The 72089-nt window shown below is 39.7% G+C and overlaps 1 protein-coding gene and 1 pseudogene across 1 annotated transcript; both read right to left on the reverse strand.

The window, feature by feature from the left end:
* Window positions 1-11148: 11148 nt before the first annotated feature.
* STMN2 (stathmin 2) lies at window positions 11149-58426 on the reverse strand. The gene is made up of 5 exons (XM_040487536.1): window positions 58201-58426; window positions 31559-31654; window positions 29241-29413; window positions 18921-19112; window positions 11149-12527 (listed from the first exon to the last, which is right to left on the reverse strand). The coding sequence occupies exons 1-5, from the start codon at window positions 58217-58219 to the stop codon at window positions 12468-12470; spliced, it is 540 nt and encodes a 179-aa protein (XP_040343470.1). The 5' UTR covers window positions 58220-58426; the 3' UTR covers window positions 11149-12467.
* Window positions 58427-68419: 9993 nt separating this feature from the next.
* The window catches only part of LOC121038013 (6-phosphogluconate dehydrogenase, decarboxylating-like), a 13847-nt pseudogene continuing 10177 nt past the window's right edge, over window positions 68420-72089 (reverse strand).

Raw genomic sequence — 72089 nt, forward strand, 5'->3', positions numbered from 1 at the left:
TGTCGGAAGGCGCCATGGCTGAGACTCTCCAGTGGGTGACCGGCAGCCGCGACAAGAACACGAGATAGCTACATTTGTCTCTTATGCAGACCACCATAAGGCTGGCCTCTGAGCCGAGGATCAGATTCTCTTCCATGCTGGGCCTGGTGTGCAAGAAGCACTCCATAAAAGTCAAATGCAAACATGAATCAGTAAGAACAGAAGTGAAATGAGAGCAGTCATGAGGGTGGTTGGAGCAAGTGGAAGATAAGTGAAAAGAATGGCCGTATGTCTGTGTGTGGAAGAGAGCAAAGAACCGAGAAAGAAGGTGACAGTTTTGCTCAGATTGCGTGAACTGCATGGTAGATTCCCAGTGACTCTTTGCTGAATGAATCAATGAACCTTAGGACTAGTCACCAGAGAAAAAAGTGAGCTGGAGTTGTTGCAGTGAAATCCTACAGATCCTGACATCTCTTCAGTGTTCCTTCGTTGCATTAATCAAGTCCTATTTTTGTTCTGTCTGGTGTTGCACTGCTCACCCTGTAGTGTCTTGATTGTGGGCGCCATGCAAAGACCTACACCACTGATATACTTGGATTTGACCTACATTTCATAAGGTTTCATCTGTAAAATGATTGTGGGCCAAAAAAAAAAACCAAAAAAACAAAAAAAAACCCCTGATCTCTGAGTATCACTCCTAAAATTTGATTCCTACTTCAAAGTGCGTAAACTTTGTTCCTGATGTGCTGCTGTGAAAATTATCTTCCTGCTTATCATACAGTAGGAATTTAGCCTAAATTGATAAATATGGCAAAATCCATTTTGCAGTAATTTTCCTCACACGTTTTTCTCTTTGCAGAGACCAATTGAGATTCCTGGGTCTCTTAACCAATATATTACTCAAAGTAAAACTCAAAGTGAGTTTCACTGCATGGCAAAAACTTTCTAGAATTTACTGCAGTTTCTGGAGGACATGAATTTAAGAATCTAGCACCACACTTTGTAAGTATTCTAGATTTTGTAAAATTTTAAGAAACAATCTATTTTTTTTACTAAGGCTTCCTGTATTCTTAAATTTACTAAATTCTTAAGTGATGAGACTGCATGGGAGGAGCCTGATAAGAGGTTTGAAAAGAAACTTAATTTGAACTTGAAATCCAGACAGTTTATGAATAATACTTTTTGGACAACATTTTTTAAAAAGTTCCTAATTATTATTACTTTATTATTTATTTACTTACTTCCTAATTGTTATTACTTTCAAAACGGGCCATTATTGGTCAAAATTCAGTCGGAAACCACTCTAGTTATGTCAAATGGAAAGAGATGTAAGGCAATTCGGTGTCTACCAGAACTTTGCAAGTCCTGCAAGAATGAAAGTCGGAAGGCCTTTAGCTTTGTTTTCCAGAAAATCACAAACTGGTTGTTGCCACCCAGGAGCCAGGAGATGGCAGGAAAGGTCAATGTCCATGGTCACAGTTGTGTTGAAGTGAGGCACTGTCCCGGGTATGTGACTGCTACAAAAGATCATGTTTACAGAAGCTCACACATTCACTGTTACTTCCAGAGGGGAACAAATTCCTTGTCCTCCTCTTCCACCTTCCAAATCTGATGTAAGCACATATCAGGATCTATAGAGTATCAAGAACACTGCTGGCAAAGAAAATGTCTCTAGTCTCCGGGACTAGTTTCTAGTCTCTGGGAATAGTACGGAGGGAACAAGAATGATGCTGAATGACATTTGATGATATTTAGTATATTCTTTGACAATAATTAGAATATTTATAATTTTTTTTCATTTTTAAATGTTTTATTTATTTTTTAAAGAGAGAGAGAGAGAGAGAGAGATGGAGTATAAGGCAGCGGGGCAAGGGATGGGCAGAGAAAGAAGGAGACACAGAATCCGAAGCAGGCTCCAGGCTCTGAGCTGTCAACACAGAGCCCAACACTGGCTTTGAACAAACTGTGAGATCATGACCTGAGCTGAAGTCAGATGTTTAACCAACTGAGCCTCCCAGGTGCCCCAGAATATCCATAAATCTTACTGGCTTCTTATATCAACAGAGTATATCCTTGAGTAATTTTTTTCAGAAATGAACAAAGATTCTTATGGGTTTTTATATGTCCGAAAATATCTTTACTTTGCCTTCACATTTGATTGATTACTTGATGAATATAGAATCCTATATTATTTCCTCAAGACTTTAAAAATATCATTCCATTAGCTTTTGGCATTCAGAGTTGCCAACAGGAGGTCAGAGGCAATTTGATTTTTATTCCTTTGTAGGTACATTGTTTTTACCTCCCTTGATAATATAAATGATAGGATGTTTCAAAATTTCAGCATTTGTATGGGTATAGTCTTTTGTCATTCACTCTGCTTAGCACTTAGTCGGTTCTGACAAGAATAGTGTAGGTACAGTAGGATGAGGTAAAGCCTTTTTGGAGAGGGATCATGAGAGAAGAAAGGGAGACAAATGATAGTGAGGGGAATTTTGCTGCAAAATGAAGCAGAGAAATATGTTAGTAGCTGTTGGAATTTTTTTTTAATGTTTATTTATTTTTGAGAGAGAGCACATGTGTGAGTGGACAGCAGGGCAGAGAGAGGGAGACAGAGAGAGTCCTAAGCAGGATCCGCACTGTCGTCACAGAGCCTGACATGGGGCTTGAGCCCACAAACTGTGAGATCATGACCCGAGCTGAACTGAACAGTTGGATGCTTAACCAACTGAGCCACCCAGGTGTCCCAGAATAGAAAAAATTTTAAGATGTTTTTTAAGATATTAGCATGTTTGTATGCTGACATTGTAGGAAAAAAATGATGAAATAAGAGGGAGAGGAGAAACTTCCTGAAACAATATATCTGAGCTGGTTAGAGGAGATGTGCTCTAGTGCACAAATGGAAGGCCTGGCTTTGGACAGCTCATCTGTGGTAATGGTCAGGAAAGCAGAACATAAGTGTGGTAGGCAGATAAATGTGTTGTTGGGAGTGGATGGATATTATATTGTGATTACTTCATTTGCTCAGTGAAGAAGGCAGGAGAATCATCAGCTAAGTGTGAACAGAGGGGAAGCCATGTTGGAAGTTTGAGGAGGTTTGAGAGAACATAAAGATAAAACCAGAGAAATAAAGTATGATTGCTAGGGAAAATTAAGGGCCCAACTGAAGTTCATGTTCATGAATTTAAAGAAGACAAGTCAGAATAGTTGTGTGGTTTCTGCAGCTCTGTTCATCTGGATGGGTACAAGCATGGACCATAGGAGGGTTAATTTACCTGGGGTTATGGGTTTGGCCAACTAAGCACAACACATCAAAGGAGGGGGTTGTAGGGATATATAAGAGAGAGGTGGCAATGATTGCCCTTGGAAAATAGGCTGATAAGGAGGAAGTGATGACTGAGGAGGGAAAGGCATGTGAAAAGTTATGATCAAGGGACTGGAGTCCCGATGTGGTTGAGGAGAGGAGTCAAGGTATTAAAGAGCTTCAACTGGAAAGATGGGAGGTGGTGGTCAAAGAGGGAGATGCAAGGAGTAGAGATAATGGAGGGATTGGGATTATTGATAATGATAAGGCCTAGGGAATAACCATGAGGCTGAGTGACTCAGGAAAAGTGGAGGAGCATGATCACTCAAGAAGGGGAGGCCAAGCAACCCAAAGCAGACCGTGGAAGCTTCAACTGTGTGAATATTAAAATTGCCAATCATTGGGACAGAAGTAGAGTTGAAGAGAGTTACAGTGATCCAGGAACTAAAAATCATAGAGAAATGAGGGAGTGTGACCTGGAGGTTGGCAGTGAATGCCAACAATGAAGAGAAGAGGTTGAACAGTAGGGTGACATGAACTTCAAGACTGGGTGTTTTAGAGAGGAAGTAGAATGATCTAGAAGTGGCAAACAAGAGCAAGGTAGATACTTACCACGTTTCCTTGAGACACCTGCAGAGAAGAAGTGTACTCAGGGGAGAGCGGTCTCTATTGGGAAAGACGTTCACAGAGGGAATTTGTGGTTTGAAGGAGACAAAGCACATCCGGTGTTCAGGACATAAATGTGAGGGATTTATTTTTTGCCAAACCCTAAGAACTATGCTGATGCTATACCTTCCCATTTCTGAAGAGAGTTTAGATCAGCTAGACTCCCTTTCCTCAGGAACAAATGGGAGCTTCTGGCTTCAGGGACCTGTACTAGGAGCTGCCTGAAATGGCATAACTTGTGAGCAGAATCAGCAGCCCCGGTGGTGTGGTCTGTTGGGACCAGCGTTGGTTTGATGGTGTGTGGCTGAAAGTTTTGGTGTTAAAGTTATGGTCAAAGGGTTGCCCCCAAGTGATTTTTTTTTTCTGATTTTCCTTGTGGTTAGATGTAAAGAAGTTTTTCCATTCATCACAGAAGTTTGTTTTTCTGATCATCTAAAATGGTCCTTTGTATGATATAAAGCTTAATTTCAAGCTCAAATAAAAACCAAGCAGACGCTATCAGACTATAATAGGAGGAAAGATGTGGGAACTAATATTTATTAAAATGTCTCTATACACCAGGCACTGCGTAAATATTTTTGTCACTTGGATTCATAAATTCATTTTGTTCACTGACTTACTAACTCACCAGAAATGTGTGTGTGTGTGTGTGTGTGTGTGTGTGTGTGTGTGTAACACTTGCTAAATACTAGGGATTCAACAATAAATTAGAAACTCCGTCTTAGAGGAGCTTATGGTTAAAGGAGCTAAGCAAACAAATTATAATGCAGTGTGATATAGGTTACTAATGACTAATTATTTAATATTTACTATGTACTATGTGCTGTGTGGATATCTTTTATATTAGCTCACTTACTCTTCTCAGCAATGTTCTCAGACATTGTATTAATCATCTCATAATAATGTGTTATAAGCCATTTCAAACCTCAGTGGCTCATGACAACAAATACTTACTTCTCTTGTATATATATATATGTGTGTGTGTGTGTGTATTTTAGGCTGTCAGTCAGCTGGCCATGACTCCTTGATTGGACTTAGGTCTGCTCATGTGTCTCCACTGTTGTTATAGCAGTTCCTCTGTGACATGTTTTCATGACAGATTAATAGGAATGTAAGGTAGCAAGCCTCTGCACATTTAGAGAATTTACTCACGTCAAATTTATTATTATTCCATTGGCCAAAGTATGACACATAGTCAAACCAAACATCAGTGGGGTGGGAAAATATACTCTGCCTCCTCTAGTTGGAGGTCCTGCAAGTCACATGGCAAATGTCCTGCAAGGACACATGGAGAGAGTGACAAATTGAGAACAGTGATTCAATCAGCCATAGGCATTTAGTATTATACTATCCCCAACTTACATGTAAGGAAATTTAAAGGAGATAAGCAACTTGCCCAGGATCAGATGGCTAGGAACCTTAAACCCCAGAGACTATACCCTTGACCACCACAATATTTTTGCACTGGTGCTTTGGGAACACATAAGAGGTGTCTTGTCAGCCTAGTGGGGTGTGAAGGGTATAAGGAAAGCTCGTAGGGAAGGTAAGATGTGGGGCTGACCCTAGCAGTATTTGGCCAGACTAAGAGTATCTATTTGGTTTAGCACCAAAGAGACCATAGATAGAGTAGTAGAGTGTAGTTTTCCTGGACAGGTGAGAACAGAAGGCAGATGGTGGTAGGCTAAAGGGTGCATGGGAAGTGAAGGAAGAGAAACGGCTTCTGGAAGCTTGACTGAGATGGATAAGAAAAACTATGACACTAGGATTGGAAAAGGGTAAAAGATAGCATTTTTTTTTTCTTCAAAGACCTGAGTGCTTAATGCTAGCCTGAAAGTTAGAGAGGCCCTGTTGGATTTGGATTTGGCCTCTAAAATATCCACCACATCCTTGCCCTTTGGTACAAGATGGATTATTAGGGGGTAAGGAAGAAAGAAGAGTTGGATTTGACTCAAAAACGAGAGAGAGGGGATCATATTCATGATTGTGTACGTCACTGTGTACTAACATGTGGTCTAGCTTAGTATCTGTCGTATAGCTTACAGAACTGAACTGACACATTTATCTAACTGGTATTCAGGGTATGAGGTAACATATTTATTACAAGGAGAAAGGACTTTCCCAAAGTACCCACGGATTTACGTGAAATGTTAATACACCTTGCGTCTCCCTTTAATACACAAAAGGCTCTACTGAACCTCAGTCACGGGAATTGGTGTGTTAGGAAATGATAACGTTTAGAGGTAGTTGACAGAAGTACACATGTGAACATTTTGTATGCTTGAGTTTTCTTTTGTTACTTCTTTGCTCTTTTACCCTTTAAAGCGATGTGGGTGACAATAGTTGCCATTATAACAAACAAATGAAAAAAATTAATTTGCCTTTTAGTATCTGAGATAAAGAGTTCATGTGTTTAGATCAGGCCTCCCTCCCAATATCCTGGCTTTAACTGGATTCCTTGGCACTTAGCATTTAGATGAATTGAAGATATGGAAGCCACTCAGAAGCTGTTGGAACATTCAATTTTGGACTGAGGATGATAAGAGACCTGTGTGATGGTGAAGAGTTTCAATCCATGAATACTTATTGATGAATGACAAACAACTCCAAAATTCAGAGGCTTAAAACGAAAAGGGTTGATCTTAGGGTTCAACGAAAAGGGTTGAACCTCATGCTTTGTGTCTCTAACAGATGGGAACTGTGCTCTACTTCATCTTTATTCCAGGTCACAGAGGTGGAGGGAAAACAGGAAGGTGAATCATGAATGTGCTCTTAAAGCTTCCACTCTTAGGGACACGCATTACTTGTGCTCACATCTCACTGACCAAAGTAAGTCACAAAACCTTACCTGATTCCAGGTGTGAGGAGAGAGCTATCTTGAAAGGAAAGACGCAGAAATATTTAGTGAACAGTGCTAATGACAAATAAGTGACAAGGCACCATAACTGTCATTAGTGCTGTTCACTAAACCAGTCTGTGGCCTGTACTGCAGGTGGCCACATTCTCTGTTTGCCCCTCCAGGGTCTCTCTCTACCTTTCCTCTTCTTGCTTAGCCCCAGAGGCTGACTTCTATGCAGGCATCACCTGGGCTCCTTTGCCCTCTGGTTTATGGTTCGATTTGGCCAATGAGGGGTCTTGGCTAGAGATTGAAAGGTGAGAGTGGAGACAGTTACTGTTGAGACACTTATTCCCCAATCCCTCCTTGCCAGATTGCATTTGTTAGAGGCTGAATTCATCTCCAGAAGGTCATAGCCCCCAGATTAGGCAGCCTTCTTCTACAGGTACAGCTGTCTCCTGGGTCTTCACGTCATAGGAGGAAATTATTTCTCTCTGTTGGTACACCTTCAGTGCTTTACCATCTTTTTAAAAATTTTTTAAGTGTTTATTTATTTTTGAGAGAGTGAGAGACAGAGTGTGAATGGGGGAGGGGCAGAGAGAGGGGGAGACATAGAATCGGAAGCAGGCTCCAGGCTCTGAGCTGTCAGCACCAGAGCCCGACGCGGGGCTTGAACCCATGAACCGTGAGATCATGACCTAAGCAGAGGTCGGACACTTAACCGACTGAGCCACCCAGGCGCCCCAAGTGCTTTACCATCTTTAGCTGGTTTCTTTTAATCTGTCCATACCATTCTATTCTGTCTGATAGAATCTTCATTCATTTCTCTTCATCTACCCATTTATAATAATGTATCATCCATTTCTTGCCAAGATATGGACCAATTTTAGATCAGTAAAGACTTAGCATCTCTTGGAACCACATGATGGGCAGCAAGTTAGCCGAGAGAGTTCCTCGGATTCCAAGGAAGGCATATTCTCTATACCCTGTAAGATGTGGCCAAGGAGAATGAAGGAACAGGCACATCTCCTTAGAAGACAGAGCCTAGAGCCACAGATGGGAGAATTCCTCTCTGGCAATCAGAATAGAGACAGAAGCAAGAAATGTTTCATCATTGTGTATTGATTATGTTGGGGAAAGTAACTTGTCATCTTCATTAACTTGTCTCTGGTCAAGAGGACTCATGTCCACATCTGTCAGAGAGAGTACTGTGCATTACCCAGAGACCCTGGATGTTGAGCTTGCTGCTGTGATCAAATGGACCTGGAGATTTTACCTTAGGGACAGTGTGAGCGTACTTTACATGTGGGAAGGAGGGCGACTGAATGTTTTGTGACCAGTAGGGTGGCAGTCACTGGTGCTGTTCATTAAATATTTATGGCTTTCCTCCTTTAGAGCTTATGTTGAGATTGTATTTTCCTGCCCATTTGGAGTTAAATGTGGTCATATCACTTGCTTTGTCCAAAGAAATGTGATGTCTGCTGCTTCTGGGCCAGTGCACAATTGGCCGGCTTCCCACTTTCCCTTTTCCATAGGGGCCAGCAGTATCTCAGATAAAGGCAGCTACTTGGCCTTTAGTGCAGAGTGAGGCATGACAGAGTCCACAGTGACCCATGCTGGACATGTATCAGGAGCAGAAAATAAGCCTCTGTGATTTACTAGCCCCACTTTGATTTTGTAGGTTTTATCACAGTCTGGTCTAGCATCTCCTAACTAATTTGTAGTGACCATAATTCTAAACAGAGAGTACAGCATGTGCATAGAGACCAGAAGGTTCTTGTTAAAGTGAATAGTTTGGTGCCCAAGGGGAGTAATGTTCTTGAGAAAGGAGGGGGCTAGTGAGGCACTTTACCGCCATGCAGAGGAGTGTAGATTTTAGTCTGCTGCTAAGGGGGACGAGGTGGTAGAGGACTGGAGAGATGTGGTCAGAGTGGAGAGGGGCCTGCAGATTAGAGTGAAGGAGATACGTTGGTTGCTGTAAGAGTCTAATAAAACCCAAAGTAGGGGAGTGATTATGGAAATAGAAAAGAAGCAAGAAATGAGGGACAATTTGGGGGTCAAACTGATGATACTTGATGATTAACTGGAAGTGGGTGGTGGGGGCAGTGAAGGATCCAAGATGACTTTATGGTAATTTGGGGGAAGAGTTTGGGAATCTCAGTTTTGTTTGGGGCTGTGTGTTTGCCTTAGGAATTTTCAGCAAATGGCCTGATTAGAAGTCAAGGCTAATTGTCTCATTCAGGGCTGAGAACGCAAAATGATCGATTATTTGGTTGCTAAAATCACGGGTGCCATATCTCCTCCTTCTTCTCTCCCTCAGTGGGATGGGGGTGGATGTGGCAGAGTATGACTGTCACTACACTCTTACATATGTTATCTCCTGAGAAATGTTATAAAGGCTGGTGCTTGCCTCCAGAGAAAACAGAATTTATCACCGTCAGTTGTTCCATATATTTTGGGTATGGAAGAAATAGGAGAGGAGGGTAAATCTGTAAACCGATGAGCTTCTGTGAATTTTCTTCAGAGTGCATTTTAAAGTCATATATTCAATTTAAACATAGTCCCAAGGATACCGGGCTCTCTGTAAAAAAAATTATAAGTGGAACAAGACTACCAAACTGTGGATAACTTGCAAAATGACATCATCTCTGCAAAGATCTCTTAGTTCAACTCTTAAAGGGTCAGGAGCATCTGAGGCGTTTTAAGCCTTACTGAAATAAGATGTTGTGAGAGAGACAACGCTTTTGGTTCCTTGACCTCATCTGTCTCTTAGACGCTTTCTTTCTATTCTTTTATGAACTTGCAAGGTCTAGTTCATTTTTTTCTTCTTCTTGGATTCCTTTGGGTTCCACTTTTTTGAATAATATTGAATGAATGAGTTTCTTTTCACGCCCCACTCCCATGGAATATGCCCTGAATGAAACAATACCACCACTGTGGCCATCACCAAGAATCCACACATCTGTATCGATTACATTTTGCAGCGGGGCCTCTCAAGTGAGGTTGCAGGCAAGCAATGCCAGTGCCACTTGAGAACATGATGGAAATGCACATTCTCAGGCTTCCACAGACCTCAGAAATTAGAAATTCTGGGGTTGCAGCTCAGCAATCTGTTTTTAGCACGTCCTCCAAATGACTATGAAGCATGCCAATATTGCAAAACATTAGTCTAGGGGAACTTTATAGACATAACACATCCTTGCTGGTGTGGTAAGATTTGAGGATGGTCTGCTGATGAGCTACCAATAAGGAGAGAAATCACGCTAAGTGGGAATTGTGACCTGGAGCAAAGTCACTTATATTCTGTCTCTCTGGGCCTTAGTTTCTCCACCTTTGAGATTTTCAGTTGGATTGGTCAACAGTTCCAATGTAGGGACCCACAAAGTAGTGTGAGATGTTTGTCAACTATTTCTAGTTATTTCAGAAAGCTTCATAGAAATTTTATGCTTCCCCTCAGTATGCTGCAGGGACACATCAAAATATCCCCATTGGCTCACAAGTAGATTGTGAGCTTCTTGTGGTCATTCATTTTCGTGTTTCCGGGGCTCAGTCACAGGGTCTGGTCCCATGGAAGCCCTTCAAATAATGTTTTACGAAAACATTACAAACTAAGTTGTATAGAAATCAGTACGAAAATGAAGATTGGTTTCTGCTAATCAGAAGCTCCAACTGACTTCCCAAAGGAAGATCGTGGCGTTCAGCCTTGCAAACATGTGTATTGATCGTTGCAGTGTTAGATTCCCACAAAGAGAGGGACCAGGTGGCCTCATCCTCAAACCTGGCTCACTAGTGCTCCTATGGACTATAGCCCAGTTTACTTATTCATAAATCTGTGTGGTTTCAATTATTTATGATTTTCTGCTAAAGCTGGATGGGGTTCCTTTGGTCCTGTAAGATCCATCTGGGTCATCGACAGGACCCTGCTGTGTCCATGTGTGCAGTATGCTTACTGGTGGTGCAAAATTCAGCACTATGGCAGGGAAATCTCATTTTAACAGGCCGGTGAAGGTGTTCTGTGGCCACATGGGAGAGCACGAGGTGGTGCCAGGAACCTTCCAAGTGCTTTGAAAGGGGGTCTCGTTCTCAGAATCGTCAGTCTGAACCTGTGGTATCTCCTGCAGTCCTGAATGTTTTCAAGGGAAACAGATTGAAGACCTCGCCTGCTGTGTTGGCCTGTCAGAAGCAGAGAGAAAAGAGATGCTGCCTGCTGCCCCAGAAGGGAAGTGAATCAGCAGGGCACTGGTTTCCTTCAAACTCTAATCATTGTCTCTTTGCTTATGAGATTGTCTAATCCATTGGCCACCCTTTTAAAATCTGAACTCCAGGTCAGATACATGAAGGGGCAAGAGAACAGACTGAACCTTTATTAGTTCACAGAACTCCAATTCTTTATTAATCACAGCTTGCTCACAATGACATACAGGGAAATAGCACTAATGAAGAGTAAATATGCAGGCAGCAACCTTCAGGAGTTGGGATTTGGGGGAGAAACGACTTCAAAACTGCGATAGGTACTTATGGTGGGTGTCTGGTGATTCTTAGTTGGCACAAATGCCCTGCCTAGCCCCCTTAGCTGTATCAGCCCTCACAGATGGAGTAATTTTTTTTTTTTTAATAGGCAGGATTGCCTCACACTGGGGAAGAAAGACCAGCTTGAGTGAAAGTCCGCAGTGTTTTTGATCTCGTTTGTATGTGTGTTTCAATGCAACAACCAGCTCACAGTTTCCAAGTGGAAAAATATTCAGTAGCATCATGTACTTGTACTATAGGTAAGAGCTTAAAATGAACATCATCAATCATGGCATCCACAAATAAGCCACCTGACACATTAATTAATTCATTCCATCAAAAGAACTTAAACTAGAGAATTAAGCCCACTTCATGAAGAGCGATTTCATGGCTGCTTGAACCATTTGGATTCGAATCTGTGTTCAGCGCTTTTAAAGGGTTTAACTTTCTGCTTCTACCCAGGTTGATCTCAGCTCTGTCTTCTCATCCATCCCTTTCTAAAGCCAAAGCACATTTGTAGCACATAATCCAGGAGAAGCAGAAGTAAATGCTATGATTGGTGTTTTGTTTTTTTTTTTTTTTTCTTAGCCTGGTTTTGTAGTTTCTAGGCAGTTAGTAGATTATGAGTGAACAAATGTGGAGGTTCGTGTGGAGTCATAAAACCTGTAACCTAGGTGTGGTCTTAGTCAAGTTCAGAGATTACAAAGCCATCTAGGTCATTAGGCAATGGTGGGTTTCTAGCACCATAGACTGTCTACTGACCTCATTTTTCTGTTGGAATGAAAAGGGCAGGGAATGGAGTTCGACATGAGGGCTTCAAAAAGAACAGACCTAGCAAATTCATTTGAGTGGAAAGACACAACATCAAAAGCCTGTTACAGGACATGTAAGATTATGAAATAACTTGCATAATGCAATACTTGTATTTTTTAACAAAAATGTAAGTATTTACAAAATAAGATCCAAGGTATTTTTTAAACATCAAGCAAAACATTCTGCAAAGAGACCGCATTGATTTTTTTTTTTTAATTTTTGATTCTGTTTTTTTGTTTTTGTTTTTTATAATGAGTTCTTTTTAAACCATGTCATACATTTCCCATACTGATATCGCATGATCCATTATAATATAGGCAGGGGGATTTACTAATGGTGGGGCGTGCCATACCCTCCATCGTTTCAGCCAGACAGTTCAACCTGGAGTTCCTTGTTCCTGCGCACCTCCGCGGCATGCCTCTCCTGGAAGACACCAAAGGGAGAAGTAATGTCACAGAGCCTGGGTGTCTGCTCCACAGAGAACCGGAAAGGCTTGCCTACTTCTTTACACAATACATGCCTCGTTGGAAGTCACCCAGTTGTTTGATGTCTATCATTAGGAATTCTCTTCACTTCACGAGAAAGGACAAGGGACCCAGTAAGTATAACATAACAGAAGATCTTATAAGACTTACAGCGCCTAAAAAAACCCTTAATACTGTATTTGAGTAAAACTATTAAAAAGGTCATATGATCAAGAGAATCCAGAATATTATGATCGCTATATAAATCCAGAAAATGGCAATAGAACATCCTACTGTTGTTTACCCTATTTTAATGGTTTTTCCTCTTCCTGAATATTTTAAGGGCTTTACAATTATCAGTGGACACTTTGAGAGGATTAGACGCAGGAAGAAGACTTTTTTATATGCTTCTTAAATGCTTAACCTATTAGTCAGAGCCTTTCAAAACTTGAGTCCCAGTGACCTTTCCAGTCTTACCTTCCTTCCTCCCATCAATATAAGGGAAGTGTAATAGATCATATTTTAGCATTGTATGTAACTACTCCCTTGGTATGCAAAAATGTATGAAAGATGGCTTTAGGAAACATTCCGTTTCCCTAAGAAGATGTGATTAGAGAGATTTCTGTACTGGAAGCCAAGAAATATGAGGTCTTTCTTTTTCTTCTTTCCTTTTTTTTTTTTTTTAATTTAATTATATGTATACTTTTTACCTTTTAAGGTCTCCTTTGCCTCACTAGTTAGCAAATACAAACAAGGGATCTGAACTAGATGACCTAGAGTATCAGCTCCATCTGTGAAATTCTGTTGCATGAGTCGATTTAAATGCAAGATGAGGATTGCGGTCAGAATCATCAGAAATTCTTTTTATAAATGGCTACGCACTTGCAATACAAAAGAGGGGTCAGGAGTGAGCTGTGAGTGCCAGGAAAGAACGTTTTCATATATCGAGATGATTGTGGTCATTGGAGCATAAACTTCCAATGGTACTGCTAAGCCTGCTTACTGTGTGGTGTTTGATGATCGTCAACGAATTGCAGCTTCAGCTTAGTATAAAGGTTAGTATAAAGGGTGGAATGAAAAAGACAGGGGTTCAGAGCTAAACTCTGTCGTCTATTTAGCTTTGTGATCTTGACTAAATCTCTCTAAGGACAAATTCCTTAGATATGAAATGGAGACAATAACAGTATCTCCTTTCAGGGTTGTTGTTTGGATTAAATGCAGTAGTACATGCAAAATGGCTGGCCTACAGCCAGCAATCAAGAACAGCTAGTTTTACGTCCCCTTTTCCTTTCATTATTCATTCCTCAGGCAGGTTCAATAGTAAATAGTTACATAAATTGCATTCGTGAACAAGAATGACCCCTCCCCCCAAACAAAAGTCAGAGAAGAAAACTTTATGACAGATGAAAATTAATAATGGTTGAAATCTGTATCTAAGGAGTTATATAACATCAAAATCACCTTTTCAGAAAAGAACCACAGAATCTTATTCCCTCAAAATATTTTTATTGTTTTAAGCTGTATCATCTTATGGGATGCTATTGTCACTGAAATAATGACTACAATGTTTTTGCACCAACTTTTCTATATTGTTAGAGGTGAGATGATCAATATACTAAAACAACATCTCTTACTGACTAAGTACTGTCCTTCGTGGTTGGCTAGGTAAAGTAGCTGTCAAGGTTGTCTGTGTTTTTTTGCTTCTCTTACTCCTGAACACCATGGGAAGCTCCTTTGGTATTTGTGACAATATTATGATCTGGGCGGTCTTGGCCTTGGCTAGTGAATCGTGGGGTAGAGCTATAAAGGCAAGAAGATGTGACACAATTTGAATTAAGTGGAGAATTCAACAAGGTTCACTAGAAGTCCTCTTGACTGATCTGGTAGGTTAACCAACACTCTCCATTCCCGCCATCATCCTGGTATCACCTAAATGTTGCGTTGCTTATGAGGCTAGTAGGCTCTTCCCTATTATTTCCACACACTTTTCCTCTCACTGGCTGAATTACATGCTTACTTGTAGCCAATGATATTTCCACCCTGTTCGGCTAGCTAGTTGCGAATTTAATTACATAATTTAATTAAAGATACAGTAATAGAAGCTAGTGTGGGTGGAGGAAAAGCTTTGGAAATACCTGAGAAGGGGCAGTATGATCAGATATTGGATCAAGTATAAAAGCTAGGGGAAATTTGTGAAAAAGAAAAGTTGTTAAGGTCCTATATTCATGTTATTTTGCAGATATCTTTAGCCCTTACCCAATTTTACAGAAATTGAAACTGTAAATCATAGCTAATATGATATAGGTGGATAATGGGGAAAAGGGGGACATGGTACCCCAATTAACTGATCCATCTCTCAAAATGGTCTTGGCCTACGTGAAAAGATTGGTAATTGGCTGTACCTTTAAATGCTTGATGTTAAAGTTAGACGTATTATGAATGTATGCAATATTGTGAAAATGATTATACCTGCTTTAACTGGCTTTTAAAAAATACCCACTACAGATCCTGGTTGGGTCTGATGACAGAGCTGCTGTTACTCAGGGTTCCCGATGGGCCAGGCAGTGAATTTTCTGCTAGATACTGTTGAATGCGTTAGGGGAGAAAGGACATGTTGGGGGAAGAAGAAAGTGTCTCTTTAATCCTTTCGCATGGCAGGAAAAGGTGTTTTTCTATCTCTGTCTCTGTCTCTCTTTCTGTCTCTGTCTCCATCTCAGTCTCTGTCTCAGTGTGTCTCTTTCTATTATATTATTCCATGAACAAGAACATTTTAAACTTCACCAGAGTGTCAATCATTGTCCACAGACTATACTTTTGAGTCCTGGGTATGACTATTTATGTCACTCAATTTGAAGACTGTTGGGTAGTTGTAATTTCGATGTGAGTGACATAAACAGATCAGCCTAGGGTAACTCTCGGTGGCAGATGCACTCCTTCTTTCACACCTTTCTCCACATTTGATTCTTTCCTTTATAATAAGCTGGGGTGTTGAGACGAGGTGCTATGGAAACAGACATTGAAAGAAAAAAGCGTAACATTCTTTTCTGAAGGAAAAAAGAACACTTCTATGGAACGAAGATAAAAATACTTAAATATAATTTATGACAATATAACAAAGCATATTTAAGAAGTCTTTAGCTCAGTGGTTCTCAACTCCTGCTATTAGCATCTACTGCTAAACTTTAGAAGTAATACTGATCTCTGGGTGCCACCCCAGACAATTAAATCAAAATCTCCTGGTTTAAAGAGCACTTCAGTGGATTCTAAAGTGCAACTGAGATTGTTTTTGCTTTAGGCTTTCAGTTTTAGCTAAAGACTTTGAGCTAACATGGCTGGATCTCCAAGAAGTTTGTGGGAATTTGTCAGTGAATGACACTGAGGAAACCGCGGACACCATGGCTCTGTATCACGTCGTCTGGCTAATTGACAGGCTCAGTGAAGTGAGGCCTGTCACAGTGGTGAGAATTTAGTGTGCTAGCCTTGACATGGATTTAATTTTTACTAACATTTTTCAGTGCTTTTGTATTAACTATCTATATTGGTCCATATTATGTGTTGTCTTATTCTCTAATTTTTGGTGCTATGCTATTCGTTGCTGGTTTTATATTATCTGCATAGGGAAAGAGACGGTTGGTAAATGCTCTTTGATATTATTCCAGGTGTCTAAGCACATAGTAGGTACTCCACGAATACGCACTGAATGATTAACTGATTAATCGGTGTCATTTTCAGTAGTAATCATCTTTTGATGCATCAGATTCCAGAACAGCTTATATATGTTAGCAGTTTCATGCATTCTCAGCATTAGTATTATTATTGATTCTCTTTTTAATTTAATCTTACTGCAGTAATTTCATTCAAACAAAAGGCGAGATATTGGTCATGATAAAAACCTTACTCTGTCTTATTTAGGAAAAAGAAAACATATTTAAAATACATCAAAAGGAAGTAAATTTGGTACTCCCCAAGGAGTACCTCCACTTTATGGAGATGATAATGAATCTTGGAGGACACCGGCCAAAGGTCCCATTAGATTTGAAAAGCATCTCTGTGGCTATGAAATTCCAAGGGGAATGTGGTCCTAAAAATGATCTGGGCTGCATTATCCAGCGTGGGATAGAATACTGTCAGTTCGGATTTAAATCAGAATAGGCTATAAACCCCTAGTTCTCAAACCTGGCCAAATATTGGAATCATCTGGAGGGTTTTAAAAAATATAGACGCCTGCGTCTCACTGGGAGATTTTGCAGCTTGGTGTCAGGATGTTAACCCGTCCACAGGCTGATTATTTCTAGGACAAATTGCATGTCTGTATGCAAGTGTGTCTGAAAGGAGGTGGAGACTAAATCTGGGTGAGAATGGGAAAGAGTGCTAAAAGGTGCTGGGCTGGGGAGTGGGTGAAGAGAAATACACAGAGAAAAAGAAATTACCTATTAAAATCCAACACTTCTGGAAATACTAGTTAAAACATGCAAATTTTATGTACCACTTTATAGTTGAAATCAAGAGGGATATGCTATATATTTGCATATGTGTAATTTCAAAAACAATAATGCTCCTGGTTGTCAGTGATATAAATCTTGCACTAGATATTACGGTCTAATTGAAAAGCCTGGAATATGATCAGCATGCCCCATTTCTAGCAACTTATTTATTTTTTTTTTTTTTAGGGCCTAGGATATGAGATGCTGGAGTCATAATTATCCCAAACAGAACACACAGTGGTCTTCTGCTATCCGTGGTATGAGCACCAGTCAGCAGGAATCTCCTTGGTTGTACAGAAACGTGTGAACTGAGGGCAAATGGAGGAAGACTGAATGGTTCAAGGTGAGGCACATAAATTTTGCCCAATGGAACTTTGCTCTCCTGCATCTCAGCAAAGCACTTGCTATGGTACCACCATGTGTAACATCCAGAGAGCTGAACTGCCTCCTTCAAATCCTGACCTGATGCAGTTGGGTGAAACACAATGACATTGGTCTGAGAGTATGGAAGCACCAGCTTATATGCATAAATTAAATTTTAACTTTAAGGTTCTGACCAAGGCATTCAGTGGTTCTCTGCTCCTGACCAGGTCATCTAGTAGTTTCTCCACATACCTCTGAGAGCCTCAGTGTCCTACTGCTGTGTCAGAGCCCATAGGCCCTTCCCTAGGCAATGCTTTAAAAAATCCCTCAAAAGCACAGATGCCCATGAAAATCTCCATGAAATTATATATATATATATATATATATATATATATATATTTATGTTTTGTGCCTGATTTCCTTTGGTTTTGGATTGATATTTGTCATCAGAGAATGCGAGTAAAAACAGAGTCATCAGAACTTCAGAACAGAGTTGCCTGATCCCTGGGTCTTCCTAAGAAATACTCAGAAAACAGGAGGCTGATCTTGTCTAAACTCTTAGTGCTCTGATGACAGGGACAGTCCTACTTCTGTCTGTATCTCCAGTGCCAACATGTAATAGTACTCAGTATTGGTGCAGAGGGCTCAGAAAAGGACTGAGGCATTGTTTCTCAAAAATCATATTTCTCAATGCTTAATCCAATTTCTGGAGATGGAAAAAGCTACACTATTCATATCTACACTACACATTTTCAAAGGAAACTTTTCTGGGTGGTGGTGGCGGTGATGGATAGATAGCATAGCGTCAACAACAGGGAAAGAGAAAATACTTTTCAGAGGATCTCCTGTACTGCTCATCCTGATTGATGGGAATGGGTATATTTCAGGGTTGGTGAGGAGAAAGACACCAGGATATCAGAACGTGAGGAAATAAACATCCCTTACTAGCTTCCCTTCCCTTTGGTTCCATGCAATGTTACTATACCCTGGTTTCCTATGTAGATTCTCCTACATGGACAGAATGGGCTTTCCATTTTTCCTAGGTAGTCTGTCATTCCTTGAATATATTTTTCCAAGTTATTATTTATATATTCAATATTACACTCAATGAAATAGTAAAGTAAATATTGAATGTATTATTTTGTTATATATTATTGTTACTGATTAATATGATATTTTTATGGCATGTTTCATATTTCCAATTTCATATTTTTCGAATGGATTGGTTCTTAAAGTTTGTGCAAGTCTTTTATATATTTGAAAAACATGAATCAGCTTCCCTGAATCCATTCACTACTAAAACATTTCACCAAATTCTAGCTTTACCGTTGGATTCCCATTCCTCTCCCATGTGCCCACAGAGTCAGTGCTACAATGGAAGAACCTGTCCAAGGCGTTAGCTGTCTCTGTACTTGAAACAAGTTTTGACTAAGTCCCTGGTGCCCGGGCATTTGGAACTTCACCCAGCTGTGCTGCGTATGAATGCATGCTTATGCAGGGATTACCTTTTCCTGCAGACGTTCAATAATAGCAGCTAGATTAGCCTCACGGTTTTCTTTAATTTGTTCCATTTTCAGGATCAGCTTTTCCTCCGCCATTTTGCTGAAGTTGTTGTTCTCCTCCAAAGCCTTCTGAAGGACTTCTCGCTCATGTTCCCTCTTCTCTGCCAATTGTTTCAGCACCTGGGCCTCCTGAGACTGGGGAAGAAAAACATATCCATTTTATAATCACCCAAAAGCAAACCTGGCAGAATAATGGCCCACCGATTGGAGTGTTCCAATGAACACTTGTTCTAGCCTTAAGCACTATTGTCAATTCAATACTCATCTACATGGCTTTGAGTTTTCTACTGAATGTGGCTAGCTGAATTTTCAGCTGGGGATTTTTTGGACACACCGTCTTGGAAGAAGCATTTAACCCTCATTGAGGAGTTTTTGTTTTGTTTTGTTTTTTAGAATAAGTTGATGCTAAGCATTTGTGCAACCAGGAATGCTATAATTAACCATTGGATAGCAGCATCCATCGAACCTAAGGAAAATATGGGAGGATTGGGGCAAGTTCACCTCTTTCCCCTGCCCCGTTTTTCACCAGCTGTAGGCTAAGTCCTGAGCTTTTCAACTTTAGCCAATCAAATCTCCAAATGTCCTTTCTCGTTTTATTCCACACGCACCTCTCCTCACTTGCCTGTTTTACTTTCATTATCCAAATTTTCTTTGGAGATGTGTGAATGGTGTAAAGGTAATGTCCACTTGGCCACAGAAAACAGAAAGTCCTTGTTCTGGCCCCCTCTTGAACATGCCAAGGTCACCTGGGTAATCTTTGAAACCCTGTGGTTACTTAGTGATTAGAGTAGAAACGCCAGAGGCAGTTGCACCCCACCTAGCATGCTCCCACATTTTGTGCGCTGCAGTTTCCCTGCAGCATCAGGAGGCTGTATGACTCTGTACAGTGTATATTAACAATCACTGAAGTGCTTGATAAAAATGCAGAGGCCTGGTATCCGCTCCCCAAAGTTCTGATTCTGTGGTTCTTTGGTTAAGACCCAGGTTAAGACCCATAGGTAATATATGTATGTATGTAATATATAAAGTTTATTTATTTATTTTGAGAGAGAGAGAGGATGGGGAGAGAGGCAGAGCGAGAAGAGAATCCCAGGCAGGCTCTGCAGTGTCAGCATAGAGCCCCATGCGGGGCTTGAGCTCATGAACCATGAAATCACGACCTGAGGTGAAATAAAGCGTTGGATGCTTAACTGACTGAGCCACCAGGCACCCCCAGGAATCTATATGTTTGATAAGTATCCCCGGTGATTCTAATGCAGGCTATTCAGGGTACCTTTTGGAAAATGCACTGTCATGGCCTCTGGTGTCAGGCCTGTGTTGGTGACCTGCATGTGCTATTTAACTTCTTCCCACATTCTTTGTTTCTTTCACAGTATGCAGCTAAGAGAAGTCTTACTCAATGCTGAGCTATCCAGGTTGAAGACTAAATTATTACACGGGCATTGTTCCTGGGTAATTCCTTACGACTGGCTGGTGCTCTGAGGTGAGTCTTTGCAGGAGTAACTGTAACTCTGAACACCTAAACAATGGCAGCTTAAAAACGTGTCTCATGGCTTGTCAAATATTGATTAATTAATGTTAATGTTAAAAGCATTAATAGGAAAACATTTAGTTGATAGCCATCATGGGGTCTCACAGGAGAGATCTTGGTATGCATACAGTATGAGGCTTGACGGAGAAGAAACTTCTCTTCAGATAGGAAGGGGAAAGTCAGACAGCCTTGAGACTGTTTGCTGATATGTTTATCCTGAAGTTTATCAGGAATAGGTCTCATGACTCATGGGAGATTAGAAAATTTGGGGAGCTAGCCCCGCATCTTGTTTTAGTCCCCAGATGGTTTCACTGACATCCTTAGGAGACTACATCACTTACTTGCTTTGTTATAGCTTACGGTAGAACCCAATATGAAAAACAACGGGAAATGTTAACACGGAATAAATTCAAAATCAAACGGCACCTTTCTGGAGAAAACCTGAAAAAATATTTTCTAGCTGGTTCATCCTTCTGCCTCTAGGTGGGACTATTGGTAAAGCATCCTACATTGATTTGCTTCTTTACTGCTACTAGGACCACTGACTTCAATGTGAGAGACAGACTGACTAAAGGTGTGTGTGTGTGTGTGTGTGTGTGTGTGTAAAAGCTTCTCTCTGATGGACTTCATGGCAAGGGGCCATATGCCTGCCGTTCTTTACTATATCAGCTCACAGAGAAAGTTACCAAGGATGGTTATCAATGAGCAACTGAGTAATTTTTAATTTTCAGGGGCTCGAATTTACTGAGGCACTTGTAAAATTGTATTTTAACTTACAGTTCACATTTGCATTCTTAATTTTCTTTTGTGAGAGACTTAAAGACAGGAGACAGCAGAGGAAGGGAATCGAGAAGGGAAACCCTGGGGACTAAAAGGGCAATATTGCAGCACATACCTCTTCAAATGTCTTGCCTTGGTGGGGCACATTTGGCTTGCGTGAACAAACACTCCCACCGGCCCCGTTACCAGTAATGGAGAGAGAGGCCTATTGCTTTACTGGGCGCAGCATTTGGCTCTGTTTGAGATGCCTCAATTAATGGCGTTAGTACTTTTGCAGCCATTGGGGCTAAATGAGATTACCCAGCATAGGTGTCAAGTGTATTTCTTTAGCACAATTAATGGGGTGAAACAGAAACAGAAGGCAGTACAGAGCGTTCTCACGTGAGGCTGCTGATAGGTGACGGAGACCCGCCAAACTGGGCCAGCCCACTTCGGGGCTGCTCATTTCTGTGGTGCCTTTTCCTATACTGAGGGAATGTTGCATCCACCGTCCTCTCCACTGATACATTTTTGGGACCTATTGATCATCTATGTTTCGAATATTTAAAGCCACATCCGTTAAAAAAAATACATTGATTACAGAAAGGATCCCACACTGAGAAGATAACTTTTGGCACCCTATTTTGGTTTTTCCCCACAGGCACTCAACTCTTAGACAAACTCTTCTGTGGAGCTAATAGTCTCGGGGCCTTTACCTCAGTTCTTAAGGTCTCCGCTGCTGAAGACAGCACTACTCCCTTTTCCTTCTTTCACACCCTAGCATCCAGATGTCACTGCCTACAGCTTCTCTGACTTTATTCCTGGGGAGATAGGAATCTTCACAGCCTCAAGGAAGAAAACTGGCTACGCTTCAGTGAGCACATAAGCATTTAGTTCAGAAAACTGCCCTGAAACATAACATGCGTGAGGATCCAGAATAAAAATATATTTTAGACAAAAGTGGAAGCATTTCTCTTCATTTTGGTAAACGTTCTCACCACATGGTTGAAGAGGTGATTTTATTTTCTTCCTTGCTTGGGCAGATTAGCAGAAAAGAATCTTGACTGGGAGGCTTAAAAGGTAAGATTTGCTGAAAGCTGTTAAAAATAAATTGTTTAAGGGCAAAGGATCTGACCACGGAGGACCATCTCTGAATGGCATGTACCTAACATAGAAGGTCACCGAAATACTGAAATGGAAAATTAGGGCATGATAACGATCAGCTGATACAATGCAAATGTCAAGACAAACTATTTATAGGGCTAAGACATCCAACATGACATTCTGGGAGACCAGGGAACCTTCTCCACCTTGCTATTGTAATAACGGAGGTGCAGAATTGGTGCCCACTTTTTCTAAGCATACACTGAACTCAGCATCACCGAAATGATTACATGAGAGGTACGTGAAGGGAAAAATAATGAGACAGGGACAAGAGTTATTGTACATTTAGGAACACTTTAACATTTTCCAGAGAGGTTCATTACCGTGCCTTATATTACTGAGTATAAGAGTTTAATTACTATACAAATGAAATGGAAGATAAATTTGAGTTAAGTGATATATAAAACTCAATTTTATTTTATGTACTCTTATGAGATTTAAGACTATATTTTAGTTAGTACTAGTGTTCCATTTCTTTCTGGAGTGAACACATTTCTAACCCTTTATTTTATTGTCCCCTTTCATCATCTGGATATATTACTTGCCACTAACTAGAACAATTTATCAGACACTAGATCTCTGAGTACCTAAGTATCTTTAAAGGATGTGTCTCTAATTATTGGCTTTACTGTTAACAGTGAAAAACCATTAGCAACCCAGTTAGAGTCATAAATAATGTCTTGTTAAAATATGATAATTGAGGGTCACCTGGATGGCTCCGTCGTTAAGCATCTGACTGTTGATTTCGACTTAGGGCATGATCTCACAGTTGGTGAGATCGAGTCCTGAGTGGAGCTCAGCATTGGCAGCACAGAGCCTGCTTGGTATTTTCTCTTCCCCCCCCCCCCCCCGCCCTGCCCCTTTCCTGCTTGTGCTCTCTCTCAAAATAAACAAACATTAAAAAATATCATAATTGAATATAATTGTGCAAAACAAAAGTGTGCAATATTCACTGTGTGTTGAAGTGAGAAGCATAATAAAACATTTTAAATGGTTAAAACCCAAGCCCTTTAGAATGAGCTCTTCTGCTAAAGCCTGGAATGCGTTTACTGTGGTTAACTCCTAGGAAAAGAACCATGGGGGTGCTCTTCACTGAGGGACAACACATGACACATGTGAGGGTTCTGTGGACCAAGTGTCACATCCTCCAAGGAGCAGATGTCTCCTGAATGCTGAATCACAAATAAGCCAGCACTTGAGTTTATAATCGTTGCTGTACAAACCACCCCCTCTTTTCCTGGATGTGACTGTAATTACCATATATAATGTGAGATGCCAACAAACAAGAAAGTTAAGTCTATCAGGTTTGGTGACTAATCATGGCCCAGTTTACACCATTTTATTTAAAAAAAAAAAAGCAATGCAGGGGTGCCTGGGTGGCTCAGTGGTTTAAGTGTCCAACTTCAGCTCATGTCATGATGTAATTAATGGCTTTGTGAGTCTGAGCCCCACATTAGGCTCCATGCTGACAGTGCAGAGCCTGCTTGGGATTCTCTCTCTCTCCCACCCCCCCACCCCCCACCCCGACCCTCCCCTACTTGCATGCTCTCTCTCTCAAAAATAAATAAATAAATAAATAAACAATGCATCTTTCTTTCAGAGGTTCAGGGACTTTGCAGTTGATTGTACCAATATCGTTAGTGTGTCAATTATCTCACTGAACTGTGAGTACTGTTTGTGTAGTACTCTTCTTAATTCAATCTGTTTTAGGGTGAGATTTTATTAATGTCATTAAAATTCTTAAATTGCCATCTTTTTTTCATAATACTTATTTTTTTCAAGCCACTGTTAGTTGGGCAGACCCATTTATATACCTGTCACCTGTCAAACTATTTCTCCTTTGTAACTTGATACATAATATTTTATAACATTTAAAAATGTTCAAGAAATGTATGGTAACATTTCAGTATCTTTTTTAGCAAGAAACTTCTTTTCTCTATATGATTCTGAGTTTGCTGGACTCTAGTTTCTGCAGGCAGGAACCAGCTGTGTTTTGCATAATAGCTGGTTGTCTCTCACAGTACTTGCCTGTGGCTTCATGTAGGATAGGTCTTTTAATTCTCATTGACCCATGGTCAATAACTCCATGACCCAGGTCCTATCATTAGGCTCATTTTACAGATGGGTAAAATAAGACATAGATGGACAGGTTAGGCACTTGTCCAAGGTCACACAGCTATTATGTGATAGAGCCAGACTTTGATTACAGGTATTGCCTTAAGCATGTTCTTAACCACTGTGCTTTAAAGATGCTCTTAGAAACTATTGCTTGGCTTAGATGACCATATAATTTATTGTCCAAACTGGGCACTTATGACATTGAAATGATAATGATGATATCAAAAAAAGGAATAAACAGGAGTTGTCCTGGGGCAATTGGGAAATGGTTAGCTTAGGTCTGCTGTTACTTGCTAAATGTATGTTGAATGAATAAATGGCGGGCGGGCTGGCTGGCTGGCTGACTAAAGTCTTTATATTGCTTCACCCTTGTGGGCCAGTTGTGGTATGGAAATTTTGATTTCAAAATGTGAGCTACAAGCTGACCTCACAATATAATATAGTCTCATGGAGGTGAAAGCTGATTCCCAGAGATAATCAAAGAGAGCAGTAAAAGCAGGAAAAAGGGCTATTTCTTGTATAACAAATTTCTTCTACCAGCAAATCAAAGGGGCATTAATTCTGGTTCAAAGAAGCCTGAGGGAGGGTTGTCCAACCCAGTAACCAGATGGTCAGTGCTGCGATAGTGTCAACAGATGGAGTGAGGGACTGGGGACACTGCCAAAACATTTGTCACCAAGTGAGTTTGGGCCCACGTGGAAATGACTTCGTGGCAGTCCTCCAGCTGTAAATCCAGAAGGACTCACACAGGCAACACAGCCTGGGTCACGAGTTCTCAGATGTGGTCCCTAAACTCCCAGAAGCAGGCCTTTCAATGGTACCAATGGAGGCGAGAGAAGCTCACAAACTTTTTTATGTTTTAAAAGCCTATCAGAAATCTTATTTTGCTTGTATGTCTCTGTCTATTTTTACATTTACTTTGAGTTAGAATTAAGTTAATTTAGTGAGAATATGCTTATTTTTATGATAATAAAAATATTAACTGGCGCTTATAGATTCCTTGGATTGTAACCACGACAAAGGAATTTATTAATACTATTTAATGTATTCATACTATTATACTATTATTATACTACTATTAATATTAATAGGATGTTTGATAGGCAGAATCTTTAAAAACTTGTAACTGTGAGAAAGGAAATGGATCCAGGGCAAAATGTTGCTGATCACTGGGCTCGGCTGAACATCTATTATTAGAAACTATTTTAAAAAATAGTAAAGTTGAAATTGAATAATTATCTGGTACCAATTTGAAAAAGTAAAGGCCTAAAATTCCTCCATCGTTCCCTAAAATTTTTCTGGTCTGATCATATGTCTCTGTGCTGTCCAACTCAGTAGCTACTAGTTACATATGGCTGTTTCACGTTTCTTTTTACTTTTAAAAATGCAACTGCTAGAAAAACTGAAAATACATATGTGCTCACATTGTATTTCTATCGGACAGCCCTATTCTATATAGCTGCAGACATTTATTTTTTTTCCATGTTGGCAGGGCTACAAGCTCACCGATTGTACAGTTATGAGCTAAATAGTTACTATAATTGTTATACTAACACTAAACGTTTACAGATAAAATTGTGGATATCTGCAATTTTGCTTATCTAAATTCTATTTCCCCTTCTCTGGATGAGAACATCTCAATTTGCTTTTAGGGGTCTATACCTCCACATTTCTCTGCAGAGATCTTACCTATTCGGGGAGCGCCTGGATGGCTCAGTCTGTTGGTTACGCTTCCAACTCTTGATTTAGATTCAGGTCTTGATTTCATGTTTCCCAGTTCATGAGATGGAGCCCTGTGACTGGTTCTGAGTTGACAGCATGGAGCCTTACTGGGATTCTCTCTCTCTCTCTCTCTCTCTCTGCCCCTCCCCCACGCATTCTCTCTCTCTCTCTCCCTCTCTCTCTCTCTCATAATAAATAAATACACATAAAAAAAAGAACTATTGAGGGGCGCCTGGGTGGCTCAGTCGTAAGCATCTGCTTTGGCTCAGGTCATGATCCCGTGGTTCACGGGTTCAAGCCCCGCATTGGGCTCTGGGTTGACAGCTCGGAGCCTGGAGACTGCTTCAGATTCTGTCTCCTTTCTCTCTCTACCCCTCCCCGACTTGTGCTCTGTCTCTCTCAAAAATAAACATTAAAAAAAAAAAAAGAACTATTGGGAAGGAAAAGCCCTCTTTCTGCCGGAGTTGCTAATTTTTGAGGAAAAGAAATGGGGACTGACAGTTGAAAACTAAACTTCCTTGGTATTGAAACCAATTAGATGCAGGAAGAGACAGATGACAGATATAAAAAGAAGGTTTTCTGACCTTATTGCTTGATCTGGATCCAGCTGTTTTTGAAGCTGTAACCATTCCTAGACTTTTTAGTCACATACCCACTTTGTATTCTAGCTAGTTGAATTGAGTTTTGGTTACATGCATGTCCTCACTAAGGTAATCACTGAGACATATGCACTGGCTGGAGGCTCTTTGAGGAGAATTAACAGTTCTTCTAATGAGCACTTATTAAGTCAGCACAACCCAACAGAATAAAATCAATTAATGATTTTTGTAAGTTGGCACTTTCTGTTAATTATATTTTCTCCTAATTAAAACCCTACTACAAGGACATAATCTATATAATGATTTTTGCCTTGAAATTTTAAGGGTTTTTAAAGGTTTTTTTAAGGGTTTCAAAAAACACTTTTCCTAGTGTCATAATGTTAGATAATATTTGTAAATGTCTTTTAGCCATGTGGCCGGTTTCTAGTTCCATTCAATTGTATAAACGTGTAATTGTTGATAATTTATCGTTGCCAGGGTGTAGGAATTTTACTGGAATCAGTCATTAGCTAACTCAGGGAGTTTTGTGAGAACAGCGAGTTAATTTTGATAATCTCTGTGTTGTTCTTTTCCTTTTAATAATATCCTTCAAATCAAACACATTACCTTAGAAACACCAGCAGCATTCTGAACCATGATCTCAAAGTTTCAATTGCAGCTCAGTCACTGACTTCCTACTCTAATCAGGTCACAGCATCTCTGTGTGGCAACCTAGGATCTGTACCTGGTGCCCATTACCACTAAGAGGACTTGAGCTGCTTTGATGCAACCCACTGTCACTGCTGGAGTTACTTAGAGCTGTTGGCAGCAAAGTCTTGATGGATTGTAAATGCAAGTTGAGTTAGCTTTACTATGAGAAGAAAGCTCTAAGTAACAACATTTGTTAAAGCAACTTCCTGTACACAGATTTGAGTTAGTAGCTCAGTTTCCTCCTTTTAAAATCCACCTCTATGACAACAGTAATTGACCAACTACAATAAATATACATGTAAAGAAATACTTGTCAGATGCTTGGAGAACCTCACTCTTCAGTGAAAACTGAAAATGTGATTAGGATGTTTTCTGACACAGGAAGATTTTTCAACTACAAAGGTCAGAACAGAATGTAATTTTTAGTTCAGAAAATGTAATCTGAGGACTTCTAATCTTTGGCTCTTTCTTCTTGATCTGAAGATACACATACTGTATCTGTTAACTGTACATACACATACATGTGTTTGGTTTTGTCCCGCTTTGACTGTTAGAGAATTCAGTTTTTAGGAGAAAGAGTATCTTTGTTTTCTTTGTAACTATCCAACATAGAGGTGTTGGATGTATTGGCTAACTTTTTATAGGCAATATACTAATAAAGTTATACATTATTATAAATGCGGACTGTCCATTCAAATAAGACTATGCATGGAGCATATTTTTAGTGACTACATGCTTCTAAAAATAAATGATGATAAAGTCAGTGGAAAATACAACGTAGGAATGAATTTCCTAAAAATAACTCCATTTGGGTTGATTAAGAGCATCTTGATGGGATGAACTCTAATAATCACATGGTTGGTACAGATGTGTTAAGACATAACTTCTATCTTTACGTGCAGAGTCCTTGGGATTTCTGAGTGCCCCTCCTTTTTAGTACCTTTGGCTTCTTAGTCACCTGATTGTGAAAAATTGGAGATTTGGAAAAAGAAAAGTGCTCTAATACAAAGGAGGGCTAATGGAAAAAAGGGAAAAAGATGCCATCAAGGCTTGGAACTGAGTAGAGGAGGATCCTAATAGATCCCAGAGAGGGTCCTGATCTTAGAAGCACAAACTTCAAGGGCAGGAAGTGAGGCCTTTAGGAGGACAGGGTCAAGCTCGGGGCCCCTATCCCGGGGTGAACAGCATCTGGGAAGAAATATTTCAGAAGATCTGGTGGTCTGTAGTTTCAAGGAAAACCATGTGTTCCAGTGGGGAAAGGACACAGACCCTGAGAAGGACGAATCACCACTCCTGCACCCCTCCCCACCTCCAAACACTGGAGTAAAGTTACTTAAGGCTGTGCTTTCTCAGTTATGCACCGTGTATTACAGCAGGGAGATTTTATGATAAGGGATCCAGGAGAGGGAGAAAGGTACTTTTAGTGTCTAAGGGCTTTGGCTTTAACTAGCCTAAAAGCAGCAATGTTTACTTGAACTAGCCCGGCTCTGTGTCTGTTGAAGACCTACACGTGTCGGGGATGTTGCAGGTGTAGAGGTGGCTGTCTCCTGGAACCTCTGCCAGCATGTGTGTGCGTGGAGGGGGAGTGTGTGGAGAGGAGATGGAGGGAGGGAGGGAAAAGAGGAGGGAAGGGAAGAAAACGAGTAAAGACAGAATTTAAAAATGTATGGAAAAAGTTACCTTTCTTCTTTCCTCTGCAGCCTCCAGTTTTTTCTGGATCTCCTCCAGAGACAGGTCTTTCTTCTTTGGAGAAGCTAAAGTTCGTGGGGCTTCTGAGATAGGAGATGGTGGTTTTAGGATCAGCTCAAAAGCCTGGCCAGAGGCACGTTTGTTGATTTGCTTCACTTCCATATCTGAGAAATGAATTATTTGAGAATGTTAACATACATACAGAGTGTGAAGCATGTGTTTATTTAAGTAATTTGAATTCAGGCAATTGAAAGTAGCGTTCTTATTCTAGCAAATAGCAAAATGCTGCATGGGATTATTTGCTCTACATTGTTCTGAACATATTAGACGTCTTTCATTAGTATAAGGACAGATATATTTTAACAGAATAAATATTTAGTGTTGAGAAATTCAACAGCATCCATAGGGAGTTGAATAATGGTAGGCATACTTAGGAAAAAATAGCCTGAATTGATTCTAAGCTAAACTTTATTTTTCTCTTGAATAAACATGAACTTCACATGAAAATAAAGTGGTACAGATTTAGATTTATTTTTTGAAAATTACCATGGCTGGAGCATTTTTCAGGCTAAATGATGAAGAAAAAGGTTAACAAAGATTTATTGGAAATTTGAAATTCTCTAGGACGCAGTGCACGAACAATGTTGAATTACCTATTTAGCTTCTGAGACTCAACTTATACATAACTTCTGACTTTCTACTTCCGCCGGCTTCAATCCCTAAAGCTGCAGCAATTGTCATTGTCACTGTCTTTCCTGTCTTACTGGTGCACTTCCTGTAACCTCTGGGTCAGCACACTTAACCACACTGTGTTCTGCTTACTGATTATTTGTATGTTGTACGTATGTCTCTTCTTCCAGGCTTTAAGTTCCTCCAAGGACAGGCCTGTTCTGTACTTATCTTTGGAGCCTCTGTGACAATACGTAGTGAGATATTAGAATCTCAGAATAAACATGGCTGGATTACTGGTCACTGGTGTCCAGCAGAGTAAGAATCTCCCTGGTTTATTTGTTGGCTCAATGAACTTACACAAAGCAGACACTGGGCTTGCGTTCTAATGAAAGTTTTGGTTGGCAACTAAAACCTTTTCACATGAAGGACATCTCCTTATGAAATTGCTAATTGTTATGTTGATGATTGCATTTATGACACGTGTGCTGTGATAGAATAACTTTGGGAGGAGAAAGCCCGAGTCCTAGAACAGGCTGTAAAGGCACAGAAGGGGTTAACTGCTACAAATGCCTTCAGCTTATCTTCAATGTATGTGTTTCCACATATGGAAAAGAAAAACGATCGGTCCACAGGTAGTTAAATATACCTCAGCTCCATCTGCTACACACATAACGGTATCAAACCATTGGATTAAGTTGACTGAACTAAGTGAGGATGATATTGTTTGGTCGTGATAGCTACTATTTTTGAGTGCTTACCAGAGATCAGGCTTGGTGCCTAAGCATCTGACTTGAATTTGACCACTTAAACCCTACAACAACTGCGGGAGGAAAATACTAGAGACAAGTAAACCTCAGAAAAATCAAAGTAACTTGCCTGAGGTCAGGCAGATAGTGGCAGAGCCAGGAGGAAAACCGCACTAAATAGAATGAATTTGGATAAATCAAACTGAAAATGTTGCACTACAAATGAAGTTCGTAGTCATGCCAATGCTTTAGGCTTTTCTTTTAAAATTCTCGTTATCTGGGGCTTTAGTCCTAGGTCACATTTATCATGGAAACTTGTCAGCTTGTGGACATGCATGCACAAAATATGCACACTTTACGAAGACAGTGATAAGGGGAAAACAGTGGTGGTTGTTGATTTTTACTCTTGAAGTTTCCTTAGTATAAAGCATTTTCTTGCAAATTACGACCCGGCCTCACTAAAGCTCAGCATATTATATTATTTGCAAAGAAAAGTTTTGAACATGCTGTGGGTCTTGCTATGCTGCTAACAACAATCTAGTCATGTGTCTTAAGAGACATTAATGTGCTGGTGTTAGCATCAAATTCAAACTGTTTCAGGGGCGTCTGGCTGACTGAGTTAGTGCAGCGTGTGACCCTTGATCTCCGGGTTGTGAGTTTGAGTCCCAAGTTGGGAGTAGAATTTACTTAAAAAAAAAAAAAAAAAAGCCCCTCAAGCTGTTTCAAGCAATAGGCAATTAATGAGACCTAATAGCTAGACACAACAAGTCAATAGTGAGATCTACAAAATATCGATTTAATTATACCAGGAGCTGTGAGAGAGAAACAAAGGTATCCAAGCTTTTCCAAATGACGTTGTTAGCAGGAGCATTTCTGTTGCAGGGAACTCACCATCGTAGGTGTAGATGTTGATGTTGCGAGGTTCCGGGTAAAAGCAAGAGCAGATCAGTGACAGCATGGACAGTTCCTTCATTTTTTCCTTGTAGGCTACAACGAGAGGCTCAAGATTAGTGTCTTTCATTTCCTGAATTGCCTCTTAATGCTTCTTTTAGCCCAAATAATATTACAGCCTCCTGCAGAATGAATATTGCCAGGGACCCCACTCCGCAAAAAGAAAGACTGAAATGGGACTTTCAAGTGTGTATTCCTTATTACAGAGGGCATAAATTACATGTTATAGCAGGTTAACTATAAAGTGAGAGAAAGGAAGTTAGAGAAAGAAAGGAAAGTAGAAGGAATTGAGATCCAGCAGGACAGGGAGGAGAGACAGAAAAGCCATGGAAGAAGCAAAAACAGACAAAGTTAGCAGAGAGATAGGTCTGTTCTAGCACAAATGTAGGCAGGTCTACTGTATATACAAGTATGACTCAGGAGGGGTCCTTTGCCGCTTCGGCCTCAGTGGCCACGTATTCAGCTGGGGATAGGCAGAGAACCCATCAGGAGGGTTATTAAGCAGATACATCCTCCAAGGACCTGTGTTGCTGCTTTCTCTTCATCCCCAAGTGCACTTTCTTGCAGCAACTTCTTTCCACACACACCATAAACCTAGATCTGAGATCTGATGAGGCTCCCCTGTCCTCTGTATAACCCAGCTTGGGCACCCACCTTGCCAAGCAGGCGCAGGAATTCAGCGAGTGATTCCCTTCCTCCTTCCCTCCCAGGATGAACGACAACCAGATGGGGATAAGGAGGTGGGGACTTCTCACTATTGTTGATTATCAATAAGTTAAGAAAATGAAAGAAAAATGAAGGTATACTGTGCACTAACTTGTGAAAATGTATAAACAAAGGGCGATGGTCTAACATGTTGAGTCTCATAGGTAACATTCACCTCGTGGGAGGGGCTTCTGATCATTACAGCAACCCAAGGGAGGGCGAGTACCTTGGGGAGATGGGAATTCCCGGAAGGCTAATTTGGGCATTATTGACAAGTGCATCTTTTGTTGGCTAAGAGGAAACAGATTCAACACCCAGATGCTTTAGAACTACAGAATGCTACATTAGGAGGGTCCTAAAAGATCATTTAGCGAACTGTCCACCCACGCCACCAACAATTTTGCAAATAACACTGGCCCACAGAGGATAAAGTCATATGCGGCCTCCAGATAAAAATGCAGGAAATGAATCAATGTCAAGTTCGCCAAGATGCCTTTTTCGACCTCTCTTTTTGGGAGGAGATTCAATGTGCCAAGAGGGCTGCAAATATTCGCACATCTTTGAACCATATGCAAAGATCAAATATTGTCATACTGTGTATATGGTTCAACCTACCACATCCAGAGGGTCTCTTTAAGAGAATTTCCCTCCTTATTTAGCTGATTTCCTTTAAAATAAGCAACACAATTTGCCCTTTGCCATAACAGTCCTGACACCCACTCTGAGAGATTTTATCAGATGCCTTTGGAACTTTAGAAGGCAAAAACTATGTTTCTTCATCTTTTTTGTCTATTTAGTTAATGAAATTATGTCACTTATGAAGGTCCAAGCAGGTCTTTACATGGATGCTCAGTGTACCCCACAGTTTCTTTTGGATAGAAACATTTGATGATTTAATACATTCAATTCCATGAAGAATAAAACCCAAACCAGCAAGTTTTCATAGGCTGTGCCTTTTTGTAAGATAAAGCAATATGGCATCGAGAGTAATTTGCAAAATTAAGCTCATATTAGGAGCATATGTTAAAGATACCAACTTTATTAGGGAGGGCCAACCAAAGAATAGAAATAAAATAAAAGATTTTCCTTCTCATAGAGTAGTAACTGATTAAAGCTATAGGAGAATAGGAATTCCCACTGAAAAAAAATACTCCTCAATAACTGTCTTCAGTTTCTTGTGAACAAAATTCAATAATTTTCAGTAAAGCCACTGCTCTCTTAAGCTTGATAATTTAATAAAGGCAGGGGATATAAAAGTTGTCAGGGGCCAATACTTTAAAGCCCTATGTGTAATGTATGATAACCATGATTGATAAAAAGTTTCTTCTTTCCTCTGCTACGTGATCTGGGGACAAAACCCCATTGACCTTTGTGGGTGATTACTTAAGAGACTCTTTACATAAGTTCTTTTATTTTGAGAGAGACAGAGAGAGTGAGCAGGGGAGGGACAGAGACAGAGGGAAAGAGAATCCCAAGCAGGCTCTGTGCTGAGCCTGATGTGAGGCTCAATCTCATGAACCCAGAGATCATGACCCGAGCCAAAATCAAGAGTGGGATGCTTAACAGACTGAGCCACCCAGGCGCTCCTTTACATTGTATTTATTGCTGGTTTGGATTTATTCTTTACTCTACATGGCATGAACCTACCCAGTAGCAGCCATTGCTTAGATTCTCACTCATATAGTTGCTCTGAATCCTAGGGAGCTGCTTAAAACCAGTTGCAGCTACAACCCAAACAACTCTTGACTGTTGCTCTGCAGTAAAGGCAGAAGTTTCCTCTTCACTGGGTGCAGTTTCCCAAACTTTCCCCCAGGTGGCATTGCCCTTCCTAATCCTCTCCTCTCATCTAAATTCTTGCCAAAGTTTCAATCCCAATTCAGATCTTCCCTCCCAGCGTTTCCCTCGCTCGGGGGGTGCTACCCACATTGATCTCCTATTGCCTTTAGTTGGCTGTACTTGATTATATACTGTTTTACGTGATTCTATATTGTCTAGGGTCATTCACTACTACTTTTTGATGTGTAATTTTTGTTTACAGAACTATAGGTTCTTAGAGGGCAAATGCTACATTTTACTTATGTATGAAAAATTTCACAGCACAGGTCTGGATGGAACAGAAAGCAATTGTTTAAAAAAAAGAAAGCTATTGTTTTTATTTTTAAAAAAATGTTTATTTATTTTTGAGAGACCCAGAGAGAGAGACAGGGCATGAGAGGGGGAGGGGCAGAGAGAGAGGGAGAGAAAGAATCCAAAGCAGGCTCCAGGCTCCGAGCTGTCTGCACAGAGCCCGATGCGGGACTCAAACCCACGAACCATGAGATCATGACCTGAGCCGAAGTCGGACACTTAATTGACTGAACCACCCAGGCGCTCCCAGAAAGCTATTTCTTAATAAATAGTGTTGGCTATTGCTTATTGATTTTAAGTCGATCTCTCCATTAACAAGCATTTATGGTCACCATTGATGACCATAAATCATCAGGAGTTTCTGTGAGGCATTATGGAATCACAAAGAGATATAATAGTATCCTCATTCTCAAGAAGCTTTTGCATCTGGGAAGTGGGGTATCTGGATATAAAAATATGGAGTGTATGGATAAAAACAGAGATCATGGGGAAAATAGGGTGTGGGGGGAGGCACAGGTGATTTGTATTAGAAATTCAGAAGAATCTCAAAGCCCTGGTGCCATGGGGAGAGTGGCAGGAAATGGATTTACAGTTAGGATTACCGGATTTCTCAAGTAAAAATACAGGAAGCCCAGTTAAGTTTTAATCCAAAAATTGCATGGGACACACTAAAAACCATTCCTTGCTTTTTCTGGAATTCAAATTTAATTGGGTGACTTGTATTTTATACAGCAACCACAGCAAAAGGACCTGGATTGTAAGGACTGAACAGTGTTGAGGAAAGCAAGGGAGGGAGGTGACTTAAAATATGTTCACATTAAAGCAAACACAGTTATATTTTTTAACTAGAACGTCAGAATATCATGAATTTTAAACAGGTTACTTAAAAGAAATTTAAGCTCAAGCATCAGGTTTGAGTCCACTCTTAGGAATATTTTTTGTGGGGAAGTTTGAGAGGCACGGAGATGAAAATGAGTGAGTTAGCTGGAAGTCCTGGTTGAAGCCATTAAAAATCTCTTCTTTCACTCTTAGAATTTGGCCATCACAATGATCTTAGCAATAGGGAGCCATTGAACATTTTGAAAGGGAGGGTGACCTGATGAAAGCGTCTTACTAGATTTATCTAGCCATTTTATACAGGAAAGATCTGTTACCAAGGGATACACTTAAGATACAACTGAGTGAAGTTCAGCAGGAAATGTGGCGTGGCTTAAGAAAACAGTAGGAAATGGCAACGGAAAAAGAAAGGGAAGATCCAAGAGACTTTAGGAAAGAAGAATGGACAGTAAATAATAACTGTATTTGGAACCAAGGGTAGAGGGAAGAGAGCAAGAAATCCTTGTGGTTGGGTGGTCGGGGAAGCTTTCCAAGTGTCACTAAAACTGAGCCCAGTAAAATGAGTTGGCCTAGCAGAATATAGAGTGTGGGTTGAAATATATGTAATTTGGATAACCGTCTTTTACCAACAATGAAAAATCCCAAGCAAATGCGAAGGCTATTAGAAATGTGCTAATAACATTTCACTATTGATATTTCATACTTAAAAAAAATTTTTTTTTAACATTTATTTATTTTTGGGACAGAGAGAGACAGAGCATGAATGGGGGAGGGGCAGAGAGAGAGGGAGACACAGAATTGGAAACAGGCTCCAGGCTCTGAGCCATCAGCCCAGAGCCCGACGCGGGGCTCGAACTCACGGACCGCGAGATCGTGACCTGGCTGAAGTCGGATGCTTAACCGACTGCGCCACCCAGGCGCCCCTGATATTTCATACTTTAAATTGATATGGAACTCGGCATATATTAATTTTTTCACTACATCCCAACACGAAGTAGAATTGTAAGCATGTTTGTAAGGATGTGGGAGGCAACAGGTAATTCCATATAATTTTTCTCATAGTTGGTCGCATTTGCTATTAACTATTAATGTGTGCAAGTTTGTGCATTTGTCTAGTGAATTCATTTAAAATGTAACCCATATGATGTATAACGGTTCTATTGCAATATCCATGTGACCTAATGATTTTTGAACATTGTTTTCCATTCTTCCAAATGGCTACAAGGAACTGTGAATAATGGTAACAGCTGCTGTTTATTGAGCACAAACAATATATCAGGCTCTGGGCTAAGATATTTGCATGAATTTTCTCATTCAATCATCTGAATAATGCTATGAGAAGGTATTATAATTAGACTAGACTTACAGATGAAAGAAAAAGATGCAGAGAAGTGGAGTAACTTGCCCAACATCCAACTGATCATAAAGCGTGGAGTTCAGTTTGAATGTAGGTCTGTCTGACTCTATGTGTCCTGCTTTTAATGCTCTTTACTTCCTCCAACAATTTGTTCAGACGCGTTACACACATCTTGGCCATCTACAAATTGTGCTTGACAAGAAAATGATGTATATTACTACTACCCACTTTTAAAATAAAGAATCCAAGATTTTTTTCTCTTCCCATTTTTCTTTGGCATTTATTCTTTAATTAATTCCCACGTGTGACTTATTGACTCCATGACTATAAATTCAGGATAGAGATTTACAGAAAGAAAGTATAACTTTTTCTCACTTGTGTGTTTTGCTTGGATAGTAAATGTTGGTGCAGAGATGGCTAGAAAACTCAGGAACAGTTTCTCAAAAGGATCTCTGAGTGTATATATTCTTATACGACTGAATATATCTTTAACATTCGTATCACAGCTAATGAGGCAAGTGGAGCAAGTGGTAGTTACCTAGGTATTTTAAGGAAAAAGCTCCTTTGAATATTTTTTTAAATATAATTTATTGTCAAGTTAGCTAACATACAGTGTATATAGTGTGCTCTTGGCTTTGGGAGTAGATTCCCATGATTCAGTTATTGAATATTTTAAGAGTGATTTATTTTGGCAGACAACTACCAAGTTTTCTCTATTTTTTCTTTTTCCTTTGTGTATGTGTGTATGTGAATCTGAAGAGTATTTTTTCCTTTGAGGAACAAAGAGCATCAAGGAGAACAATATGATCAATACTAGAGATTTCATGGTCAGATTAGATCTTGGATTAGATTAGATTAAAGCAGCAGAAAGGTTATGTTTATTTAGTGAAATATGAAATAGACAAACACACATATATAATTATTTCCCTACTCTTCTAAATACATAATCTTTACATAGATCAGAATCAGTAAGCTTCCAGCTCTGTTTCTGGTACCTTTCTTTTCCAGGTCATAAATTAAACTCTTCATCCTCCTTTTAACTTGATTTTGACCATATCGTGTGTGTGTGTGTGTGTGTGTGTGTGTGTGTATTGCATTTGGTAGTTCGATTGCTTTGGGATCCTAGAGACTGAGGTCAGATTATTTTTTAAAAGTCAAATCTGTCATCCCATTTAGAAATACTTTTGGGAACTCTACCACTGTGATTTGCTTCTTGAAAGATGAAACAGACTAAAAGGACTTTATTTAAAACACTTGTATATAGTACATTAGCTTGAATTTGGACCTTAAAAAAAGGTTGATGAATATGGTTGATGAAAATGTAATTTAAGATTCAACATTTAAATGAAAAAATAAATCTCACATTTTTGAAGATCTATTTTAACATCCCAGAAGATCACTGATATGAGATAATGTTCTAGATATTTCTGCTATGATGATGTAATGCTAATTGGCTTGGTACAGAAATGGATTCAGTCTATATTCATTCTACCTACCGCTCCCCCACCCCCCAAATTATGGCTTCCTAAGATATAATGACCAAGGAGGGTTTGAAAGATTAATGTTTGATCAGCTGATACAGCATACTTTTTCTGCAGGAATAGGTATCAAATCAAATTAGGGGACATTTAAGGTCAAAGCTGTACAACCCATCACTGGGCTGTACAGAAACATAGGAGGTTCTTAAATTTCAATTCAGTTGATTCTTGGCAAAACAATTGTGACAAGGAAAAGAAATTGGAAGACATGAATCAGTCCTTGTGATCAAGACTGTAATAAGAGCAGTAAATTGTACCAATCTGAGACCTTACCTTACCCTCATTCCAGTTACAGCTCTGGCTGAGTTTAATAAGAATCCTACTTATCGTGCAGGGTTTGGTCCTTTTTTTTCCTCTCTCTAATGAAAGAAATTCTTATAGTGCTACATGGAGATAAAACTACACTGGTTTATAGGAGTAATGAAAGCACTTTATTCTGTTTATATTTCAAGACTTTCTTACCAAGCTAATTTTGAGTACTAAAAGATATATTTTTTAAGCCCTCAACATGGCCAGGTTATATGAATAAGCTTAAAATGATAGCTCGATTGATTGGCACTTAAATGACAGAAAGCCATCTCAGACACTCAGGAGAGTTGGTCCATCTGGCTAAGTACAGTTCTCACATAGGAATGACTCTTCCCTGCCCTGTAGTCTCCTGAGCCGGATGCAGCTGTCATTTGAGGCTGCCATGACCTGAATTGTGTCTCCATAATTGCTTAATGTGGCACCTAAGTAATTTAAATCACTCCCCATTACTTCTTAATATTTTTGGTGGAAGACTAGAAAAACATTTTCATTCATTTCTAATTCAGCAAAGATCACAGTGCCTATGCAGACTAATTATTGCATTTGTGGGCTCAATTTCTAGAATAAATAATGTTTTGGTTATCAATGATAAGGATGTTAGCTTCCTTCTTCACTTTGTTGTAATGTGTGACCTTTCTCCAGAAAAAGAAGTCCTTGCTTCTATTTCATATGGATTTAGAATGAAGTCCATGACTTGTGTCTTTGCATTGAATAAAGTGGTACAAAACTACAAATACAGTAAATTACTTATTATGTTCTCAGTGAAAGCAAGAACTTTCAGAAATGGAAAAATGCAAATCTGTTATCACAACTGCAAAAAAAAAAAAACCCACAAAAAACCTGTCATATAAGATTCAGATGACTTTACCTCTGTTAATGGGCCAGTTGGCTTTCCCCTCGAATGGACCAGTGGTTTACATAAATGAGGACACAGAAAATGAATTCAAAGGAAATCCTATATATCAGTCACAAGACGGGGTTGTTCATCTTCATATATTGGAATACGTTAATTTATATAAAACACTGTATGAAAACACAGTAGGATTAAGCAGAGACTCAACAGCAATTTGTGTGACAAGCCCTATAAATTAATCTTGATTTAATTCTTCTCTCAGTCTGAAAACTTGCTAAAAGATGAAAGCGTATTTCTTGAAGAGTTTCTATGTAAACTTGTACTTTCTTGGAATAGTGTGAAGTTTCTCTGCATTTGAAAAGCTCCCTATTGCAGTTTTATTTCTGAGTATGTCTTACAAAATACATAGTACTGAGAATAGTTACTAGCATCAACTGAGAATAAAAGTTATTTTAGCTTGGTGTTATTGCCACATAATATTTCTTAAGGTTTCGCTGGATAGAATCCTTATCTGGATAGTATACAATCTATACTTTATACTAGTATTCCTAAATGTTTTCGTAGGAAATGAATGGCACATAAATAACTAACAGAAAGTAACCATTTCAGGCAAAGTCCACAAAAATCTCATGTAGGAAGAGCAGTCGTTTTGCTTGCTTCCAAAAATGTAATGAGAATTCCAGGGTCTCATTTAATGAAATTTTGTAAAATGCAACAGTATGTGCCTCAGGTTTAGAACTACCTGATATTAAAAAAAAATTATTATAGTGATATTATTCTTGGGTGCCTCTGGGAATTTGTGAGAGTAACAGAGCCTTTGAGATGAAAACGAAGCATCTTAATGTTACAGTTTCCACAGCATGATGATCTTCAGTCCCCTTTTCCAAGGCAGCCAAATAGCATGGAAGAAACCGTTCAGGTTAATCTAGCTGTGTGATGAAAATGGCTTTTTCGTTTTGGAAATTGAATGCTACTTCCTCAAGTTCTGCCACGTAAAGGCTCATTTTCTGAAATAGGATTCATCAGATTGTATACTAGAACTTGAATTAGTAATAATTTTCTGCAGGGCACGTAAAGCAACATACAAAGCAAGTACATAGGTGTCTGAAGCCTCTGCAATGCACAGTCAGTTTGTGTCACCACTGCTACAAACAGGATTAAAATGTAAAAGACAACTTAGTCTAATGCAATTGGAATCACCAGCCACAGAATTTTAGAACTGGAAGGAAGCCTTGAAATCATTGAAATCATCTAATCATTTTTGTTTGTTTTTGAGGGAGGGAGGGAGGGAGGGAAAGAGAGAGAGAGAGAGAGAACATAGCTGAAGGGCAGAGAAAGAGGGAGAGAGAATTCCAAGCAGGCTCCATGTCAGTACAGAGCCTGATGCAGGGATTGATCTCACAAGTGTTAAGCTCATGGCCTGAGCAAATATCAAGAGTTGGAGGCTTAACTGACTGAGCCACCACGTGCTCCTAAATCATTTAATGTTATTCTCATTTCTAATGAGATCTAACCAGATCTAATAACCTTTATTTCTTTGAAGGTCCCCTGTGGGGGTGAGAGATGGTGGGGCGATGTTGGTGGCAGGGACAGAATGGAAAACAGAGGTGGGAAAGGGGTGTCATAAATGGAAGTGATGGTGGACTTTACAAAAAAATCAGTGTCTTTCTTTAAAAAGCATTTATTTTGCATTGTGGCAGTTCCTAGTTCTCCACTCTAACCCCTGCCCCTCACCCCAGACTTGGGAAATCTTTAATCTCCTCTTTCAGAGCACTTGGGAACAGCCCTTCAAAGATGGCCACACAATTTAGCTTCTCTTGGGAAGCAAATTTCACTTCATGTGAAGACGACAGCCTCAGGTACGGACACAAAGTTCTTGGGATGTATGGTACTTGTTGCAATAGGTGTACTGTTATTACTTCTGGAGTTCCTTCCAGTTACAAAATTGTCAGGAACAATGGATTGTCCTTTTACTCTAAAAAATTATGAAATGGATTGAGACTCTTTCAAGTGAAACTATGATCTTGTGTAGTGACACAAATCTGAACTAATCCCATGTGAGAGCTAGGAAAATAAGCATTGACATGGTGACTGCATCACAGGGCCTTTACGATCTTCTTAGAACTTCAGGTTTTTTAAGACCTTGAGCAAGTCCTTTAAGCAATTTGGACCTTTTCCGCATCTACAATTAATAGCTCTAAGCTCTGGAATTTTTGGATTCTACGAATTTAGCAAATTTTGTCTTTAAATAGAGTAACTTTCTCATTACATACAGATTCATCTTTTTTTTTTGCATTTTCTGCAGTAAGCATTTTCTGTACTGATGTTTTTTAAACAGATTATTTTAAGGTATTACATTTTAAAGAAAAGGAAAACTTGCTCTTGATATTTCTACTTTGCAAAATTTTTCCTTTTTTCAAATTTTGGCATTTCATAATAAATATTTATATTACATAAAATAGTATAACATAGAACACGCTTCATAAAGCAATTCATGTTTTAAGTTTCAAACTCTCAAACCATTAGGGAAAATTTCACTTTTCCACATACTACAAGATTCAGTTTGGCTTTCAATATGTATAACATTAGCCAGAATAAATGGTGCACACAAGCTAAACTTTTTGGATACCAGCTAGAACTCCTTTTGAATTCGTAACACTCATCTTAAGATGTTAAGAAGATTACATGTTGCTATACTGATTGAATGAGATTGGAATAACTTATGCAGTTATTTATTTATTTATGGCAGAAAATACCACATGATTTGGTGATAAATACTAAAAAACTGAAGGTGAAAAGGGAATCAAGTGTTTGGTCTGTATAGACAAATGTGGATTGGATTTTGGCATAAGTTGCTGATGTTATTTTGAAAATCACAACGTGGTGATACATAATATGCAAAGGCATCATGTTGATTTTATTTGATGGTTTATTTTCTATAGACTTATTCTGCCTGAACATTATTCATAAAAGAGTAGACTTGTGGTTGGGAATATTGCTCACATCTTCAAAACACTTGCCAAGTAATAATACAGCAGGACAGATCTGTGTCCTAGGATGTGGTGCCAATTCAGAAATGTCTCCAACAGTTGTGACTCATGCAATTCTGTAAGGCTGGGTTTGTACCTTCCTAAAAACAGAAGTGAATCAAGCCTAATGGTTTCCATCTCTAGGGCCTTTGAGTTTCTTCTTTCAAAGACAATCATTCTCCTGTCTTGTTTCACAGAGGTTGGCCCTTATTTGCCTGTTTGTTTGCTGCTAATTATTTCTTACCAACTATATTTAAATTTTTTTGAGGATGAGGGAAGGTGTCTCATTTAATGTTTTCTGTATTCCACCCCCCCGCCACCATGTAGGAGTACATACAGCTGTTAGAAGGTGGGCTGTAAACACTTATCATTTAACGTTTTCTGTATTTCCCCCCACATGTAACAGTGCATATAGCTGTTAGAAGGTGGGCTGTAAACACTTATCATTTAATGTTTTCTGTATTTCCCCCCACATGTAGGAGTGCATATAGCTGTTAGAAGATGGGCTGTAAACACTTATCCATGGGTTGCTGAGCAGGGTGGGGCTGTTCATCAGCTGCAAAGGATACTTGAATCAGTCAGTGGCCCAGCTGGCTTTCCCACTGAAACCAGGTATAGAGTGGGAGTTAAGAGCCCAGATGTTAGAGCCACACTGAGCTCAACTGTTCTCCCCACTAAATTCATTAGCTTCATTTTCTGCTACAGACTGGTGTTTCTGCATACTTGAAGTTGGTTGCTTTTCTCCCTACAGCCCTAGCTATAGCTATGTGGATAGTTTCAAATGGCACTAGTGAGTGGTACAACCATAATTGTGTAGTTTCCTGGCAGAATTTAAGAAAGCTCCACCACCTTTATCCTTCACAATAGCAGGTAATCAACTCTCTCTATTCAAGGAGAAAAAGAGGTCAATGTTTCCTCTACATTTATATGCTGTGTTGCTTCCCCCCACCTCCCCCATGGGAAGAATATGAATAGGAGCTGAAGACTTATGCTCTAGCTCAGGATCTTTTCAACCTTAGACAATTTATTAAACCTGAACAGAAGCTTATTTATCCACAAAATGGAGACAGGATATTTTTGTGAGGATTGAATTAGGTATGTGTTAAGAAACTGAAATGCTGTACTGATATGATATTGTTACTGAAGATGAGTCTTCTGCAAATTAATCTTTATTCTTTGAGTGACCTTTTGAAGCTTTACTGGGCTTGGCTATAGTGAGATGTTGTGGAACCTTATTTGGTACAATTCTGCCAGCTTCTCTTAGTTCATCCTTATGTCATCGAGTCAACGAACACAGAGGTCCTACGATGTCCAGGAGAGACATAGTGGTTAACCAGCTGAACTCTGGGATTGGACTGATTTGTCTTAAATCCTGACCCACCACCTATTGGCTGTGTGTGACTTTTTCTCTCTCCCTTTCTCACCTGTGGAAATGGGAATGATAATACCCTTTGTAAAGTGTTCGGCATAGTCACAGAATCTGACAAAGTATTCAATGCATGTTAGACAATAGTAGTATTATTATTGTCAGCCACAGAGGTGATTACAGGGGAGACAAAGTGAGTGAAACATAATTGTGTACTAAAAAACAGCCCTCAATATAGTTGGATCTAAGACAAAGAAGTGTCTGCAGCAAAACAAAGTAAGAACAGCTCATGATGAGGAAGCCAGAGTGCAGTGAAGTGAGCGCTAGATTTGAAACCTAGATCTGCCCTGAATGTTTGCACTACAGAGCAAGTCACTGAACTTCCTTGGCTTCTACTTTCCTTCCTTGTCAGGTGGGGATAATGAAACCTGCTTGAGGGTTGCCATAAAAATTGAGGAAAAAGAGCACTGGGAGGACATGTGACGTGTGGGTGGCTCATGCATAGTAAGGGAACAATAAATGACAAAGTAGGTGATAGCAGAAGGTGCTATTTGGTGATAAACGGCCATACACTAGGAGACAGGAAATCTGTTCGAAGACTTCACCGGAAGGAAAGATCAAGAAAAGCTGGACTGGAGGTTGACTTGAGAAACCTACTGTTACTTGTTTCAAGGAGTACAAATCCTTTCCCAGAAGCAATTCTGAGAAATCCTACTTGACTTCTTAGCTGACTACCCTATATAATACATATTCCCCACTCACTTCTAAAATTTATCAGAAGTGATAAAACATGCAGTTTTCTGGATAGAAGAACTTCAGGGTTATTCGTTATTTGTTGTTTATTTTTCATGAGCGACAGCTTCCCTTTGTATTTAGATGGGTGAGCTTTCATTTGGCCAGGCAGGCAGGGCACAAAGTCCAGTGTTTTTCTCAAGTTACACTTTTCTGCATTTCTTCTCTAGGATATGTTGTAACACATACTGCAATTTGTGACCAATACAGGCTGCAACTGGGAGCACCATTTTAAGGTTTCATTTTAAGAAAAATTTCAAAATTTGAAATCTAATTCTTTCAAAGCTCCCTAATTCAGTATTTCTTCCACTTGGAAAAAATTTTCATCCTAAATATTGAGTTTCATTTTCTTTTATTTGTTCTACTACAAAACTTTTTTCTTTTTTTCCAAGCCAAGTTTTTGGTTGATAGGAGAGATGCAGTTCTTTTCTCTCCACCTTGTGTTTTGGCTAGGTATTTCAGAACCTAGCTAGAATTTTTTTTTTTTTTTTTTAATGAGGAAATGCCTACATTTTCTTTAAAACTGAACTTTCCTACCCTGTGCAATGAACTTGCACATTGTATTATGAGCTTGTAAGGACTTATGTTATTTTAATGCTTTCATGTAAAGCTCCTCCTTTGTCATTATTCTATGTTTGTGAGAAAGAATGGAGAAATGGAGATTGCTATAATCAACAGAATCTAGTTTGAAAAAGACCTCTGTAGCACTTATAAATGGAAGCATTTATTTCTATCATGTTCTCAGTTATGTCATAAATACAGTTGCAAGTTTATATACCACACATTTATATTAAGTTTTAGAGGCAAAATATTTAAATGATCTTTTAGATTGGTAGTCAATTATTAACTAAGCCTTTGTAAAGTCAGAAACCCAACGAATGTTAATTTGATTTCTTAGTTTCTTTATTCTAGTCATTACATTCTGCTAACATCCTCTACATTTATAATGACTGGTACCTGAAACACTACTGACTGAAAAGGTGTTACTGTCATGAATGATTGAAGAATAATATGAAACTCTACGTATTCATAGCCTTGTACCACCGCAGTCATTTAAGGAATACTATGTTCATATTGTTTGGCTCTCGTGTCTTTGTTGTACTTATCTATTAATGGAAGGAGAAGAGGGAGACTAAATTGATCCAGAGAGAAAAGCTCCTGGAGTTATCTCTGAAAGAAAAGGTCTAATTGGAAGAAGGGTGTTGGAAATGGCAGTAATAGGTCAGGAGAGTGCCAGGTAGGGAGAAGACTAGAGAATCAGGTGTGAAGGATTTTGCAACAGCCCAGTGATGGGGAGTGATGGGGTTCAGATGAAATTGATGGTTTAATAAGAATGTAAGGACAAGAGACTCTGTGTGTCTGGTGTGTGTGTGTGTGTGTGTGTGTGTGTGTGTGTTATGTCATATAATCCCCCCCTTTCCTGCCCTTTAAGAGACCTCAGTGTAGACTTTTACATCTTAATGTTTCTGGAATCAGTTTTTATTTCTATGGAATGTGACATCTTATGTAGATGAACCTTACTGGGCAGGCAAGAAGAGTCATTTTTTTTTGATATTTTATATGTATTTGAAGTAGGATGAGATATGAAATAGGACAGTGAAACATAAAATGAGAAATAAATGCAAGAGAAGTGTACTTTTAATTCTGGCATGTTCCCCAGAATGGATTTGCTTTTGGAGATATACTATACTGGCAGCTGCATCATAAATATATCAGCTCTCCCTCTGTCACAAAGAATTACTGAGTAGTGATCATTTCTTAAATTCCAAGTAATTTCTAGTAGATTTGTTACTACATGTGGAAATTTACAAAGTCCAAGAATTTAGATGTTTACTTTAAACGGTTATTTTTATTTAATATTTCCATCATCTGTTCAGGGAGTCTTGGATGGAGATTAATTTTTTTTTATTAAAAGTGCTGGATATTCAATTGATTAGTTAATCCTCATAACGACTGTGTGATTTAAGTGGTATCATTTTCCCCATTCATAACTGAGAAAACTGTGGTATAGAAATGATAATTTGCACAAGGAGTATCTGATAATGACGAGTGGGGCAGGGTTCAAAACTATGTCCATCTAATATAAAACCCACTTCTAATCTTCCAGAATGCACTCTTACACATAACAGCAACATTCTTGACCTAAGCTTTTTTTGGGGCGGGGGGGGGGGGTGAAGGGGGAATTTATATTACTGTTTTAAATTTTCATAGCATTTTGCACTCTTTTAAGTTTCATGACAAGTTGCTTTCTCCTATTACACAGAGCTTTTCCTTTTTGTTTTTAACTTTTGGAGGCAGCTTTAAACCAAGCTTTCAGCACACCTGAACATCTGGGCTTGGGTTGCTTTGTCTAAGGTGGGCCTGCTTGTATAGCTGCTCAAGAGGGAAGACTTAGACTCAGAGGGTAGAGAAGGTCAAGGTGGTGCTGGCAAGGGGCAATCATGGAACCAGCAGAAAAGTCTGTACTAAGTGTTACCTTTTCCTTGTCAACCCTCTCACATTTTCTATTTCTCTTTGCAGGGGCACCCCTGCTTTGCCCAGCAGCCCTCTTAGCTTGAGGGTACCATCCTGGGTCACTACTTACCACCGTTCCCTTGGGTTGGGGACTGTAATAAATTAAACTTCGGGTGACTTAGTTGCTGCTTCTCAGCCAATGCTCACTTAAGAATTCTAAAGAAGAATCTTGGATGAAACCTAAGCACAAGCCCCTCAAAATATCCAATACTGCTGTCCAAGCAAATCACTCAACATTTTATTTCAATTTATTATTTAGAAAGTATTTTTCAAAAAACAAAAGTCTCAGTTTCTTCACTCCTCGTTTCCTTGTTACTCATTCTAAATGTGCATTGGTATCTTGACGAGTAAAATATCCACTCATTCTATTTAATGACAAAAAAATGCAATGGGTTATATTTACAGAGTACTTGACAGGTACCTATCACTTTCACGTTTGCTTCCTTGGTTCTGAAAAGGACCCTCTGAAACAGACAAGGCAGTACAGATGCTGCAGTAGAGGCAGAGAGAGAAAAAGTGACCTGACCAAAGTTGGTTAGCTGAGAGAGTAAAGACTAGAGCTCAGGGCATCAGGATCCTGCTTCTGGCCTCTTCCTGCAATGCAGCACCAGCAGCATGTGGACACGGGTGGAGCTGTTGGGGCTTAAGTCTTCTATTCTTTTGGGTCCCCTTTGCTGAGCTGGTCAGAGGAGGGAACTCACACCAGAGGGCCATGCTTCTTCCCCCACTGCTTCAGATACCTCACTGGTCACTGACATTAGGTTTAATCCAAGTGTGGTTCTGGACCAGAAGCATCAGCACCACCCAGAAGCTTGTTAGAAATGCAAATTAAGGAGACCCACCTCAGACCCACAGAATCAGAACTTCTGGGGGTGGGATCTGAAGTTCCCAAGTGCTGCTGATGCTCAGTAAAATTTGAGAAACATTTTAGCTAAGGGATTTCCTGGCTGGTCTGGTTGATAGAGCAGATTAGTTAAATATTTTAATTTTGTCCTTTGGGTAGATCACAGTACTTCCTAACTGATGTTCTTTGTGTATAATTATGTACTGTCTTGTAATAATTGTAGGGTAGTATAACAAAATTATTAAAGTGGTGGAGACTTCCAGGGGCAGCTGGGTGGCTCAGTAGGTTGAACGTTGGGACTCTTGATTTCAGCTCAGGTCTTGAGCTCATGGCTCAAGAGTTCGAGCCCCACATTGGGCTCTGAGCTGACAGTGGAGCCTGCTTGGGATTCTTTCTCTCTCTCTTTCTGTTGCCTCCCCTGCTTATACTCTCTCTCTCTCTCTCTCTCTCTCAAAGTAAATAAATAAACTTAAAAGTGGTGGAGGCTTCCAGTGATGGTTTAAGTTACTACTATTGGTATTCAACTTTTTTGTAAGTACAGAATTTTGTCTTCTTCAAAAGACTAAATTCCCCAAGCATGAGAATCATGTTCATTTCTATTCTCACAATACTTGGCATAGGCTTCAGAGGAGAATTGGTGCTTGAATCTATTTTACTTTAGTAAATCTTGCCATTAACTATTAACGACATTGGACTAAAGACAAATATGTTTAGTGTGTGACTTCCCTCACATATGCATCTTTGATTACAGGACATATTTGATTATAGGACTTACAGGACTAAGTGCTAAACTTTATTAGTTTTATTTTTTATCAAAAAATCATTATAATAATATATTATATATAATATGTAATATATATCACACATATTAAATTATGATATATATTACACATATTATATGTTACACATTACACCATTATAATCATATATATACACATTTTACATATATATAATATATATGTACATTTATATTTTATATATAAAATGTATATGTATATGGCCTGAAGCTTACACATATGAACTAGACCCAGTAAATTCTTTTGAGCTTAAATTTATTCATTTTAAACAGAGCAACATGTATACTATTCCCATTTCATAGGGACTATATGAAGATTAAGAAGGATACAGCAAGTAAATATTTTCTAAGAACTACAAGGTCCAACATAGATCATGCCATCTAACTTTTCTTTTGAACACTTTACATTTTCAATCTTCTGTGTCTGTCTGCTCTTTTGTTGTTGTTGTTGTTGTTTTAATATAAAAGGAAAAAGTGAGTCTGAAGTAGAATGAGGATTTTCAAGTGACAGGAGTCTTGGATCATGTAATCTGTGCATCAAAAGACTAGAATTGACTCATAATTTTTCATGTGTTTGAATGAGGATAATGAGAAGGATGCTAACTGGCACTTCTCAGATAAAGCTGCCAAGATTTAAATAACACAGTAGATATTGGTATTGGGAATAAAAAAGAACTTTGCAGTCATAAAGACAACATGTCTGGAAGCAGAGTTCCCAAGGAGGCTTCAGAAACTCTAGTGTCAGCTCAACTGCCTGACTAGCTTAGCGCCCCTCCCTGTGAGAGTCTGGAAGTGACTCTAGCAAGTAGAGTCACTAGCAAGTAACGTTTTGATGAAATTTTCGGGTCCCAGTGTTGCAACAGTCAATATCTTGTTAAGTTGAGCTTTGTCATGTGCATTAGGCTTCTATCTACTAGGAAGCCTGAACTAGAAGATTATCGTTAGGTTTACTGTGAGTGGTTTTGCTGAATGGAAATCAAACTGTGGCTGCAGTTTATAGGAAAAAAAAATTCCCTAAAGAGGGAGTAGAGTGCTAATAAAAATGTAAAGTTTAAAATGCTCTCTTGTGTGAGTATTTGTGGAACTAGGTTTAGATAAATTTCATCCATGTCTTTTTATCCTGATATAAAGACTTACCACTGAAAAACTGAAAGACTAACAGATTCATATTCTGATGATCTATTGTTTTTTTTTATTCTGATGATCTATTGTTTGTAATTACATAATTACTTGTGCTGTGGATGATGTACAAACTCTGACATCGAAAGTACAATTATTCTAAAAGAATAACTGTTAAATAAGCACTTTTACAGGCATTGCTTTATGATTTTGGTTAAAAAAAAAAATCAGTCCCAGACAATATTATTTTAAGGTACTACACTAAAATTATCTACTTCTGGTCAACCTTTTTGAATTTTGTAATTTTTCCAAATATTAAATATTTTAATCTGGAGGCCAACAAAATTGTGAGTGTGAAAAATCTTTAAAAAAAATTTTTTTTAAAAATGTTTATTTTTGAGACAGAGAGAGACAGAGTATGAGTGGGGGAAGGGTAGAGCAATTGGGAGACACAGAATCCAAAGCAGGCTCCAGGCTCTGAGCTGTCAGCGCACAGCCTGACACGGGGCTAGAGCCCATGAGCTGTGATGTGAGATCATGACCTGAGCCAAAGTCAGATAGATGCCCAACTGACTGAGCTACCCAGGGGCCCAGCAAGTGAGAAAAATCTTAAAATTTTTGTTATGGTTTTATAGTCTAAGGTATGGCTGCTTCTCTTAAGTACAACTCCTAGAGAAGCTATATTTCCAGATGACTAGCAAAATGATTGCTGAAATGCATTAATTAACCTTTATATTCACATAAAAGTGTTTTGTGAGAACAAATGTACACAAAATGTTATCTTTAATCATGGTTAATAAAAATGGGTTATATAAACACAGGTTTTACTACTGCAAATGTCTCCTTGACAAATGACAGGACCTGATTCCTTTATTAAAAGATAATTAGCAATGTTTCACAAGGGATTCAGAGCCTTCCTCCTGCTTGCTTGCTTTTGACGTAATAAGATGAAGAGTCTTGGAGAACATCTAATGATTATACTAACTGTGGATGCCTGGGTTGTATATCTCCTTTAGTTCTAGATTTGTTTCATAAAACAAAATATTGAAGTTAAATATCTGGTGTTTATGGAAGGAGGTAAGGGCCCATTTTAAAATGCGATAGCCATAATGATATTGATTACATTAAGTCAAGATTTTTTTGTTTGTTTGTTTGTTTCCCCCCCCCAGACCTGGTCATCCTGTTGTGTCCCCACCCAAAGTCCCTGCTGATTTCTTAGCTGAGCCTTCAGACAGCCATGTGTTCCATACATTATACCCCCTCAGAGCTTTTTTTCCCTCAAAGCCTAAATCATGGCAATTATTCTTTTTTTTTTAATTTTTTTTTCAACGTTTATTTATTTTTGGGACAGAGAGAGACAGAGCATGAACGGGGGAGGGGCAGAGAGAGAGGAAGACACAGAATCGGAAACAGGCTCCAGGCTCTGAGCCATCAGCCCAGAGCCTGACGCGGGGCTCGAACTCACACAGGACCGCAAGATCGTGACCTGGCTGAAGTCGGACGCTCAACCGACTGCGCCACCCAGGCGCCCCTCATGGCAATTATTCTTAATGAATCCCGGGCCAGGTCTTAAAAGTAATCATCAGGTTGAATGTATTTCCTCTTCAAAGTGTGTCTGTGCTAGCAAAGGATAAGAGCATCTCAGGGTTGTTAGACAAAATGGAGGTTTCACAGGTTTGACCTCCATGGTGGGAACACTTCTGCCACGGAGCATATAAGAGTGGCTAGTACTGGTTAAAAGGACAGATTCTGGAACCAGATGGCCCCGGGCTCAAATTCTGTATCTAACTGTGTGACCTTGGGTGAAAATCACTTTATCTGTCTGTGCCTCAGTTTCCTCATCTGTAAAAGTACCTACTTTTTAGGATTATTGGATGATTAACATCACTAATATGTGCAAAGTGCTTAGTTCCTAGCCTGTTATATATGCTACATAAGGGTCAAATCAATAAATAAAAGTCATTTCTCATAGACACTCTATAAGGTTTAGGTCTACGCCAGAAAAATGAATCTTGAAAGAAAACAATGGCAGAGAAAAACCTGTTAATGAACAACAGCAACAACAACAACAACAACAAAGGAAGGGATAACCTTGAGGCTTAATCCAACTTTGTGTTGACTAACAGTATATCCTACCAACTTTGTGGCCAGTTCTATTTGGGACTATGCTTTTAGTGCCCTATTTGGGAAATGTTGTATTTCTAACTGGAGATATTTTATGTAGTATAATTTTTCAGGTTGCATTTCCAGAAATGTGGTAATGTTTGCATGGTCAGCCACCCACTGCATGGGAGGACTGACATATGGTATTTTTGATAGTATTCTTCAAAGACCATTTTTTTCCCTCTGGGTTGACTTTATTGAATAGCATCAAATAATGGAAGCCCTTTATTGGCTTAAGTAAGGAGAAAACACATGTGTAATCTGTTTCCAATGATGCACCCACACTCACTAAATTATTAATAATTTTCTGATGTGCTATCCAGAAAGAAATTCAATTGGGTAAGTAATAAGTATGGGATATGTTGAAAAGCAATTTTAGTACTGTTTCATCTTCTGTTTTAATTTCTACAATATGTGAGTATTTCTAGCAAATTAGCTATATGGCAAACGGGTTACAGACTTTTAGATTATCCCATAACTAAAAGGTTGTGTGTTGAACTTCTTGTTCTGCACATTGTTTTGCTAATAATAGTAAGCTAGCAATATTGATTTGTCATCTTCCCAACTGTGCCACAAGCCATATTCATTTTGTGTTAGATACACACACAGAGCCAAATTCTCATTTTCCACCTTTCTCTTGAAGGTCTTCTGCTGAGTGCTACAATATGAATATATTTTTAAAAATCCAATTAAGAGAAGGTGATGACAGAGAACACATAACTCCCAGAGGTATACAATCCCTAAAAGAATGAGTATGGAAACGAAATATTTTGTAAGGATTGCCATGCATTTGAAAATATTAAGACCTAATATCAAAGCTTATTGTGGGAGGAACATGTATATCACAGTTCTCTACTTCTAAATCTGGTATGTTTGGTGGTTAGAATCAGCATCATCTGGTAGTTTGTTAGGAATGCAGAATGTCTGGCCTCAATGAGACCTTCTGGATCAGAATTTGCATTTTAATGCAAATCACAGGTAATTCATATGCAGATTAAAATTAGCAGAACACAGTAATATGAAACTATTAAATATTTTACAGATGGATTATAGTTTCATGAAACATAAGAGAAAAAAAATCCTTGCCAATGCAAACATGAAAAAAAATCCACTTTTGATGATCCTAAAAATTAGTTTCTGCTTGTTTTTGGTACCTCTCCTCAGATATCACTTTGTGTCTACGTTTTAACTGCTAGCCTGCAGGCTCCCTGAAGGTGGACATTGACATTCAGGTGTGTCCACAACATCTGAAGCACATTTTAAACAAATGAATAAGTAAATAATGTTTTTGTTTAATTTATTCCTTTATTCAAACATTAAAACATTCTCTTCCTAAATAATTTTGCTATTACCACTATTTTCTACCATTCATCCACTACAAACTCCCAAAAGTAACATAAGTGATGTAACAGCAAGGTAATGAAACTAGAAAGTAAAATCGTAACAGAATAACTAACCAGGGTCTACACCTACTTCCAAGTAGGTCTCCTTGAAACGGTGAGCAAACTCTTTTCATCCACTAGGGTAAAGTATGCCATTAATTTATTGAACAAGCAACTGAATGTTCCAGATTAAAAAAAAAAAAGATTTTGTTAAATAGCATTTGAAACTGGGTTAAAAAAAATCAGGGGTGCCTGGGTGGCTCAGTTGGTAAGGCATCTGACTTCTGCTCAGGTCATGATCTCACCATTTGTGAGTTCAAGCCCTGTGTCGGGCTCTGTGCTGACAGCTCAGAGCCCGGAGTCTCCTTAGGTATTGTGTCTCTCTCTCTCTCTGCCCCTCCCCTGCTTGTCCGCTGTCTCTGTCTGTCTCAAAAATAAACACACACACACACACACACACACACACACACAAATCAATCATCTATTTCTTAAGAGAACTTGATTGCCCTCTAGTGGGGTGAAAGGTAATGTGGACTCCAAGGTTTTCCAATTGAGAGAAGTAGGAAAGAGAACTAGCCTCAGTTCTCTGACTTGGTCTTTTCTTTTTGTCTGACAGATGTCTTGCATTTGCATATAAGGTCACAGACCCTGAGACAACAGAATAGTGTGTATTGTCCCAAGAACCAATAGGAAATTGATGTGAGCTGGAATTAGGTATCAGCAGCTTGGGAGCAGCCACACCCAAAGCAAGTAGCTTTGGGCCAGCTTCATCCAGGCTTGTGAGCAAGGAGCTATTGCAGGGGAATAGGGCATATAAGTCAGTTCTGTTCAGTTGGAGTAAAAAACAGTGCTGATCGCTAAATCAGGAATTTTCCTAAAGATGGTCTGGATTCATTAATGAGGAAAATGCTCAGTTAAATATGTAATCGATTCATCTCCCAGTTCATTTTTAACTATACAGATTTAACCTAAAATTCTGGATGATAGCAACTACTAGATATTCACAGAATTAAATAACTATTTCGATCCTAAAGTGTAGGCAGGAAAACTATCTTATTGTGTGAATCAGCTTTCTGGCACTCGGAAACAGCTGAAGGGCACTCTTGAATCTGGGTAAAATGTAACCTCTTGCAGCCTTTTCATCACAGAGAACGGGTTATTTGATAGAAGACATACTGGGCCACACGATTGAATGCTTATTCCAGAATCTATCCATTAATAATTAAAAAATCCCCAAAGTGAGCAAACGTGTTTTTAGTGCAACAAATAAAATCCTGCTAAAAATGTTAATGATTAAGAGCAGAGGCAATTGTTCTAACAATAAAACTACTCCCCTCCCCCTGAGGATGGAATAATTTACTACAAATTACTTCACAAAACCATTGCGAATTGTGACTGAGCAAAATTCCAGATTTTAATGTTAAAAACCATTCAATCTTAATTATTCATTATTTCAAAATGTACTTTCAGAGAATTTTATCATGTCTAGACAAATATCACCAGGTATTTTAATTTGTACCCTCATACTAGCCATGTGTATTAGGAATACACTGGGTCACATAATGCTTATTGCAGGCTCAGCTTACTCAACAGGTATTAATCACATATATCATTAATTGATAAGGTACTGCTGTTTCTTTTTTAGTTTTATCTTGAAAGCCTGACCAAATCCTCATTTTTCCACTTCTGGTTATTTATATATCCATTTAGAAGGCGCCCACTTCATTGGAGAAGATAATGGGGAATTCTATATGCACCTAGTACAATCATGCTGAATAATTGTTTAATGAATCAGGAAAAAGCACCCGCCCTGGTGATTAATTGATTAGGCTTTGCAACTGAAACGATGTCAAAATCCGTGATTTTAATATTGCGGAGGTTGTACTTCTTTTCATGTTTTGCAAATACAGCTTATTCATGGCAGAAGGGACCCTTGCATTGTCATATTATGGGTGGGATTTTTATTAATGGGATAGTGGCTACCATTTCAAGATCCAGGTTTCTGTGCAGAATTGAGACTGTATCAAGAATCAGCAATTGGAAGATCAGTTTCAAAAGAAAAAGAAAAAGAAAAAAAAACAGTTAAAATTTTTTTGCATAACCTGTATTTATATATTGATAGATATAACCTTATGGAATATACAGTGAAAATCATAACCTCTTAATTGTATATGTATAATTTTACCCATTGCAGTAACAATTATGTGCGGAGAATTTTCCAGCAATCTTTGGCACACAAATCCTACTCTTAGTAAGCACCTGCACGTAATATCCGACCCACATGAACATACGTGATCCGGACAGGGATTGAAAATACATTCGCTTTATAATGTAAAATGAACAACAGGACAAAAAACTCTTTTTTTAAGGGGTGGGGGAGAAGGCAGGGAGGAGTAGAAGGAAGAAAAGTGAGTGCAACAAAGGTTAATAATCCTTAATCAAATTCAATCACTTGAACCTTTTGAACACATAAGGCCGTTGAGTCATGAAATAATAATAATATTATAATGATAATGATTTAAAGTAATATTGATAATGATGAGTTTGTAGCCGCCCTCCTGCAGCAGAAACCTCTTGGTGGGGGTGCAGAGCGCAAAGCGAGATCGTCCCTCATTCTGAGAACCTTTCTGGACTTGCGGGTGAACCGCGAACTGTGCGAAGCGGGGGTAGCTCAGGACACTGCGCAGAAACCGGTCTCCCGGGCTGCACCCGCGGGGGCGAGCGCCCAGCTCTGGGGAGGGGAGTACAGGGCGCGGCGCTGGGCTCTGCAGGGCTGGCAGCGCTCCACGCGCCGGCTCGCCCAGTGCGCCCCCATCCGGCCAGCGGCTGACTGGTCTAGGTCGCAGCTGGGAGGGGTGGGGCCGAGCCGCGCCCCGCTGGATTAGTGAGGGTCCTCCTAGACTCTCCAAAGGGTCTTCGTCCCGGGAAATAATAGAGAACCGCGCGTGGGCCGAGGGTTTCAGCTAGGGGAAAGTGCCTGAGCTCCGAGGCTGGGGGAGAGCGAGAAGAGAAAAACCCTTCCCGCACCCCTGGGCAGGGGTCACCTCTGCGGTCTTGCGGCCGGCTGGGGTGGAGCCGCGCCTTTGTGTGGCCGGGCGGGGCTCGAGCCAGCTTTTCTGCAGAGCCACCCTCCGGGCTGGGAGGGGCTCGGCGCCAGGACCCAGAGCAAAGCCGGGTGCCTGCGCATCTCGAGGGGTGTTTGGGCTGTTCTGGACTGCGGGGCTGCAAAAAGGGGCTCTAGGACTGCAGACCGTTCAACAGCCTTTCCCCAGCTCCGTTTCCTTGCCAAGCCTCGGAGCCCGAGGTCTTCCCAGCACCACGGAAAGGGTGGGGCAGGGCGGAGCTGTGCAGAGAGAGCCCTGTCCATCGCTTTTTCCCTTCTCCGCAACCAGCACCGGGTCCCGGGGGAGGGGTGCTTCCAGCAGCCACCAGACCTCGGGTCCCTCCCTGCCTGTCCACCCCCGGGGCCACCGAGCGCCAGAACCGTGGGACACTAGAGGCGCACGACCGGTGGGGGATCTCTGTGTCTGGACTGTTCCTCTGATACAGGTTGAGCCTATGAAAATTGCCATTTTTCGGCCCTGTTTGACCTACAAGACGGGTATTTCGCGTGGCTCAATTTAAGAAGTTGGCCTCTCTTGGGTCTGTATTATGATTATATCTACACACACCTAGGTTCCCGAAGCTTTTACCCAAAATGATCAATGAGTTCAAAGAAGCCTTCATCGGCGTCAATGTCTAGCCACCCTATGTGGTTTTGAAAAGAAAAATGTTAACCCACTTTTTCCCTCCTCTCTCTGTAAAACGGAACAATGAGGCCAGGGTCGGGAAGGCTGGGGCAATGGTCGGGTCTGTTTCGGAAACCGAGGCTGGGAGTCAGGAGCGCGAAGCGCGGGGCGTGGCCCTGCTGTCCCTCCTGGGCTGGGCTCCTGGGCGTCGCGCTGCGTTCCCCACCCGGCCCTCTTTCGGCTGATGCTGCTGCACCCCGCAGCGGGGAGGAGTGAGGGCGCCGGCGCGGCTTCGCACAGGGTGGGGCCGTCCGCATTGTGCGCCCAGCGCTGCAGGTGCCTCCCCCTGGGACCGCTCGTCCTCACACAAAGAAACCCCACCCCAGTGCCTTCGAAACCGCTGTCCCTCCACCCCTCCCCACCGCGCGCTTCCCCGCCCCTGCAGCTGCCCACCCGCGCCCTCCAAGCCCTCCCCGACTTCCTCTTTCCTTCCCCTCCCTTTCCCTAAAACAAAGGAGCGTAGCACCCCCACCCCCGCCCTAACCTCCCCGCACCGCGCCCCAGGACTAGCGGTTTCTCCGACGAGACAATACCATAAAATTTGCCCCGTTCTCCACCCGTCCCCCACCCCCCCCAGTCTCCACCCATCTTTCAAACAGCCTAGAAGGGACCGATTTGACTTCGCATTCTGTTTTTTCTTTCCCTCACCTTGCCCTCCTCTTCCCCATTTTCTTTTTTTAACTAGAGAAGAAATAAAGGATGTTACAAAGCACTTTCCAAAATGTCCCTTAACCCCATTTAAGGCAAACAGTAAAGGTAGCTCCCCCCACCCCCCACGATTGAGCCCTAATTTTAAACATGGAAACAGAATAAATTCTCTACCCATGGGAGGGCAACTTACCTGCTTCTACCTTTCAAAAGAAAATTTTAGTTTTAGATTTCCATAGACACCCTCTTTGCCCTTCCCAAACCCCCAGAACTGCCTTCGTCCTTCCCGGTTCCTGTTTTACCCTTAACGTCTTTTTCTCTATAAAATATCTCTGAATGCCTTCAAAACTCTAAGAGAGAAGGTGAGAGGTGGGCTCCAGGTCGAGCCGAGGGAGAACGAGGCGCGATGCCTTACCCATTGCTGTTTTAGCCATTGTAGGGATGTGCAGATGCTGAGCGGTGGAGAAGGCGAAGGGTCCAGCTACAGCAGCGGAGAGAGCGAGAGAGAAGACTGAATAAGGCACTGAGTCTGCAGAGTGGGACCGTGCGAGAGAAAGAGCAAGAGGCAGGAGCCCATGAATAATTATCACTCAGAAGCTCAAGCAGATTGGCTCCCAAGGTCCCCTGACATGACTCCCGCAGAGTCAGAATCTCCAAGCATTAAATATTGATCGACCAATGGTGCTGGAGTACAAAGTACCAGAATGCAGTTTGAAATGGAAATCAGTCCTTCCCTAGCAGCTCCCCCCCGTTTTGGGGGCCTGATAGTACAGTCCAAGTAGAGTGGAGCCTTAGCCCAGAAGCCTCCTAGGAGCTAAGAACTGGGCTGTGCCTACCTGGGAGCCAAGAGGATTGACTTTGTTCACACTTGTTTTATCTCACAAATAGACATTAAAGAGGTGAAGGGATTTAAAGCTTTGAAAAGTCTTCACAGCATGCCGACTAGTGAAAACATATGTTTAAACGTTGTGGTTTTACTTGTTCATGTTTTCTCTTTCACCTTTGACCCTGTTTTGGTAGTTTCTAGTCCCCCAGAGTGACCCCATGTCTGGCTATGGTAGCAACTTGAAGCAGAATTGCATTATTGACTTTTGTCTCTCAGCACAGTGGGACTCAGATGTCTCGGACTCTTGAAGGTCTCTGGGCAGAGTGAGGCCTGGTGTTTTCTACTCTTGGCACAGAAGGAAGGGGCTGTCTGGGTTACTTAGGAATAGGGACAAATAGTTATGGTCCACCTGGGTACCTCAAGGAGGAAGGGGAGAGTCATCTTCCAGTGTCTGTGACCTCTCCATCTGGTTACATGGCAGAACCAGGTTGACTGATTGGCTTGGGTATTGGAGGACCATAGATGGGTAATGCCATTCTACTTTGGAGATGTAGAATTGCATCTCTGGATTGAAACCCCAGTGACTCTTTCAGGTTTCAGAGAAGAAACCTTCATGCTGAAAGCTTAGTGGCAATGAAAGGTGTGATCTGGGGGAAGATTTTTCAGAGATCTGCAGACCCAATTGATACAGGTCACAGAAAGATGTGTTAAAAGTTTCAGGTTGAGCGATGTGGTATGTGAGGATCTGTGAGATCAGGTGCAAAAAGCGACCTTTGATTAGAGAGAAGGCATTCACTAATTCATTCTTATTGACTTAATGAGTGTCATTCATTAATTCGTTCTTTCTCAGAAGACTCACATAAATATTCATTGAGCGTTTATCATATGCCAAGCTTTGAGGACACAACAGTGAAAAAGATTTTAGACCTTGTTCTCATAGAGATTTTAATTTAACACTTCTGTGATTTCTCTGAGCCTTCCTCTAGTCTAGATCCATTCAGGAAACTGTGGTTTTTGACATTTGAAAAAAGGGAAAGAATCGCCAATTCCATTGCAGTTGATAGCTAAAAGAATAGCACATTGTTGAAATCATGAATACATACAGAATCCTGGCAAATTTTTAATTTTACAGAAATGATTGGGATTATTCTAATGAATGAAATAATTTCTTAGCAGCTTTCTATTAAGTCATATATCAAAAATTCTAGGCTCATGAATAATATGCAGTTTTAAACATAAAACTATTTGAAAATAACAGGCACTCTCCTTGGTGCTGAAATAAATTTCTTCACCTCCTATTAACTTGTAAGACATTTAAACCCCATGGACATCTGCTGAGTGATAGAAAACTATTGGAACTAGAGCAATTCTGACCTGCTGAATCATAGGAAAAATAAAAGATAAAGTGGAGATCAATAAAATTACTTCTTGAACAGGAAGATTAGAAATTATTTTTCCTGTCATTGTACAGGTCTGTGACTATGACACAGCAAGAGAGCACTATGGAAGTTGGCAGGGTCTGGAAATATATAGCCATTTTCTCCCTTTCTAGGGTCATTTCCCACTTTAAATGTGAGAGCTAATTCCTTCTCAGTGGAGTAGTTACCAGTAATGAGATGAGAGATCTTCAGCCGGTCTGTGTGACTCAAATCTTTATGGTACTCCTCTTCTCCCCACCACACCTTTTCCCCTCAGGTTATGTATCATGTTTACATATTCTCTAGCTTCCTTGGAGAACAGGATCCCTAAGTCATGACATTAATGTCTGTAACAACTACCACTGGCAGTTGAGTGAGATCTTTTTCTGCACTTTGATCAAACAAAAAACAAAACAGAACAAAACTCGCACATATTCTATTGTCTAATCTCTCATCCTTTGGGGAACATGACTTACTGATGGATAGAAATGTGAGAAGGAGGTCAGTGTACATAGGGGCAAGTGTCAGATGTGTGACTCTTTTCTATTTCTGACTCTTTGGGTGCTAGCCACCTAACCTCAGCTTTGTGTGATTTTTAAGTAATGTCAAGCAGGGAAGAGGGTAGGTTAGTATGATTTACTATAGTATACAGAGATAGTAGGCTATCATCAACTGGCTAAAAAAAAAAAACCCTAAATAAATTAAAAAAGCTGACTTATTAATCAATTATTGTTCTTTCTTTTCTTCTAACGTAACAATGTGAATCATGGATATTGGCCTGGGAGGGTAGGGGCAAATAGGAATAGAGAATTATTTTATATTCAATAGTTTATTCATTATTCATTCACTTGTTCAGCCAATTTATTCACCCAACAAATATTTATTTAGTGAAATTTCAGGCTTTTATATTATGAAACCACCAACCTTCTCCTTAATGTTTAAATTTTTTAATGCACAATAAAAGAAAGTGTAACCTTCACCTCTTTAAGAAAATTATATTTATTTTGGAGGATAAATATCCTGGGTATCAGTTAGACTGCTTTTGGTTGCAAAGTATAGAAAACAGAATCAAGTTGCTCTGATTAAAAAAAAAAAAAAGAGGATTTTTGACTCATCTAACTACAGAGATAGAATAGGCCCCAGAAGCCTGGAGATAAAAATCAGCTTTCCCTGAAACAAATGATTTTGATGAGGATGGGTGGATACCCAAATTAAGGAATAAGTACTAAGTTTCTACAATGTGATATAAGGCCTGTATTCCAGGATTTGGGGTAGACTGTAGGGTTATCATGTATAAACTGCCTAAATCACTATGGATACTTAATAAATTATAACTACTATGTTTACCATTTCCAATACATTTAAACTTTTTAAGGGTATGGACTGAATAGTGTATATCTTTATATCCATTATAGTGCTTGGCTTCATGATTCACACAGTTGAAAGTCCATAAATACTTGTGAATTAACAGTGACAATAATAAAATACGGTTGAAAATAATTCAAAATGATTGAACCTGGTGAAGCCATAGTGATGCTTTCAACCACATTTCTTTGCATAGCTCCTGTCAGGAGCAGTTACTAAGCTGTTTACTATTGTTTATTTATATTCTTCCCCATTCCCTAAAGGACAGAGGTGGATAAAACCTTTGTCAATTTTTTAAAATCTTTAACAGTAGTAAAAGGAAGCTGTGGAAATGAAAGATGTGCTAACAGAGATTTTAATTACTGTGGGTTACAGTGTATTGTGTTTTATCTCTGTGAGGAAGCCTGAGGTGTTGATTTCTTTCCAAAGTGGAGAGGAACAGTTGCTTTGGAGGTTTAGCTGATGTAATCTAATGTAGTCATATGACTTTCTGCTATTAATAATCAAGTGTCTGGGAAGGAATTCTAAAGTAATTATTAGAAGCTAGTGAGATGCAAAAAATATTGTTAGAGTTGAGTTAATTGTTTTGATCTGACATTAGTTGATTACAAAGGAAGTTTGGGGAGGCAGCAGAGGAAGTCATAAAATTTCTTTTTAGGTAGTTGGGAATGCAGTTATAACTGAAGATATCTAGTAATGCATCTAAAACAGTAAGATGAAAAAATAGTTAATTGGCTAACATTTTGACTATTTTGCTATATTTAAACTTTTATAGATTAATAAAGAATAAAAAGAATCAGGTGCCCTTCAATAGCACTATCTAATATGGTTTAATTAAAAGGAAGTCATCCTGAGAAAGGGGAGTATTCCTTATTAATAATGAAATCTATATAGTTCAGGAATTTTCCAATGTTTTAGAGTTGTTTTCTGAAATGATGAATGAACATATCTTATTATTTCCTCTTAGATCAGTTATTTAAATATGAAGGATGTTTAGTTAATTATTATCTCCTTTTTTTTGTACCTAAGGTTTTCTTTATGTACAAATGGGACTTGTACATATTAATAATTAGTATAATTTACCTGGAAACAAAATGACCTATTGAGATGAATAAGCCCTATTGATAGTTTTATAATTGAACTTTTTTGGGAACGAACTTGCCCTAATCATAAAAGGGACAATATAAATTTAATAAGTTGAATCTTTACATTAAATTGGTAGTGTTCGAAAACTGTTTGCTCTCTTGGCAGCAACTACTGTGACTCTTTCCTTCTCTCTGTGAGTTGATTTACAACTTGAGTTCAAGGAGAACATTAGTTGGACACCACCGAAGCTGGGAAGTTGATTCCCCTTGGGATTCCACTCAGCATTTTAGCTTACAACACTCAAGTGGGAACACAATGGAGATAATACCGAAATGCCTGGAGGAGAAATCTAGGAGAAGTATGACTCACTGTATTTATCCCATAGGCCCCATTTTATTTTATTTTTTAAACAGAAGCCCCACAATGAGCACAGTACTATACATACATTTAACATTAGTTGCCCAAGAACTTTGTTTATTTTAAACCACAGCGAGGAGGAGGGGGAGGAGAATGAGGAGGAGGAGGAGGAAGAGGAAGAGAAGGAGGAGGAAGGGGAGGATGAAGAGGAGGAATTAGGGAAGAAAAAAGCAAAAAGATTTTATCATACTGCCTTCCAGGGATATTTTTCCATTAATCATTTATTAACTCGTTCTCTGACCCTCTGAACTTACCCAACCCCTGTTCTGCTTTATTATCAAATGAAATTGAATTAATAGATCTAAGTAATATTTTCAAAAAGCTATTTCATCAAAAATTCAATTTGACAGTAACATTAGCTTTGAGCTCAAATGTGTATTTAACTATTAGTTAAAACTTAGGGGGAACATTTTCTTTGAAGCAAACTGGCATTTGTCAGGGAAGGTAACTCTAGTTATTTATGAGTTTTCTGAAAACTCTTTCTGAAAACTCTGAAAATGATGTGTTTTATTTCTGGGTATGACTATTGCTGACCTGTTGCCTGGACTTCGCTGAACACCCCTCCTTAGTGAAACGATGACTATACTATTTCTTGCTTATCATAATACTGTCCTCCTTTTGGTCAAAGTGGGCTAACTGAGTTGTAGTGACTTCAGTTGTTTTGACAGTGGTAGCATCAGCTAGTTGTCACTCTGGCATAGTGGCAATGGAATAGCTTTTAAGCAATATGATTCAGTAGAAAAGGGAAGATGTATGAGGACAGTCATAATATTAAAAGAAATATTTGCAATCCCACTTCGTCTCAAATTTTTAATTGGCCTAGAACCAACCAGGAGTATAAGTCTCATGGATAAATTTGGCCAACCCTAAAATCTATGTACCATTCCAACCCCTTCCTTCTCCCCCAAATTAACGATTCCACTTTTCTTCAAGTGTTTCCCTGGGCATTAGTTATTGTATTGATTCAGGATTTGGTTGGCCTGTAAATAGTCAGGGACAATTTTATTAGCTGGAACTAGTCTAGCCAACAATTTTTTTGTGGGTTGAGTGCTTAAGCTCTTTTATTTGTCATTCAGTTATAGTCGGTTATAAATTGTGGATCACACATTTCAGTCTGAGGACGACATTTTCATGGTACCTGGTGTCTTGGATCTTTTTTGATAAGCTACCTTGCCAGGTTTCTCACCACAAATATGAGATGCAGAGGGATTTGTCTTGAATCCTTAGAAAAGCAGTATGATTTTCTCAAAGTATAGGTCATATGTTGATGTCATTAGCATGGAAGGCCCATCTAATTATATAGGAAAAATAGTCCCTTGGGTGTGTACTGAGAGGACATAAAGATAATCAGTCGGTACCAGTTTCTGCCTAGTTGTAATTAGTCTAATTGTGAAGAACAAACATTTTTGGTAGCTTTAAACAAATCACGTGATGGTTCTGAACCGATTTGTGACAAAACAGTTGACTTATAATTTGCATCGTTAGTGACATGTCCCTTCCCATTTTTGACGTCATATGGGTGATTGTGAGGCCCTGGGTATATATGTAACAGCAGTAATTGTGGGAGGCCTAGAGTTCGATTGAGACGTATGCATTAGATGTGTTTGGGTTAATACTTTTTAGGAGAATCTGGACCAGATATAAAATTCCACAATTGGCAATGTTGGCAGCCGTGGCAATGGTCTGTGGCAGTTGTCTTTTTTATTTCTGTAAATTTCCTACTTCTGAATTAGATCTCCAATGGGAATGGATATTTAGGTTGTAAAAATCCTTGGTACATTTGCATTGGAAAGTATAAATCCATGGATTATGTGTTCTGGAATTTAAGAACAGCATTAGTGGTTAGAAACACTTGAATGACCCTGTTTTCAATACAGTTCTAAAACTGATTTTCATCGGTGTCTTTCCCCATATAACCAATCTACCGGTTGTGTATTACATAGGGGTGTGTGCACAGGTATCTCTTTAGGAAGTACAGTTTGCACCTGTTGGGTATGATTGTATATGATACTAGGTTTTGAAAATACCTGTCAAGATCAAGATGTAATAAGGATAACTTAGTAAAAACGTGAGAATTTATGGGGATTTTGTGATGTACATTATATCATAATTAAGGTTAGGGAAGAACTTTAAGATAAGGAGGATCAAATTCTTCTGTAAATATTAATTGTTCTAATTTTAAATACTCTTAGTTCATAACTTTTAAACACAGTGCTTTGATTATATACCTTCAATTTAAAGACAACAAAACTACAAACTCCCCCACCCCCACAACCCAAAACAACTCCGAATCCAAAAAACCAAAACCTGCTCCTTGAACATTTCAAAATTGTTCTTGTTTGTATAGTACTGGGTGTGGAAATTCTGGAACCATTTTGTATATACAGTAGGATTGAGAACTGAGTCAATATAATCTTATTATTGGGAGTCAGGTTTGTCTCTGAGGCGGAAGAGAGATACAAATATAGAATTTGGAAAGGTAGAAAAGAATATTGTGGTATTAGGGGCACCTGGTGGTGGCTGACTCTTAATTTCAGCTCAGATCATGATCTCACAGTTCTTGAGTTTGAGCCCTGAATTGGGCTCAGTACTGACAATGCAGAGCCTGCTTGATATTCTGTCTCCCTCTTCTCTCTCTGCCCCTTCCCTGCTTGCTCTCACTATCTCTCTCAAAATAAATACAAATAAATTAAAAAAATAAAGAGTATTGTGGTATTAGATTGGAATTAGATGTCTAAAAATTCATAGTATAAAAATATATACGCATTTCCTAATTCATGATTTAAAATACACCGTATCTATAATAAAAGTCTATGCTTCTTAGTTTTATCTGCTGATTGAGCTAAGAAGCAATTACACACTGGTATAATGAGCAGTTAACACCCAGAGTTTGGTTTTGAAATACCATTCTCCACTAAAAACAGCTAGGGCAGGATGATCTTGTCAAAGTATATACCACATTTTCATGTAGTCAGCATGAGAAAACATAAATGTAGGAAAAAGATTCCTTGAGAGCATATGTTGAGGAGACATAAACTTATTGATATTATTGTACAGAACAAACACTCTAGGTAGATTTAAACAAACCACATAAGGGGTGCCTGGGTGGCTCAGTTGGTTAAGCGTCCAACTTTGGCTCAGGTCATAATCTCACATCATGGGTTCGAGACCCATTGGATTCTGTGCTGACAGCTCAGAGCCTGGAACCTGCTTCAGATTCTGTGTCTCCTTTTCTCTCTGACCCTCTCCTGCTCATACTCTGTCTGTCTCTCTCTAAAAAAATAAATAAACATTAAACAAACCATGTGATAGTTTCTCAATAGATTAGAGACTTGCCTGATTCCAGGGCTGGGACACAGAAAATTCAAGATAAGTCTGAAGGACCTTATTTAATGAAAAAAAAAAAAAAAAAAAAAAAAAAAGGAAGCTCTAAAAACTAATGGGTATTGTAAAAAGGACATAGGAGCCAGCTTGAAGGGATCTCAATGGCAAATCTGGGACAATCTAGCTATCAATACAAATATAGCAGCAAAGGGGCTTCTGGGTGGCTCAGTTGGTTAAGCAACTCTTTTTTTTTTTAATTTTTTTAACGTTTATTTATTTTTGAGACAGAGAGAGACAGAGCATGAACGGGGGAGGGTCAGAGAGAGAGGGAGACACAGAATCTGAAACGGGATCCAGGTTCTGAGCTGTCAGCACGGAGCCCGACGCGGGGCTCGAACTCACAGACTGTGAGATCATGACCTGAGCCGAGGTTGGATGCTCAACCAACTGAGCCACCCAGGCGCCCCAAGCAACTCTTGATCTCAACTCTCACAATCGTGAGACTGAGCCTTGCGTTGGGCTCTGCGCTGCCATGGAACCTACTTAAGATTCTCTCTCTCCCTCTCCCTCTGTCCCATGCCCATTTGTGTGTGCTCTCTCTCTTTCAAAAAAAAAAAAACACATTAAATCAAATAATAATTAATTTTGTATTTATGATAAATAAATACATGGGAGAAAAGGAAAAGCTCTTCTTTATCATGGAATATTATATAATAAATGTAGGAGGAAAGATAGAGTTGGAAAAAAATCATCATTCTGCAAGTGCCATAATGATCACTGACTTAGGCAATAATCATTAAATGCTGAAATGACTAGGTGAAAGTTTGATGAGGAAGAGATAATTAAACTGTCTTAGAGTATTTCCTCACAGATTACTTATTAATTACAAAGGAAATATTGATGATGGAACCTTGAAATCTTGTGGAAGCCAACTGAGCCAAGCAATTGAAGTTAACATCACTAGCAATAGTGATAAATGACCATCATGTGTCTCTAGATGTGGTACACTACAAACAGCATTAGTTACTTGGTTCTCCTGCCAAACATCTAAAAATTAATTACGGAGAGTCCATAAAACAACTTGCTTGTATGCCTAAAAAATATCAATCTCATAAAGGTAAAGACACATGAGAAACTGTGACAGATAAAGTAAAGAGACGTGACAATCAGTGATTGCAACTGGTGATTCTGGAATGGATTCTAGATCAAGAATGATGTATAGGAGATGAGTAGTATATTATATTATGACACCAAACCAATATTGATTTTTCTGAATTTGATCACTGGAATGAGGTTTTGTAAGAAAACATGCCTATTCCTAAAAGAGAAACATAAGAGTATTTAAAAATATAGGGTCAACAATTAAAAACATAAAAATAAAGGTCATAATATCTGTAATCAACTTTTAAATGGTTTAGCATTAGTAATAATAATCATTTTATTATTTTTATGAATATATAATATATATAAAGACAGAGAAAGGAGAGAGATATAAAGCAAATGTGGGAATGTTAACAATTCGTGAATACAGATGAAGGGCACATAGGGGTTAACTGTTCTTGGGACTTTCCTGTAACTATGGATTTTTTAAGAATAAAAATGTAAAAAACTTAAAAATATTATTAATTCTTTTTACCTCCTCAGAGCTTTTATGCTAATAGGCCAATGAGTGTCTGTTTTTGGTTTTGTTTTTGTTTTTTACAATGGATCTTTTATTAAGTAGGGAAACAAAGGAATTCCGTTTCAATTTGAGCAAATTCCACAGAAACTGCGCCCATCTATGTGTGCTTCTATCAAGTGAAACTGCCACTGACTCCCTAACCACAGGGGTTACTTGGAAAACTGTTTCCCGGAGCTGATTCTCATGACCTCGCACACGGTCAACTCCTGGTTGGTCTTTTTTTTTTAATATAAATAAAAAAGTTTAACATTTATTTATACTTGAGAGACAGACACAGAACACAAATGGGGAGGGGCAGAGAAAGAGGGAGACACAGAATCTGAAGCAGGCTCCAGGCTCTGAGCTGTCAACACACAGCCAAACACAGGGCTTGAACTCATGAACTGTGAGATCATGACCTGAGCCAAAGTCAGACACTCAACCGAATGGGCCACCCAAGTGCCTCAGCTCCTGGTTGGTCTTAAGAAGCAAGGGCAGAGGGCAAGGTGGTTCTCACAGATCTATGTTACAAGTAAACTCAGGTTGGCTCCTTCAGGAGTCTCTTATGAGACTTTATTTTAAGAGGTCTGATCAGAAAATAGGGCAGAGGGCTGTGTGAGCAGTGCTGAGTGGTAAGTGGAATGTCCCAGTCTGTGGCACTGTGGCGGGTAACCAGTCCGATTGGGCACTGTATGAAGATGATGCCATGCTGCCACCATGGCTTGTCCAATTAGTGTGATTAAACTGCCCAGGTTTGGCCAGGAGTTCATAAATGTGAGCCCCAAAGTAACCCCACTGGGCCTGGATAAGGTTGGCAGGTGGCATCTCGTGTCTGTACCCATCATAGAAGGAAAGGGCGGTGGTGAAGCAGGGCACGGGAATACCTGCCTGGACACCAGTGCTGACTGCCTGCTGCCACAAGTCCTGGTAGTTTTTAACAGCTGAGTTAAAAAAGTCATCTAGGGGCGCCTGGGTGGTGCAGTCGGTTAAGCGTCCGACTTCAGTCAGGTCACGATCTCGCGGTCCGTGAGTTGGAGCCCCGCGTCAGGCTCGCATCAGGCTCTGGGCTGATGGCTCAGAGCCTGGAGCCTGTTTCCGATTCTGTGTCTCCCTCTCTCTCTGCCCCTCCCCCGTTCATGCTCTGTCTCTCTCTGTCCCAAAAATAAATAAACGTTGAAAAAAAAAATTAAAAAAAAAAAAAAGTCATCTAGTAGTAGATTCTGAAGTTATGGGTTTTGATCAAATGCATCTTTTATCTTTCCTAGGAACACACTCCTAATGGTGCAGACCCCCTCCATGTCAGGGTGACGCCAACATAGTTGAGGGTGCAGCCAAATTCCGTGGCTGCTTGTCTTCGCAGCATGAAGCCTTGTGCACATAAGATGATCGTGGAAGCATAGAGGGCCTTCTGAATGTCCTCCACGAATGATTTCTTACCACCTTCAAACTGGATCTTTGGGGACCCTTCAGCTTTTTGCTAATTTAAATCCTCTCATCCTTCAGAGATGATAAACATCAAGAAAAATTGCTTCTGCAAGGAGGGTGACAGGACCATGGTACTCCAAGGCTGAGATGGTGGTCCACTTTCCTGTGCCCTTCTGCCTCTCATTGTCCTTGATCGTCAGCAGCAGATGTTTGCTATTGCTGTCTTGGAACTTAAGAATATTGGCTGTGATTTCAATCCTAGCTCTGTCTTATTCCATTCCTCAAATGCCTTTGCCATCTCATTGTGCTCCATGCCTGGAACATCTTTCATCAAGCGGTAAGCCTTATGGATGAGTTTGCATTTCCCCGTTCTCTATTCCAGTGTGCACCATCTGCACAAAGTGTCCTGCTCCTTCATCTCCCACCCAGTCACAAAATGATGTGTGGCCAGCCTTTTTTGTCCCTCTTGGCCATCCTGGGCCCCTTCCTCTCCACCATTAACTCTACTCTCCACAAACAAGATACTCTTGGCCTTGAGGTCTCAACACTGTGGTATCCCTGTATCCAGAAGTTCCTCCATCAATGATGATGTCACCAGCGTCTAACAATGGTACTAATTTTTCAATGAAATCATCAACAGCTTAACCAGCCATCACAAACAGTCTGATCGGCCTGCACTTCTTCAGCCTGGAGTGAGCATCAACCACTTTGGTTGCCTTTGCCCCATTGGTCAAGAAATCACCAACTTTGGAGACTTTTCCATTAAAAGAACACACCACAAAGCCATGGTTATTCATGTTCAAAACTAAGTTCTGCTCATGACAGCTGTTCCAATCAGTGCACTACCAGCTGGGACCATGGTGATGGTATCAATGGAGCTGAGAGGAAGTGGCAGGAGGTCAAAGCTGAGTCCCGTTGCCGCCAATGAGTTTTGTTTTGAAGGAAGAGTATTGGGAGTGCCTTCTTGGCTCAGTTGGTTAAGGACCCAACTCTTGATTTTGGCCCAGGTCATGATCTCTCGGTTGTGAGATCGAGCCCCACATCAGACTTCACGCTAAGCGTGGAGCCTGCTTGGGATTCTGTCTCCCTCTCCCTGTGCCCTGCCCCACTTACGTGCATGTGCGCTCTCTCTCAAAATAAATAAAGAAACATTTTAAAAAAGTAAAAGAAGAATCTTGTATAACTTCTTAAGCATTTCACCTGTTAAGGGGGGGTAAGTTTTCCCCCTCAAAAATTAGAATGTTAGGGGCGCCTGGGTGGCTCAGTCGGTTGGGCGGCCGACTTCGGCTCAGGTCATGATCTCACGTTCCGTGAGTTCGAGCCCCGCGTCGGGCTCTGTGCTGACAGCTCAGAGCCTGGAGCCTGTTTCAGATTCTGTGTCTCCCTCTCTCTGACCCTCCCCCTTTCATGCTCTGTCTCTCTCTGTCTCAAAAATGAATAAATGTTAAAAAAAAATTAAAAAAAAATTAGAATGTTAGACTTTTAGCAAAGAAAGCTTCAATTTCACCAGAAAATTAAATAAATATATATATATATATGTATATACACACACACACACACACACACATATATATATATTTCTAAAACTTAAAGCTTTGTTTTTGGGGCAACTAAATGAAACCTTGTAAATGCTCAAACTGGCCTTGAGGGGAGTCATACCATACTTTTATCATTTTTGCTGGGTCAACATAATTACAGGAAAGGCAAGATTTGGTCACCTGTCACATCTCTCGGGAAATACCCCCCTCCAATATTTTTGAAAAGTCTGGATCAATTTGCCTTTGTCATTGTGGGTGCTTCGTGTGGCAAGTGTACATTCTAATAAATATTCTACACAAATGAATGTGCTTCTGGGGACCCAACAAAGTTGCAATCATGAATGACTTCTAAGTCTTATCTATTATCAACAGAGCTGTTAACTTAAAGCTTTAAATGAGGTAGCTTCTATAAACACTGCCCAGCACAAAATATACATTGATTATTTTTAAGGTATGTGCCATCAACAAATAATGTATCAGGGTTTTTAAGAGAACATGAGTTGAATCAAGATGGAGCATTATGAACAGCTATTAATTTAAATTCTTTTTTCCCTCCAGCTTTATTCATATATAATTGACATGCAACATTGTGTAAATTTAAGATGTACAATATGTTGATTTGATATAATTATATATTGCAAAATGATTACCACCACAGTGTTAGCTAACACTTTTATCACATCACATGATTACTATTTCTTTTTTGTGGTGTCAAAAACCAAACTGTGCATACTGAATAAAACGAAGAAAGGTGTTTCTTGCAAGGCTTTCCACCAGCAAGCTGCAAAACTCAAGGCTACGGGAGCAGTAAACCCTGAGTTGTTCACAAAGGGATTTTTATGGGGTCAGTGAGGACATTATTTTGCAGCTAATTGGTTGTCTAGTGGGTTTTTTCCCCTATTTGAGTCAGGGTAGGTGAGTCAGGGGAACAAGAAAGTCCAGAGATAGCATGAACAGATGTGATGTTCGGGGACGAGCTGGTATCCTCTGCTGATTTCTGGGAAGAGCCATAAATTCGTGTTAGGTTAGGTTACATTTCCTTCATGCACCTGTGCTGACCACCTCTATTTTGTCCTTGACATTAGTGACTCCGTTTTAGTTTGGTTCTACAGTGGTGAGAGTTTTTAAGATCAACTCTTTAAGCGACTTACAAGTATATAACAGATATAACAGAGTATTGGAAAACTGTTAAATGGTCATGGAAGTCGTCTCTACCAGGAAGTGAAAGTAGTAATGTGGCTGGAT

The sequence above is a fragment of the Herpailurus yagouaroundi genome, unplaced genomic scaffold (assembly GCF_014898765.1).
Source record: "Herpailurus yagouaroundi ecotype Mexico unplaced genomic scaffold, PumYag 165, whole genome shotgun sequence".
In the NCBI taxonomy this organism is placed as follows: Eukaryota; Metazoa; Chordata; class Mammalia; order Carnivora; family Felidae; genus Herpailurus; species Herpailurus yagouaroundi.

Bases quoted from the DNA above. Each gene is read 5' to 3' on its own strand.
- STMN2 (XM_040487536.1), bottom strand. The intron at 19,113-29,240 runs GTAACTTTTTCC...TTTCTTCCCCAG, and splicing joins CTGCAGAGGAAAGAAGAAAG to TCTCAGGAGGCCCAGGTGCT. The intron at 12,528-18,920 runs GTAATCCCTGCA...GGTGTCTTCCAG, and splicing joins TTGAACGTCTGCAGGAAAAG to GAGAGGCATGCCGCGGAGGT.